The 63,903-nt window shown below is 35.1% G+C and overlaps 1 long non-coding RNA gene and 12 other non-coding genes across 13 annotated transcripts; 1 reads left to right on the top strand and 12 right to left on the bottom strand.

The window, feature by feature from the left end:
• Positions 1 to 6,690: 6,690 nt before the first annotated feature.
• On the bottom strand, positions 6,691 to 6,762 carry TRNAM-CAU. Its single transcript has one exon. It is a non-coding gene; the product is annotated as a tRNA-Met (tRNA).
• Positions 6,763 to 8,564: 1,802 nt separating this feature from the next.
• On the bottom strand, positions 8,565 to 8,636 carry TRNAM-CAU. Its single transcript has one exon. It is a non-coding gene; the product is annotated as a tRNA-Met (tRNA).
• A 1,624-nt stretch (positions 8,637 to 10,260) lies between these two features.
• Positions 10,261 to 10,332, bottom strand: TRNAM-CAU. The gene has a single exon. It is a non-coding gene; the product is annotated as a tRNA-Met (tRNA).
• A 1,628-nt stretch (positions 10,333 to 11,960) lies between these two features.
• Positions 11,961 to 12,032, bottom strand: TRNAT-CGU. Its single transcript has one exon. It is a non-coding gene; the product is annotated as a tRNA-Thr (tRNA).
• A 1,626-nt stretch (positions 12,033 to 13,658) lies between these two features.
• TRNAM-CAU lies at positions 13,659 to 13,730 on the bottom strand. The gene has a single exon. It is a non-coding gene; the product is annotated as a tRNA-Met (tRNA).
• Positions 13,731 to 15,354: 1,624 nt separating this feature from the next.
• TRNAM-CAU lies at positions 15,355 to 15,426 on the bottom strand. The gene has a single exon. It is a non-coding gene; the product is annotated as a tRNA-Met (tRNA).
• Positions 15,427 to 17,050: 1,624 nt separating this feature from the next.
• TRNAM-CAU lies at positions 17,051 to 17,122 on the bottom strand. Its single transcript has one exon. It is a non-coding gene; the product is annotated as a tRNA-Met (tRNA).
• Positions 17,123 to 27,251: 10,129 nt separating this feature from the next.
• TRNAM-CAU lies at positions 27,252 to 27,323 on the bottom strand. Its single transcript has one exon. It is a non-coding gene; the product is annotated as a tRNA-Met (tRNA).
• A 3,290-nt stretch (positions 27,324 to 30,613) lies between these two features.
• On the bottom strand, positions 30,614 to 30,685 carry TRNAM-CAU. The gene has a single exon. It is a non-coding gene; the product is annotated as a tRNA-Met (tRNA).
• A 6,642-nt stretch (positions 30,686 to 37,327) lies between these two features.
• TRNAM-CAU lies at positions 37,328 to 37,399 on the bottom strand. The gene has a single exon. It is a non-coding gene; the product is annotated as a tRNA-Met (tRNA).
• Positions 37,400 to 38,933: 1,534 nt separating this feature from the next.
• On the bottom strand, positions 38,934 to 39,005 carry TRNAM-CAU. Its single transcript has one exon. It is a non-coding gene; the product is annotated as a tRNA-Met (tRNA).
• LOC109147405 lies at positions 38,934 to 59,443 on the top strand. The gene is made up of 3 exons (XR_002048648.1): positions 38,934 to 39,014; positions 42,742 to 42,749; positions 59,433 to 59,443. It is a non-coding gene; the product is annotated as an uncharacterized LOC109147405 (long non-coding RNA).
• TRNAM-CAU lies at positions 59,118 to 59,189 on the bottom strand. The gene has a single exon. It is a non-coding gene; the product is annotated as a tRNA-Met (tRNA).
• Positions 59,444 to 63,903: the final 4,460 nt, after the last annotated feature.

Below are 63,903 nucleotides of genomic sequence, written 5' to 3' on the forward strand. Positions count from 1 at the left end.
TGGGACCTGTGGGTTATGGGCCCACCACACTTCCGCTGCGCCACTCTGATTTTGCTTTAGTGCAACACGAATAAAGATATATCTTGTACTTTAATTTTTCCACAACTTGGTTTTCGCTAGAGCTTATTTAGTGAGGTTTAAACATGGCAAGAGTATGATGTAGTTATGTTTCCGGGGAGTATTGTAAATAAACATATGTGGACATTACGTACTAGAGAAATTATAATAATATCTCTCACTTTACTCTGTTGCATTCTTGTGATGTAAACAATATAATTTTTCACGGGATAAAGTTAGAAATTGTACCCTTTTCTTTTCTTTCAACCTCGTCAAAGTTTTCCTCAACAGAGATTGTGTGATTAGGTGCCCTCAACCAATCTTGTGCGTAGGCTTCCACAATTTTAGGTGTTAAGAAACACCTTAAGGCATCTAATACCCTACCACTAGTACTAAATGCACTATTAGAGCAACTGTGGATATGGATACAACTAGTAGATCCCTTACCATTTTTGTGAGAATAGGAAATATCTCACTATTCACCTTCCACCGCCTAAGCACATCAAATTCAGCAGTTTCTTCTTCTTCCACTATATTTGCACTCAATTAAGTATGCAGTTCAGTCTACTTACTACTTCCACCACCACTCTCAATTTTCTGTTATGTAGCTGGCCTTTCAACCAAGACAAAGTTTTTCGAACTGTAGTTTCAGAATGGACATATTTTGATTCAAATTGCGAAATAAGGGGATGAAGACCGCACAGAGGTGATACTGGAGGTAGCTGCATAGTCATTAAACAGCTCATCCAATGCACCTTGAACCTTTGCAAAGTAAGATTTGCTTTTTCTTCAACATACAACAGGGCAAATTGGTGAGGCATATTCTAAATCTTATCATTGGGTTCCAAAATATTGACATAAAATATCAAGAAACTCATTTTTTCTTGATCCCTCCACAATTTTTCAAACATTAGTTTCATTTGAGACCCCCTTACCTAAAAAAAAAAAATAGAACATAGAATCATAGACACGAAAAACTCATAGACATATTCACTCATAAATCTTTGAAAATTATACACAGAAAAATCATAAACAGTTTACCTATACATAGCTATATCCCCTTCTAATGTTTTTATAGTCAAAATACAATCTATATGTAATAAAAAACGTGCAATATAAATCAGAAGGGCATTAACCATTTGGTCCATTAAAGATTTTTTCTATTATTCTATTTGATGTCAATTTGTATTTTTCTTTTGTGTAATTGTTTTATATACGAAACTGAAAATTTATATGTTCTATTTTATATTTATGTTCGTAGATTTGATGAACTGTAGATGTCATTTGAATCTTGAAGGAATTTAATGAAATTAGTAAATTTAAATTCAGAAAATTTTATATCTAACGGGTTTTTAAAAAATTACACGAGTTGGGTGTCCAAATATTACCCGTGAACTATTACTCTCCCGAAGTTTAATGATTTACGTGATCGAATTTACTCAGTAATAAATATTTCTACAATTAGAATTAAACGAATTAGATATGCTAGGAATTAATCCCTATGCCTTTCCCATGCAAAGCAAGCACTCTACCATTAGAGCTACATCCCCTACTATTATACAAAATACAATTTATATATAAATCAAGAAAACTATTTCAAAACATGTCAACACACTATTGTCAAAGCCAAGTTTCGATCCTGGAACCTGTGGGTTATGGGCCCACCACTCTTTCGCTGCGCCACTCTGATTTTGCTTTGGTGCAATACGAATAAAGATATATCTTGTACTTTAATTTTTCCACAACTTGGTTTTCGCCAGAGCTTATTTAGTGAGGTTTAAACAAGGCAAGAGTATGATGTAGTTATGTTTCGGGGGAGTATTGTAAATAAACATATGTGGACATTACGTACTAGAGAAATTATAATAATATCTCTAACTTTACTCTGTTGCATTCTTGTGATGTAAACAATATAATTTTTCACGGGATAAAGTTAGAAATTGTACCCTTTTCTTTTCTTTCAACCTCATCCAAGTTTTCCTCAACAGAGATTGTGTGATTAGGTGCCCTCAACCAATCTTGTGCGTAGGCTTCCACAATTTTAGGTGTTAAGAAACACCTTAAGGGATCTAATACCCTACCACTAGTACTAAATGCACTCTTAGAGCAACTGTGGATTTGGATACAACTAGTAGATCCCTTACCATTTTTGTGAGAATAGGAAATATCTCACTATTCACCTTCCACCGCCTAAGCACATCAAATTCAGCAGTTTCTTCCTCTTCCACTATATTTGCACTCAATTAAGTATGCAGTTCAGTCTACTTACTGCTTCCACCACCACTCTCAATTTTCTGTTATTTAGCTGGCCTTTCAACCAAGACAAAGTTTTTCGAACTGTAGTTTCAGAATGGACATATTTTGATTCAAATTGCGAAATAAGGGGATGAAGACCGCACAGAGGTGACACTGCAGGTAGCTGCATAGTCATTAAACAGCTCATCCAATGCACCTTGAACCTTTGCAAAGTAAGATTTGCTTTTTCTTCAACATACAACAAGGCAAATTGGTGAGGCATATTCTAAATCTTATCATTGGGATCCAAAATATTGACATAAAATATCAAGAAACTCATTTTTTCTTGATCCCTCCACAATTTTTCAAACATTAGTTTCATTTGAGACCCCCTTACCTAAAAAAAAAAAAATAGAACATAGAATCATAGACACGAAAAACTCATAGACATATTCACTCATAAATCTTTGAAAATTATACACAGAAAAATCATAAACAGTTTACCTTTACATAACTATATCCCCTACTAATGTTTTTATAGACAAAATACAATCTATATGTAATACAAAACGTGTAATATAAATCAGAAGGGCATTAACCATTTGGTCCATTAAAGATTTTTTCTATTATTCTATTTGATGTCAATTTGTATTTTTCTTTTGTGCAATTGTTTTATATACGAAACTGAAAATTTATATGTTCTATTTTATATTTATGTTCGTAGATTTGATGAACTGTAGTTGTCATTTGAATCTTGAAGCAATTTAATGAAATTAGTAAATTTAAATTCAGAAAATTATATATCTGACGGGTTTTTTAAAAATTACACGAGTTGAGTGTCGAAATATTACCCGTGAACTATTACTCTCCCGAAGTTTAATGATTTACGTGATCGAATTTACTCAATAATAAATATTTCTACAATTAGAATTAAACGAATTAGATATGCTAGGAATTAATCCCTATGCCTTTCCCATGCAAAGCAAACACTCTACTATTTGAGCTACATCCCCGCCAAGTTTCGATCCTGGGACCTGTGGGTTATGGGCCCACCACGCTTCCGCTGCGCCACTCTGATTTTGCTTTGGTGTAACACGAATAAAGATATATCTTTTACTTTAATTTTTCCACAACTTGGTTTTTGCCAGAGCTTATTTAGTGAGGTTTAAACAAGGCAAGAGTATGATGTAGTTATGTTTTGGGGGAGTATTGTAAATAAACATATGTGGACATTACGTACTAGAGAAATTATAATAATATCTCTCACTTTACTCTGTTGCATTCTTGTGATGTAAACAATATAATTTTTCACGGGATAAAGTTAGAAATTGTACCCTTTTCTTTTCTTTCAACCTCATCCAAGTTTTCCTGAACAGAGATTGTGTGTTTAGGTGCCCTCAACCAATCTTGTGCGTAGGCTTCCACAATTTTAGGTGTTAAGAAGCACCTTAAGGCATCTAATACCCTACCACTAGTACTAAATGCACTCTTAGAGCAACTGTGGATATGGATACAACTAGTAGATCCCTTACCATTTTTGTGAGAATAGGAAATATCTCACTATTCACCATACACCGCCTAAGCACATCAAATTCAGCAGTTTCTTCCTCTTCCACTATATTTGCGCTCAATTAAGTATGCAGTTCAGTCTACTTACTGCTTCCACCACCACTCTCAATTTTCTGTTATGTAGCTCGCCTTTCAACCAAGACAAAGTTTTTCGAACTGTAGTTTCAGAATGGACATATTTTAATTCAAATTGCGAAATAAGGGGATAAAGACCGCACAGAGGTGATACTGTAGGTAGCTGCATAGTCATTAAACAGCTCATCCAATGCACCTTGAAATTTTGCAAAGTAAGATTTGCTTTTTCTTCAACATACAACAGGGCAAATTGGTGAGGTATATTCTAAATCTTATCATTGGGATCCAAAATATTGACATAAAATATCAAGAAACTCATTTTTTCTTGATCCCTCCACAATTTTTCAAACTTTAGTTTCATTTGAGACCCCCTTACCTAAAAAAAAAAAATAGAACATAGAATCATAGACACGAAAAACTCATAGACATATTCACTCATAAATCTTTGAAAATTATACACAGAAAAATCATAAACAGTTTACCTTTACATAGCTATATCCCCTACTAATGTTTTTATAGTCAAAATACAATCTATATGTAATACAAAACGTGTAATATAAATCAGAAGGGCATTAACCATTTGGTCCATTAAAGATTTTTTCTATTATTCTATTTGATGTCAATTTGTATTTTTCTTTTGTGTAATTGTTTTATATACGAAACTGAAAATTTATATGTTCTATTTTATATTTATGTTCGTAGATTTGATGAACTGTAGTTGTCATTTGAATCTTGAAGGAATTTAATGAAATTAGTAAATTTAAATTCAGAAAATTATATATCTGACGGGTTTTTTAAAAATTACACGAGTTGGGTGTCCAAATATTACCCATGAACTATTACTCTCCCGAAGTTTAATGATTTACGTGATCGAATTTACTCAATAATAAATATTTCTACAATTAGAATCAAACGAATTAGATATGCTAGGAATAAATCCCTATGCCTTTCCCATGCAAAGCAAGCACTCTACCATTTGAGCTACATCCCCAACTATTATACAAAATACAATTTATATATAAATCAAGAAAACTATTTCAAAACATGTCAACACACTATTATCAGAGCCAAGTTTCGATCCTGGGACCTGTGGGTTATGGGCCAACCACGCTTTCGTTGCGCCACTCTGATTTTGCTTTGGTGCAATACGAATAAAGATATATCTTGTAGTTTAATTTTTCGACAACTTGGTTTTCGCCAGAGCTTATTTAGTGAGGTTTAAACAAGGCAAGAGTATGATGTAGTTATGTTTTGGGGGAGTATTGTAAATAAACATATGTGGACATTACGTACTAGAGAAATTATAATAATATCTCTCACTTTACTGTGTTGCATTCTTGTGATGTAAACAATATAATCTTTCACGGGATAAAGTTAGAAATTGTACCCTTTTCTTTTCTTTCAACCTCATCCAAGTTTTCCTCAACAGAGATTGTGTGATTAGGTGCCCTCAACCAATCTTGTGCGTAGGCTTCCAAAATTTTAGGTGTTAAGAAACATCTTAAGGCATCTAATACCCTACCACTAGTACTAAATGCACTCTTAGAGCAACTGTGGATATGGATACAACTAGTAGATCCCTTACCATTTTTGTGAGAATAGGAAATATCTCACTATTCACCTTCCACCGCCTAAGCACATCAAATTCAGCAGTTTCTTCCTCTTCCAGTATATTTGCACTCAATTAAGTATGCAGTTCAGTCTACTTACTGCTTCCACCACCACTCTCAATTTTCTGTTATTTAGCTGGCCTTTCAACCAAGACAAAGTTTTTCGAACTGTAGTATCAGAATGGACATATTTTGATTCAAATTGCGAATTAAGGGGATGAAGACCGCACAGAGGTGACACTGTAGGTAGCTGCATAGTCATTAAACAGCTCATCCAATGCACCTTGAACCTTTGCAAAGTAAGATTTGCTTTTTCTTCAACATACAACAGGGCAAATTAGTGAGGCATATTCTCAATCTTATCATTGGGATCCAAAATATTGACATAAAATATCAAGAAACTCATTTTTTCTTGATCCCTCCACAATTTTTCAAACTTTAGTTTCATTCGAGACCCCCTTACATAAAAAAAAAATAGAACATAGAATCATAGACACGAAAAACTCATAGACATATTCACACATAAATCTTTGAAAATTATACACAGAAAAATCATAAACAGTTTACCTTTACATAGCTATATCCCTTACTAATGTTTTTATAGTCAAAATACAATCTATATGTAATACAAAACATGTAATATAAATCAGAAGGGCATTAACCATTTGGTCCATTAAAGATTTTTTCTATTATTCTATTTGATGTCAATTTGTATTTTTCTTATGTGTAATTGTTTTATATACGAAACTGAAAATTTATATGTTCTATTTTATATTTATGTTTGTAGATTTGATGAACTGTAGTTGTCATTTGAAACTTGAAGGAATTTAATGAAATTAGTAAATTTAAATTCAGAAAATTATATATCCGACGGGTTTTTAAAAAATTACACGAGTTGGGTGTCCAAATATTACCCGTGAACTAGTACTCTCCCGAAGTTTAATGATTTACGTGATCGAATTTACTCATTAATAAATATTTCTACAATTAGAATTAAACGAATTAGATATGCTAGGAATTAATCCCTATGCCTTTCCCATGCAAAGCAAGCACTCTACCATTTGAGCTACATCCCCTACTATTATACAAAATACAATTTATATATAAATCAGGAAAAATATTTCAAAACATGTCAACACACTATTATCAGAGCCAGGTTTCGATCCTGGGACCTGTGGGTTATGGGCCCACCACGCTTCCGCTGCGCCACTCTGATTTTGCTTTGGTGCAACACGAATAAAGATATATCTTGTAGTTTAATTTTTCCACAACTTGGTTTTCGCCAGAGCTTATTTAGTGAGGTTTAAACAAGGCAAGAGTATGATGTAGTTATGTTTCGGGGGAGTATTGTAAATAAACATATGTGGACATTACGTACTAGAGAAATTATAATAATATCTCTCACTTTACTCTGTTGCATTCTTGTGATGTAAACAGTATAATTTTTCACGGGATAAAGTTAGAAATTGAACCCTTTTCTTTTCTTTCAACCTCATCCAAGTTTTCCTCAACAGAGATTGTGTGATTAGGTGCCCTCAACCAATCTTGTGCGTAGGCTTCCACAATTTTAGGTGTTAAGAAACACCTTAAGGCATCTAATACCCTACCACTAGTACTAAATGCACTCTTAGAGCAACTGTGGATATGGATACAACTAGTAGATCCCTTACCATTTTTGTGAGAATAGGAAATATCTCACTATTCACCTTCCACCACCTAAGCACTTCAAATTCAGCAGTTTCTTCCTCTTCCACTATATTTGCACTCAATTAAGTATGCAGTTCAGTCTACTTACTGCTTCCACCACCACTCTACATTTTTTGTTTTTTAGCTGGCCTTTCAACCAAGACAAAGTTTTTCGAACTGTAGTTTCAGAATGGACATATTTTGATACAAATTGCGAAATAAGGGGATGAAGACCGCACAGAGGTGACACTGTAGGTAGCTGCATAGTCATTAAACAGCTCATCCAATGCACCTTGAACCTTTGCAAAGTAAGATTTGCTTTTTCTTCAACATACAACAGGGCAAATTGGTGAGGCATATTCTCAATCTTATCATTGGGATCCAAAATATTGACATAAAATATCAAGAAACTCATTTTTTCTTGATCCCTCCAAAATTTTTCAAACTTTAGTTTCATTTGAGACCCCCTTACCTAAAAAAAAAAAAATAGAACATAGAATCATAGACACGAAAAACTCATAGACATATTCACTCATAAATCTTTGAAAATTATATACAGAAAAATCATAAACAGTTTACCTTTACATAGCTATATCCCCTACTAATGTTTTTATAGTCAATAAACGATCTATATGTAATACAAAACGTGTAATATAAATCAGAAGGGCATTAACCATTTGGTCCGTTAAAGATTTTTTCTATTATTCTATTTGATGTCAATTTGTATTTTTCTTATGTGTAATTGTTTTATATACGAAACTGAAAATTTATATGTTCTATTTTATATTTATGTTTGTAGATTTGATGAACTGTAGTTGTCATTTGAAACTTGAAGGAATTTTTTTGAGAAATATTTTTTTTTTGAATGCTACTAGCTCTATTACATTGTAGTATCGGTTCATATACTTTCTCAACCTACTGAAACACAAAGAGCTAATAACGCCTCCACTGAGGCTCGAACTTACAACCTTCCAAATGGAAGTCCAACCTGGGTACCTTACAAACTTGAAGGAATTTAATGAAATTAGTAAATTTAAATTCAGAAAATTATATATCTGACGGGTTTTTAAAAAATTACACGAGTTGGGTGTCCAAATATTACCCGTGAACTAGTACTCTCCCGAAGTTTAATGATTTACGTGATCGAATTTACTCATTAATAAATATTTCTACAATTAGAATTAAACGAATTGGATATGCTAGGAATTAATCCCTATGCCTTTCCCATGCAAAGCAAGCACTCTACCATTTGAGCTACATCCCCTACTATTATACAAAATACAATTTATATATAAATCAGGAAAAATATTTGAAAACATGTCGACACACTATTATCAGAGCCAGGTTTCGATCCTGGGACCTGTGGGTTATGGGCCCACCACGCTTCCGCTGCGCCACTCTGATTTTGCTTTGGTGCAACACGAATAAAGATATATCTTGTACTTTAATTTTTCCACAACTTGGTTTTCGCCAGAGCTTATTTAGTGAGGTTTAAACAAGGCAAGAGTATGATGTAGTTATGTTTCGGGGGAGTATTGTAAATAAACATATGTGGACATTACGTACTAGAGAAATTATAATAATATCTCTCACTTTACTCTGTTGCATTCTTGTGATGTAAACAATATAATTTTTCACGGGATAAAGTTAGAAATTGTACCCTTTTCTTTTCTTTCAACCTCATCCAAGTTTTCCTCAACAGAGATTGTGTGATTAGGTGCCCTCAACCAATCTTGTGCGTAGGCTTCCACAATTTTAGGTGTTAAGAAACATCTTAAGGCATCTAATACCCTACCACTAGTACTAAATGCACTCTTAGAGCAACTGTGGATATGGATACAACTAGTAGATCCCTTACCATTTTTGTGAGAATAGGAAATATCTCACTATTCACCTTCCACCGCCTAAGCACTTCAAATTCAGCAGTTTCTTCCTCTTCCACTATATTTGCACTCAATTAAGTATGCAGTTCAGTCTACTTACTGCTTCCACCACCACTCTACATTTTCTGTTATTTAGCTGGCCTTTCAACCAAGACAAAGTTTTTCGAACTGTAGTTTCAGAATGGACATATTTTGATACAAATTGCGAAATAAGGGGATGAAGATCGCACAGAGGTGACACTGTAGGTAGCTGCATAGTCATTAAACAGCTCATCCAATGCACCTTGAACCTTTGCAAAGTAAGATTTGCTTTTTCTTCAACATACAACAGGGCAAATTGGTGAGGCATATTCTCAATCTTATCATTGGGATCCAAAATATTGACATAAAATATCAAGAAACTCATTTTTTCTTGATCCCTCCAAAATTTTTCAAACTTTAGTTTCATTTGAGACCCCCTTACCTAAAAAAAAAAATAGAACATAGAATCATAGACACGAAAAACTCATAGACATATTCACTCATAAGTCTTTGAAAATTATACACAGAAAAATCGTAAACAGTTTACCTATACATAGCTATATCCCCTACTAATGTTTTTATAGTCAATATACGATCTATATGTAATACAAAACGTGTAATATAAATCAGAAGGGCATTAACCATTTGGTCCGTTAAAGATTTTTTCTATTATTCTATTTGATGTCAATTTGTATTTTTCTTATGTGTAATTGTTTTATATACGAAACTGAAAATTTATATGTTCTATTTTATATTTATGTGTGTAGATTTGATGAACTGTAGTTGTCATTTGAAACTTGAAGGAATTTAATGAAATTAGTAATTTTAAATTCAGAAAATTATATATCTGACGGGTTTTTAAAAAATTACACGAGTTGGGTGTCCAAATATTACCCGTGAACTAGTACTCTCCCGAAGTTTAATGATTTAAGTGATCGAATTTACTAAATTATAAATATTTCTTCTATTAGAATTAAACGAATTAGATATGCTAGGAATTAATCCCTATGCCTTTCCCATGCAAAGCAAGCACTCTACCATTTGAGCTACATCCCCTACTATTATACAAAATACAATTTATGTATAAATCACGAAAACTATTTCAAAAAATGTCGACACACTATTATCAAAGCCAAGTTTCGATCCTGGGACCTATGGGTTATGGGCCCACCACGCTTCCGCTGCGCCACTCTGATTTTGCTTTGGTGCAACACGAATAAAGATATATCTTGTACATAAATTTTTCCACAACTTGGTTTTCGCCAGAGCTTATTTAGTGAGGTTCAAACATGGCAAGAGTATGATGTAGTTCTGTTTCGGGGGAGTATTGTAAATAAACATATGTGGACATTACGTACTAGAGAAATTATAATAATATCTCTCACTTTACTCTGTTGCATTCTTGTGATGTAAACAATATAATTTTTCACGAGATAAAGTTAGAAATTGTACCCGTTTCTTTTCTTTCAACCTCATCCAAGTTTTCCTCAACAGAGATTGTGTGATTAGGTGCCCTCAACCAATCTTGTGCGTAGGCTTCCACAATTTTAGGTGTTAAGAAACACCTTAAGGCATCTAATACCCTAGCACTAGTACTAAATGCACTCTTAGAGCAACTGTGGATATGGATACAACTAGTAGATCCCTTACCATTTTTGTGAGAATAGGAAATATCTCACTATTCACCTTCCACCGCCTAAGCACATCAAATTCAGCAGTTTCTTCCACTTCAACTATATTTGCACTCAATTAAGTATGCAGTTCAGTCTACTTACTGCTTCCACCACCACACTCCATTTTCTGTTATTTAGCTGGCCTTTCAACCAAGACAAAGTTTTTCGAACTGTAGTTTCAGAATGGACATATTTCTATTCAAATTGCGAAATAAGGGGATGAAGACCGCACAGAGGTGACAATGTAGGTAGCTGCATAGTCATTAAACAGCTCATCCAATGCACCTTGAACCTTTGCAAAGTAAGATTTGCTTTTTCTTCAACATACATCAGGGCAAATTGGTGAGGCATATTCTCAATCTTATCATTGGGATCCAAAATATTGACATAAAATATCAAGAAACTCATTTTTTCTTGATCCCTCCAAAATTTTTCAAACTTTAGTTTCATTTGAGACCCCCTTACCTAAAAAAAAAAAAAAATAGAACATAGAATCATAGACACGAAAAACTCATAGACATATTCACTCATAAATCTTTGAAAATTATACACAGAAAAATCTTAAACAGTTTACCTTTACATAGCTATATCCCCTACTAATGTTTTTATAGTCAAAATACAATCTATATGTAATACAAAATGTGTAATATAAATCAGAAGGGCATTAACCATTTGGTCCGTTAAAGATTTTTTCTATTATTCTATTTGATGTCAATTTGTATTTTTCTTATGTGTAATTGTTTTATATACGAAACTGAAAATTTATATGTTCTATTTTATAATTATGTTTGTAGATTTGATGAACTGTAGTTGTCATTTGAAACTTGAAGGAATTTAATGAAATTAGTAATTTTAAATTCAGAAAATTATATTTCTGACGGGTTTTTAAAAAATTACACGAGTTGGGTGTCCAAATATTACCCGTGAACTAGTACTCTCCCGAAGTTTAATGATTTACGTGATCGAATTTACTAAATTATAAATATTTCTACTATTAGAATTAAACGAATTAGATATGCTAGGAATTAATCCTTATGCCTTTCCCATGCAAAGCAAGCACTCTACCATTTGAGCTACATCCCCTACTATTATACAAAATACAATTTATGTATAAATCACGAAAACTATTTCAAAAAATGTCGACACACTATTATCAAAGCCAAGTTTCGATCCTGGGACCTATGGGTTACGGGCCCACCACGCTTTCGCTGCGCCACTCTGATTTTGCTTTGGTGCAACACGAATAAAGATATATCTTGTACATTAATTTTTCCACAACTTGGTTTTCGCCAGAGCTTATTTAGCGAGGTTTAAACATGGCAAGAATATGATGTAGTTATGTTTCGGGGGAGTATTGTAAATAAACATATGTGGACATTACGTACTAGAGAAATTATAATAATATCTCTCACTTTACTCTGTTGCATTCTTGTGATGTAAACAATATAATTTTTCACGGGATAAAGTTAGAAATTGTACCCTTTTCTTTTCTTTCAACCTCATCCAAGTTTTCCTCAACAGAGATTGTGTGATTAGGTGCCCTCAACCAATCTTGTGCGTAGGCTTCCACAATTTTAGGTGTTAAGAAACACCTTAAGGCATCTAATACCCTACCACTAGTACTAAATGCACTCTTAGAGCAACTGTGGATATGGATAAAACTAGTAGATCCCTTACCATTTTTGTGAGAATAGGAAATATCTCACTATTCACCTTCCACCGCCTAAGCACATCAAATTCAGCAGTTTCTTCCTCTTCCACTCTATTTTCACTCAATTAAGTATGCAGTTCAGTCTACTTACTGCTTCCACCACCACTCTCCATTTTCTGTTATTTAGCTGGCCTTTCAACCAAGACAAAGTTTATCGAACTGTAGTTTCAGAATGGACATATTTTGATACAAATTGCGAAATAAGGGGATGAACACCGCACAGAGGTGACACTGTAGGTAGCTGCATAGTCATTAAACAGCTCATCCAATGCACCTTGAACCTTTGCAAAGTAAGATTTGCTTTTTCTTCAACATACAACAGGGCAAATTGGTGAGGCATATTCTCAATCTTATCATTGCGATCCAAAATATTGACATAAAATATCAAGAAACTCATTTTTTCTTGATCCCTCCACAATTTTTCAAACTTTACTTTCATTTGAGACCCCCTTACCTAAAAAAAAAAAAATAGAACATAGAATCATAGACACGAAAAACTCATAGACATATTCACTCATAAATCTTTGAAAATTATACACAGAAAAATCATAAACAGATTACCTTTACATAGCTATATCCCCTACTAATGTTTTTATAGTCAAAATACGATCTATATGTAATACAAAACGTGTAATATAAATCAGAAGGGCATTAACCATTTGGTCCGTTAAAGATTTTTTCTATTATTCTATTTGATGTCAATTTGTATTTTTCTTATGTGTAATTGTTTTATATACGAAACTGAAAATTTATATGTTCTATTTTATATTTATGTTTGTAGATTTGATGAACTGTAGTTGTCATTTGAAACTTGAAGGAATTTAATGAAATTAGTAATTTTAAATTCAGAAAATTATATTTCTGACGGGTTTTTAAAAAATTACACGAGTTGGGTGTCCAAATATTACCCGTGAACTAGTACTCTCCCGAAGTTTAATGATTTACGTGATCGAATTTACTAAATTATAAATATTTCTACTATTAGAATTAAACGAATTAGATATGCTAGGAATTAATCCCTATGCCTTTCCCATGCAAAGCAAGCACTCTACCATTTGAGCTACATCCCCTACTATTATACAAAATACAATTTATGTATAAATCACGAAAACTATTTCAAAAAATGTCGACACACTATTATCAGAGCCAAGTTTCGATCCTGGGACCTGTGGGTTATGGGCCCACCACGCTTCCGCTGCGCCACTCTGATTTTGCTTTAGTGCAACACGAATAAAGATATATCTTGTACATTAATTTTTCCACAACTTGGTTTTCGCCAGAGCTTATTTAGTGAGGTTTAAACATGGCAAGAGTATGATGTAGTTATGTTTCGGGGGAGTATCGTAAATAAACATATGTGGACATTACGTACTAGAGAAATTATAATAATATCTCTCACTTTACTCTGTTGCATTCTTGTGATGTAAACAATATAATTTTTCACGGGATAAAGTTAGAAATTGTACCCTTTTCTTTTCTTTCAACCTCATCCAAGTTTTCCTCAACAGAGATTGTGTGATTAGGTGCCCTCAACCAGTCTTGTGCGTAGGCTTCCACAATTTTAGGTGTTAAGAAACACCTTAAGGCATCTAATACCCTACCACTAGTACTAAATGCACTCTTAAAGCAACTGTGGATATGGATACAACTAGTAGATCCCTTACCATTTTTGTGAGAATAGGAAATATCGCACTATTCACCTTCCACCGCCTACCCACATCAAATTCAGCAGTTTCTTCCTCTTCAACTATATTTGCACTCAATTAAGTATGCAGTTCAGTCTACTTACTGCTTCCACCACCACACTCCATTTTCTGTTATTTAGCTGGCCTTTCAACCAAGACAAAGTTTTTCGAACTGTAGTTTCAGAATGGACATATTTCTATTCAAATTGCGAAATAAGGGGATGAAGACCGCACAGAGGTGACAATGTAGGTAGCTGCATAGTCATTAAACAGCTCATCCAATGCACCTTGAACCTTTGCAAAGTAAGATTTGCTTTTTCTTCAACATACAACAGGGCAAATTGGTGAGGCATATTCTCAATCTTATCATTGGGATCCAAAATATTGACATAAAATATCAAGAAACTCATTTTTTCTTGATCCCTTCAAAATTTTTCAAACTTTAGTTTCATTTGAGACCCCCTTACCTAAAAAAAAAAAATAGAACATAGAATCATAGACACGAGAAACTCATAGACATATTCACTCAAAAATCGTTGAAAATTATAAACAAAAAAATCATAAACAGTTTACCTTTACATAACTATATCCCCTACTAATGTTTTTATAGTCAAAATACAATCTATATGTAATACAAAACGTGTAATATAAATCAGAAGGGCATTAACCATTTGGTCCATTAAAGATTTTTTCTATTATTATATTTTATGTCAATTTGTATTTTTCTTATGTGTAATTGTTTTATATACGAAACTGAAAATTTATATGTTCTATTTTATATTGATTTTCGTAGATTTGATGAACTGTAGTTGTCATTTGAAACTTGAAGGAATTTAATGAAATTAGTAAATTTAAATTCAGAAAATTATATATCTGACGGGTTTTTAAAAAATTACACGACTTGGGTGTCCAAATATTACCCGTGAACTAGTACTCTCCCGAAGTTTAATGATTTACGTGATATATTTACTAAATTATAAATATTTCTACTATTAGAATTAAACGAATTAGATATGCTTGGAATTAATCCCTATGCCTTTCCCATGCAAAGCAAGCACTCTACCATTTGAGCTACATCCCCTACTATTATACAAAATACAATTTATATATAAATCAGGAAAACTATTTCAAAACATGTCGACACACTATTATCAGAGCCAGGTTTCGATCCTGGGACCTGTGGGTTATGGGCCCACCACGCTTCCGCTGCGCCACTCTGATTTTGCTTTGGTGCAAAACGAATAAAGATATATCTTGTACATTAATTTTTCCACAACTTGGTTTTCGCCAGAGCTTATTTAGTGAGGTTTAAACATGGCAAGAGTATGATGTAGTTATGTTTCGGGGGAGTATCGTAAATAAACATATGTGGACATTACGTACTAGAGAAATTATAATAATATCTCTCACTTTACTCTGTTGCATTCTTGTGATGTAAACAATATAATTTTTCACGGGATAAAGTTAGAAATTGTACCCTTTTCTTTTCTTTCAACCTCATCCAAGTTTTCCTCAACAGAGATTGTGTGATTAGGTGCCCTCAACCAATCTTGTGCGTAGGCTTCCACAATTTTAGGTGTTAAGAAACACCTTAAGGCATCTAATACCCTACCACTAGTACTAAATGCACTCTTAGAGCAACTGTGGATATGGATAAAACTAGTAGATCCCTTACCATTTTTGTGAGAATAGGAAATATCGCACTATTCACCTTCCACCGCCTACCCACATCAAATTCAGCAGTTTCTTCCTCTTCAACTATATTTGCACTCAATTAAGTATGCAGTTCAGTCTACTTACTGCTTCCACCACCACACTCCATTTTCTGTTATTTAGCTGGCCTTTCAACCAAGACAAAGTTTTTCGAACTGTAGTTTCAGAATGGACATATTTCTATTCAAATTGCGAAATAAGGGGATGAAGACCGCACAGAGGTGACAATGTAGGTAGCTGCATAGTCATTAAACAGCTCATCCAATGCACCTTGAACCTTTGCAAAGTAAGATTTGCTTTTTCTTCAACATACAACAGGGCAAATTGGTGAGGCATATTCTCAATCTTATCATTGGGATCCAAAATATTGACATAAAATATCAAGAAACTCATTTTTTCTTGATCCCTTCAAAATTTTTCAAACTTTAGTTTCATTTGAGACCCCCTTACCTAAAAAAAAAAAATAGAACATAGAATCATAGACACGAGAAACTCATAGACATATTCACTCAAAAATCGTTGAAAATTATAAACAAAAAAATCATAAACAGTTTACCTTTACATAACTATATCCCCTACTAATGTTTTTATAGTCAAAATACAATCTATATGTAATACAAAACGTGTAATATAAATCAGAAGGGCATTAACCATTTGGTCCATTAAAGATTTTTTCTATTATTATATTTTATGTCAATTTGTATTTTTCTTATGTGTAATTGTTTTATATACGAAACTGAAAATTTATATGTTCTATTTTATATTGATTTTCGTAGATTTGATGAACTGTAGTTGTCATTTGAAACTTGAAGGAATTTAATGAAATTAGTAAATTTAAATTCAGAAAATTATATATCTGACGGGTTTTTAAAAAATTACACGACTTGGGTGTCCAAATATTACCCGTGAACTAGTACTCTCCCGAAGTTTAATGATTTACGTGATATATTTACTAAATTATAAATATTTCTACTATTAGAATTAAACGAATTAGATATGCTTGGAATTAATCCCTATGCCTTTCCCATGCAAAGCAAGCACTCTACCATTTGAGCTACATCCCCTACTATTATACAAAATACAATTTATATATAAATCAGGAAAACTATTTCAAAACATGTCGACACACTATTATCAGAGCCAGGTTTCGATCCTGGGACCTGTGGGTTATGGGCCCACCACGCTTCCGCTGCGCCACTCTGATTTTGCTTTGGTGCAAAACGAATAAAGATATATCTTGTACATTAATTTTTCCACAACTTGGTTTTCGCCAGAGCTTATTTAGTGAGGTTTAAACATGGCAAGAGTATGATGTAGTTATGTTTCGGGGGAGTATCGTAAATAAACATATGTGGACATTACGTACTAGAGAAATTATAATAATATCTCTCACTTTACTCTGTTGCATTCTTGTGATGTAAACAATATAATTTTTCACGGGATAAAGTTAGAAATTGTACCCTTTTCTTTTCTTTCAACCTCATCCAAGTTTTCCTCAACAGAGATTGTGTGATTAGGTGCCCTCAACCAATCTTGTGCGTAGGCTTCCACAATTTTAGGTGTTAAGAAACACCTTAAGGCATCTAATACCCTACCACTAGTACTAAATGCACTCTTAGAGCAACTGTGGATATGGATACAACTAGTAGATCCCTTACCATTTTTGTGAGAATAGGAAATATCTCACTATTCACCTTCCACCGCCTAAGCACATCAAATTCAGCAGTTTCTTCCTCTTCCACTCTATTTTCACTCAATTAAGTATGCAGTTCAGTCTACTTACTGCTTCCACCACCACTCTCCATTTTCTGTTATTTAGCTGGCCTTTCAACCAAGACAAAGTTTTTCGAACTGTAGTTTCAGAATGGACATATTTTGATACAAATTGCGAAATAAGGGGATGAACACCGCACAGAGGTGACACTGTAGGTAGCTGCATAGTCATTAAACAGCTCATCCAATGCACCTTGAACCTTTGCAAAGTAAGATTTGCTTTTTCTTCAACATACAACAGGGCAAATTGGTGAGGCATATTCTCAATCTTATCATGCGATCCAAAATATTGACATAAAATATCAAGAAACTCATTTTTTCTTGATCCCTCCAAAATTTTTCAAACTTTACTTTCATTTGACACCCCCTTACCTAAAAAAAAAAAATAGAACATAGAATCATAGACACGAAAAACTCATAGACATATTCACTCATAAATCTTTGAAAATTATACACAGAAAAATCATAAACAGATTACCTTTACATAGCTATATCCCCTACTAATGTTTTTATAGTCAAAATACGATCTATATGTAATACAAAACGTGTAATATAAATCAGAAGGGCATTAACCATTTGGTCCATTAATGATTTTTTCTATTATTATATTTGATGTCAATTTGTATTTTTCTTATGTGTAATTGTTTTATATACGAAACTGAAAATTTATATGTTCTATTTTATATTTATTTTCGTAGATTTGATGAACTGTAGTTGTCATTTGAAAATTGAAGGAATTTAATGAAATTAGTAAATTTAAATTCAGAAAATTATATATCTGACGGGTATTTAAAAAATTACACGAGTTGGGTGTCCAAATATTACCCGTGAACTAGTACTCTCCCGAAGTTTAATGATTTGCGTGATCGAATTTACTCAATAATAAATATTTCTACTATTAGAATTAAACGAATTAGATATGCTAGGAATTAATCCTTATGCCTTTCCCATGCAAATCAAGCACTCTACCATTTGAGCTACATCCCCTACTATTATACAAAATACAATTTATATATAAATCACGAAAACTATTTCAGAAAATGTTGACACACTATTATCAGAGCTAGGTTTCGATCCTGGGACCTGTGGGTTATGGGCCCACCACGCTTCCGTTGCCCCACTCTGATTTTGCATTGGTGCAACACGAATAAAGATATATCTTGTACTTTCATTTTTCCACAACTTGGTTTTCGCCAGAGCTTATTTAGTGAGGTTTAAACAAGGCAAGAGTATGATGTAGTTATGTTTCGAGGGAGTATTGTAAACAAACATATGTGGACATTACGTACTAGAGAAATTATAATAATATCTCTCACTTTACTCTGTTGCATTCTTGTGATGTAAACAATATAATTTTTCACGGGATAAAGTTAAAAATTGTACCCATTTCTTTTCTTTCAACCTCATCCAAGTTATCCTGAACAGAGATTGTGTGATTAGGTGCCCTCAACCAATCTTGTGCGTAGGCTTCCACAATTTTAGGTGTTAAGAAACACCTTAAGGCATCTAATACCCTACCACTAGTACTAAATGCACTCTTAGAACAACTGTGGATATGGATACAACTAGTAGATCCCTTACCATTTTTGTGAGAATAGGAAATATCTCACTATTCACCTTCCACCGCCTAAGCACATCAAATTCTGCAGTTTCTTCCTCTTCCACTATATTTGCACTCAATTAAGTATGCAGTTCAGTCTACTTACTGCTTCCACCACCACTCTCCATTCTCTATTATTTAGCTGACCTTTCAACCAAGACAAAGTTTTTTGAACTATAGTTTCAGAATGGACATATTTTGATACAAATTGCGAAATAAGGGGATGAACACCGCACAGAGGTGACACTGTAGGTAGCTGCATAGTCATTAAACAGCTCATCCAATGCACCTTGAACCTTTGCAAATTAAGATTTGCTTTTTCTTCAACATACAAAAGGGCAAATTGGTGAGGCATATTCTCAGTCTTATCATTGCGATCCAAAATATTGACATAAAATATCAAGAAACTCATTTTTTCTTGAACCCTCCAAAATTTTTCAAACAATAATTTCATTTGAGACCCCCTTACCTAAAAAAAAAAAAAATAGAACATAGAATCATAGACACGAGAAACTCATAGACATATTCACTCATAAATCTTTGAAAATTATACACAGAAAAATCATAAACAGTTTACCTTTACATAGCTATATCCCCTACTAATGTTTTTATAGTCAAAATACAATCTATATGTAATACAAAACGTGTAATATAAATCAGAAGGGCATTAACCATTTAGTCCATTAAAGATTTTTTCTATTATTCTATTTGATGTCAATTTGTATTTTTCTTTTGTGTTATTGTTTTATATACGAAACTGAAAATTTATATGTTCTATTTTATATTTATGTTCGTAGATTTGATGAACTGTAGTTGTCATTTGAAACTTGGAGGAATTTAATGAAATTGGTAAATTTAAATTCAGAAAATTATATATCTGACGGGTTTTTAAAAAATTACACGAGTTGGGTGTCCAAATATTACCCGTGAACTAGTACTCTCCCGAAGTTTAATGATTTGCGTGATCGAATTTACTCAATAATAAATATTTCTACTATTAGAATTAAACGAATTAGATATGCTTATGCCTTTCCCATGCAAAGCAATCACTCTACCATTTGAACTACATCCCCTACTATTATACAAAATAAATATTTCTACTATTAGAATTAAACGAATTAGATATGCTTATGCCTATCCCATGCAAAGCAAGCACTCTACCATTTGAACTACATCCCCTACTATTATACAAAATACAATTTATATAACACACTATTATCATAGCCAGGTTTTGATCTTAGGACCTGTGGGTTATGGGCCCACCACGCTTCCGCTGCGCCACTCTAATTTTGCTTTGGTGCAACACGAATAAAGATATATCTTGTACTTTAATTTTTCGAAAACTTGGTTTTCGCCAGACCTTATTTAGTGACGTTTAAACAAGGCAAGAGTATGGTGTAGTTATGTTACCGGGGAGTATTGTAAATAAACATATGTGGACATTACATACTAGAGAAATTATAATAATATATCTCACTTTAATCTGTTGCATTCTTGTGATGTAAACAATATAATTTTTCACGGGATAAAGTTAGAAATTGTACCCTTTTCTTTTCTTTCAACCTCATCCAAGTTTTCCTCAACAGAGATTGTGTGATTAGGTGCCCTCAACCAGTCTTGTGCGTAGGCTTCCACAATTTTAGGTGTTAAGAAACACCTTAAGGCATCTAATACCCTACCACTAGTACTAAATGCACTCTTAGAGCAACTGTGGATATGGATACAACTAGTAGATCCCTTACCATTTTTGTGAGAATAGGAAATATCTCACTATTCACCTTCCACCGCCTAAGCACATCAAATTCAGCAGTTTCTTCCTCTTCAACTATATTTGCACTCAATTAAGTATGCAGTTCAGTCTACTTACTGCTTCCACCACCACACTCCATTTTCTGTTATTTAGCTGGCCTTTCAACCAAGACAAAGTTTTTCGAACTGTAGTTTCAGAATGGACATATTTCTATTCAAATTGCGAAATAAGGGGATGAAGACCGCACAGAGGTGACAATGTAGGTAGCTGCATAGTCATTAAACAGCTCATCCAATGCACCTTGAACCTTTGCAAAGTAAGATTTGCTTTTTCTTCAACATACAACAGGGCAAATTGGTGAGGCATATTCTCAATCTTATCATTGGGATCCAAAATATTGACATAAAATATCAAGAAACTCATTTTTTCTTGATCCCTTCAAAATTTTTCAAACTTTAGTTTCATTTGAGACCCCCTTACCTAAAAAAAAAAAAAAAAATAGAACATAGAATTATAGACACGAGAAACTCATAGACATATTCACTCAAAAATCTTTGAAAATTATAAACAAAAAAATCATAAACAGTTTACCTTTACATAGCTATATCCCCAACTAATGTTTTTATAGTCAAAATACAATCTATATGTAATACAAAAAGTGTAATATAAATCAGAAGGGCATTAACCATTTGGTCCATTAAAGATTTTTTCTATTATTATATTTTATGTCAATTTGTATTTTTCTTATGTGTAATTGTTTTATATACAAAACTGAAAATTTATATGTTCTATTTTATATTGATTTTCGTAGATTTGATGATCTGTAGTTGTCATTTGAAACTTGAAGGAATTTAATGAAATTAGTAAATTTAAATTCAGAAAATTATATATCTGACGGGTTTTTAAAAAATTACACGAGTTGGGTGTCCAAATATTACCCGTGAACTAGTACTCTCCCGAAGTTTAATGATTTGCGTGATCGAATTTACTCAATAATAAATATTTCTACTATTAGAATTAAATGAATTAGATATGCTAGGAATTAATCCCTATGCCTTTCCCATGCAAAGCAAGCACTCTACCGTTTGAGCTACATCCCCTACTATTATACAAAATACAATTTATATAACACACTATTATCATAGCCAGGTTTCAATCTTAGGACCTGTGGGTTATGGGCCCACTACGCTTCCGCTGCGCCACTCTGATTTTGCTTTGGTGCAACACGAATAAAGATATATCTTGTACTTTAATCTTTCTACAATTTGGTTTTCGCCAGATCTTATTTAGTGAGGTTTAAACAAGGCAAGAGTATGATGTAGTTATGTTTCGGGGGAGTATTGTAAATAAACATATGTGGACATTACATACTAGAGAAATTATAATAATATCTCTCACTTTAATCTGTTGCATTCTTGTGATGTAAACAATATAATTTTTCACGGGATAAGGTTAGAAATTGTACCCTTTTCTTTTCTTTCAACCTCATCCAAGTTTTCCTCAACAGAGATTGTGTGATTAGGTGCCCTCAACCAATCTTGTGCGTAGGCTTCCACAATTTTAGGTGTTAAGAAACACCTTAAGGCATCTAATACCCTACCACTAGTACTAAATGCACTCTTAGAGCAACTGTGGATATGGATACAACTAGTAGATCCCTTACCATTTTTGTGAGAATAGGAAATATCTCACTATTAACCTTCCACCGCCTAAGCACATCAAATTCAGCAGTTTCTTCCTCTTCAACTATATTTGCACTCAATTAAGTATGCAGTTCAGTCTACTTACTGCTTCCACCACCACACTCCATTTTCTGTTCTTTAGCTGGCCTTTCAACCAAGACAAAGTTTTTCGAACTGTAGTTTCAGAATGGACATATTTCTATTCAAATTGCGAAATAAGGGGATGAAGACCGCACAGAGGTGACAATGTAGGTAGCTGCATAGTCATTAAACAGCTCATCCAATGCACCTTGAACCTTTGCAAAGTAAGATTTGCTTTTTCTTCAACATACAACAGGGCAAATTGGTGAGGCATATTCTCAATCTTATCATTGGGATCCAAAATATTGACATAAATTATCAAGAAACTCATTTTTTCTTGATCCCTTCAAAATTTTTCAAACTTTAGTTTCATTTGAGACCCCCTTACCTAAAAAAAAAAAAAAAATAGAACATAGAATCATAGACACGAGAAACTCATAGACATATTCACTCAAAAATCTTTGAAAATTATAAACAAAAAAATCATAAACAGTTTACCTTTACATAGCTATATCCCCTACTAATGTTTTTATAGTCAAAATACAATCTGTATGTAATACAAAACGTGTAATATAAATCAGAAGGGCATTAACCATTTGGTCCATTAAAGATTTTTTCTATTATTATATTTTATGTCAATTTGTATTTTTCTTATGTGTAATTGTTTTATATACGAAACTGAAAATTTATATGTTCTATTTTATATTGATTTTCGTAGATTTGATGAACTGTAGTTGTCATTTGAAACTTGAAGGAATTTAATGAAATTAGTAAATTTAAATTCAGAAAATTATATATCTGACGGGTTTTTAAAAAATTACACGAGTTGGGTGTCCAAATATTACCCGTGAACTAGTACTCTCCCGAAGTTTAATGATTTACGTGATCGAATTTACTAAATTAAAAATATTTCTACTATTAGAATTAAACGAATTAGATATGCTAGGAATTAATCCCTATGCCTTTCCCATGCAAAGCAAGCACTCTACCATTTGAGCTACATCCCCTACTATTATACAAAATACAATTTATATATAAATCAGGAAAACTATGAAGACTATTTCAAAACATGTCGACACACTATTATCAGAGCCAGGTTTCAATCCTGGGACCTATGGGTTATGGGCCCACCACGCTTCCGCTACACCACTCTAATTTTGCTTTAGTGCAACACGAATAAAGATATATCTTGTACTTTAATTTTTCCACAACTTGGTTTTCGCCAGAGCTAATTTAGTGAGGTTTAAACAAGGCAAGAGTATGATGTAGTTATGTTTCGGGGGAGTATTGTAAATAAACATATGTGGACATTACGTACTAGAGAAATTATAATAATATCTCTCACTTTACTCTGTTGCATTCTTGTGATGTAAACAATATAATTTTTCACGGGATAAAGTTAGAAATTGTACCCTTTTCTTTTCTTTCAACCTCATCCAAGTTTTCCTCAACAGAGATTGTGTGATTAGGTGCCCTCAACCAATCTTGTGCGTAGGCTTCCACAATTTTAAGTGTTAAGAAACACCTTAAGGCATCTAACACACTACCACTAGTACTAAATGCACTCTTAGAGCAACTGTGGATATGGATAAAACTAGTAGATGCCTTACCATTTTTGTGAGAATAGGAAATATCTCACTATTCACCTTCCACCGCCTAAGCACATCAAATTCAGCAGTTTCTTCCTCTTCCACTATATAAGCACTCAATTAAGTATGCAGTTCAGTCTACTTACTGCTTCCACCACCACTCTCCATTTTCTATTATTTAGCTGGCCTTTCAACCAAGACAAAGTTTTTCGAACTGTAGTTTCAGAATGGACATATTTTGATACAAATTGCGAAATAAGGGGATGAAGACCGCACAGAGGTGACACTGTAGGTAGCTGCATAGTCATTAAACAGCTCATCCAATGCACCTTGAACCTTTGCAAAGTAAGATTTGCTTTTTCTTCAACATACAACAGGGCAAATTGGTGAGGCATATTCTCAATCTTATCATTGGGATCCAAAATATTGACATAACATATCAAGAAACTCATTTTTTCTTGATCCCTCCAAAATTTTTCAAACTTTAGTTTCATTTGAGCCCCCTTACCTAAAAAAAAAAAAATAGAACATAGAATCATAGACACGAAAAACTCATAGACATATTCACTCATAAATCTTTGAAAATTATACACAGAAAAATCATAAACAGTTTACCTTTACATAGCTATATCCCCTACTAATGTTTTTATAGTCAAAATACGATCTATATGTAATACAAAACGTGTAATATAAATCAGAAGGGCATTAACCATTTGGTCCACTAAAGATTTTTTCTATTATTCTATTTGATGTCAATTTGTATTTTTCTTATGTGTAATTGTTTTATATACGAAACTGAAAATTTATATGTTCTATTTTATATTTATGTTTGTAGATTTGATGAACTGTAGTTGTCATTTGAAACTTGAAGGAATTTAATGAAATTAGTAAATTTAAATTCAGAAAATTATATATCTGATGGGTTTTTAAAAAATTACACGAGTTGGGTGTCCAAATATTACCCGTGAACTAGTACTCTCCCGAAGTTTAATGATTTGTGTTATCGAATTTACTAAATTATAAATATTTCTACTATTAGAATTAAACAAATTAGATATGCTAGGAATTAATCCCTATGCCTTTCCCATGCAAAGCAAGCACTCTACCGTTTGAGCTACATCCCCTACTATTATACAAAATACAATTTATATAACACACTATTATCATAGCCAGGTTTCAATCTTAGGACCTGTGGGTTATGGGCCCACTACGCTTCCGCTGCGCCACTCTGATTTTGCTTTGGTGCAACACGAATAAAGATATATCTTGTACTTTAATCTTTCTACAACTTGGTTTTCGCCAGACCTTATTTAGTGAGGTTTAAACAAGGCAAGAGTATGATGTAGTTATGTTTCGGGGGAGTATTGTAAATAAACATATGTGGACATTACGTACTAGAGAAATTATAATAATATCTCTCACTTTACTCTGTTGCATTCTTGTGATGTAAACAATATAATTTTTCACGGGATAAAGTTAGAAATTGTACCCTTTTCTTTTCTTTCAACCTCATCCAAGTTTTCCTCAACAGAGATTGTGTGATTAGGTGCCCTCAACCAATCTTGTGCATAGGCTTCCACAATTTTAGGTGTTAAGAAACACCTTAAGGCATCTAATACCCTACCACTAATACTAAATGCACTCTTAGAGCAACTGTGGATATGCATACAACTAGAAGATCCCTTACCATTTTTGTGAGAATAGGAAATATCGCACTATTCACCTTCCACCGCCTAAGCACATCAAATTCAGCAGTTTCTTCCTCTTCCACTATATAAGCACTCAATTAAGTATGCAGCTCAGTCTACTTACTCTTCCACCACCACTCTCCATTTTCTGTTATTTAGCTGGCCTTTCAACCAAGACAAAGTTTTTCGAACTGTAGTTTCAGAATGGACATATTTTGATACAAATTGCGAAATAAGGGGATGAAGACCGCACAGAGGTGACACTGTAGGTAGCTAGCTGCATAGTCATTAAACAGCTCATCCAATGCACCTTGAACCTTTGCAAAGTAAGATTTGCTTTTTCTTCAACATACAATAGGGCAAATTGGTGAGGCATATTCTCAATCTTATCATTGGGATCCAAAATATTGACATAACATATCAAGAAACTCATTTTTTCTTGATCCCTCCAAAATTTTTCAAACTTTAGTTTCATTTGAGCCCCCTTACCTAAAAAAAAAATAGAACATAGAATCATAGACACGAAAAACTCATAGACATATTCACTCATAAATCTTTGAAAATTATACACAGAAAAATCATAAACAGTTTACCTTTACATAGCTATATCCCCTACTAATGTTTTTATAGTCAAAATACGATCTATATGTAATACAAAACGTGTAATATAAATCAAAAGGGCATTAACCATTTGGTCCACTAAAGATTTTTTCTATTATTCTATTTGATGTCAATTTGTATTTTTCTTATGTGTAATTGTTTTATATACGAAACTGAAAATTTATATGTTCTATTTTATATTTATGTTTGTAGATTTGATGAACTGTAGTTGTCATTTGAAACTTGAAGGAATTTAATGAAATTAGTAATTTTAAATTCTGAAAATTATACATCTGACGGGTTTTTAAAAAATTACACGACTTGGGTGTCCAAATATTACCCGTGAACTAGTACTCTCCCGAAGTTTAATGATTTACGTGATCGAATTTACTAAATTATAAATATTTCTACTATTAGAATTAAACGAATTAGATATGCTAGGAATTAATCCCTATGCCTTTCCCATGCAAAGCAAGCACTCTACCATTTGAGCTACATCCCCTACTATTATACAAAATACAATTTATGTATAAATCACGAAAACTATTTCAAAAAATGTCGACACACTATTATCAAAGCCAAGTTTCGATCCTGGGACCTGTGGGTTATGGGCCCACCACACTTCCGCTGCGCCACTCTGATTTTGCTTTGGTGCAACACGAATAAAGATATATCTTGTACTTTCATTTTTCCACAACTTGGTTTTCGCCAGAGCTTATTTAGTGAGGTTTAAACATGGCAAGAGTATGATGTAGTTATGTTTCCGGGGAGTATTGTAAATAAACATATGTGGACATTACATACTAGAGAAATTATAATAATATATCTCCTTTAATCTGTTGCATTCTTGTGATGTAAACAATATAATTTTTCACGGGATAAAGTTAGAAATTGTACCCTTTTCTTTTCTTTCAACCTCATCCAAGTTTTCCTCAACAGAGATTGTGTGATTAGGTGCCCTCAACCAATCTTGTGCGTAGGCTTCCACAATTTTAGGTGTTAAGAAACACCTTAAGGCATCTAATACCCTACCACTAGTACTAAATGCACTCTTACAGCAACTGTGGATATGGATACAACTAGTAGATCCCTTACCATTTTTGTGAGAATAGGAAATATCTCACTATTCACCTTCCACCGCCTAAGCACATCAAATTCAGCAGTTTCTTCCTCTTCCAGTATATTTGCACTCAATTAAGTATGCAGTTCAGTCTACTTACTGCTTCCAACACCACTCTCCATTTTCTGTTATTTAGCTAGCCTTTCAACCAAGACAAAGTTTTTCGAACTGTAGTTTCAGAATGGACATATTTTTATACAAATTGCGAAATAAGAGGATGAAGACCGCACAGAGGTGACACTGTAGGTAGCTGCATAGTCATTAAACAGCTCATCCAATGCACCTTGAACCTTTGCAAAGTAAGATTTGCTTTTTCTTCAACATACAACAGGGCAAATTGGTGATGCATATTCTCAATCTTATCATTGGGATCCAAAATATTGACATAAAATATCAAGAAACTCATTTTTTCTTGATCCCTCCACAATTTTTCAAACTTTAGTTTAATTTGAGACCCCCTTACCTAAAAAAAAAAAAAAATAGAACATAGAATCATAGAAACGAAAAACTCATAGACATATTCACTCATAAATCTTTGAAAATTATACACAGAAAAATCATAAACAGTTTACCTTTACATTGCTATATCCCCTACTAATGTTTTTATAGTCAAAATACAATCTATATGTAATACAAAACGTGTAATATAAATCAGAAGGGCATTAACCATTTGGTCCATTAAAGAGTTTTTCTATTATTCTATTTGATGTCAATTTGTATTTTTCTTATGTGTAATTGTTTTATATACGAAACTGAAAATTTATATGTTCTATTTTATATTTATGTTTGTAGATTTGATGATCTGTAGTTGTCATTTGAAACTTGAAGGAATTTAATGAAATTAGTAAATTTAAATTCAGAAAATTATATATCTGATGGGTTTTTAAAAAATTACACGAGTTGGGTGTCCAAATATTACCCGTGAACTAGTACTCTCCCGAAGTTTAATGATTTGCGTGATCGAATTTACTCAATAATAAATATTTCTACTATTAGAATTAAATGAATTAGATATGCTAGGAATTAATCCCTATGCCTTTCCCATGCAAAGCAAGCACTCTACCGTTTGAGCTACATCCCCTACTATTATACAAAATACAATTTATATAACACACTATTATCATAGCCAGGTTTCAATCTTAGGACCTGTGGGTTATGGGCCCACTACGCTTCCGCTGCGCCACTCTGATTTTGCTTTGGTGCAACATGAATAAAGATATATCTTGTACTTTAATCTTTCTACAACTTGGTTTTCGCCAGACCTTATTTAGTGAGGTTTAAACAAGGCAAGAGTATGATGTAGTTATGTTTCGGGGGAGTATTGTAAATAAACATATGTGGACATTACGTACTAGAGAAATTATAATAATATCTCTCACTTTACTCTGTTGCATTCTTGTGATGTAAACAATATAATTTTTCACGGGATAAAGTTAGAAATTGTACCCTTTTCTTTTCTTTCAACCTCATCCAAGTTTTCCTCAACAGAGATTGTGTGATTAGGTGCCCTCAACCAATCTTGTGCGTAGGCTTCCACAATTTTAGGTGTTAAGAAACACCTTAAGGCATCTAATACCCTACCACTAATACTAAATGCACTCTTAGAGCAATTGTGGATATGGATAAAACTAGAAGATCCCTTACCATTTTTGTGAGAATAGGAAATATCTCACTTTTCACCTTCCACCGCCTAAGCACATCAAATTCAGCAGTTTCTTCCTCTTCAACTATATTTGCACTCAATTAAGTATGTAGTTCAGTCTACTTACTGCTTCCACCACCACACTCCATTTTCTGTTATTTAGCTGGCCTTTCAACCAAGACAAAGTTTTTCGAACTGTAGTTTCAGAATGGACATATTTTGATACAAATTGCGAAATAAGGGGATGAAGACCGCACAGAGGTGACACTGTAGGTAGCTGCATAGTCATTAAACAGCTCATCCAATGCACCTTGAACCTTTGCAAAGTAAGATTTGCTTTTTCTTCAACATACAATAGGGCAAATTGGTGAGGCATATTCTCAATCTTATCATTGGGATCCAAAATATTGACATAACATATCAAGAAACTCATTTTTTCTTGATCCCTCCAAAATTTTTCAAACTTTAGTTTCATTTGAGCCCCCTTACCTAAAAAAAAAATAGAACATAGAATCATAGACACGAAAAACTCATAGACATATTCACTCATAAATCTTTGAAAATTGTACACAGAAAAATCATAAACAGTTTACCTTTACATAGCTATATCCCCTACTAATGTTTTTATAGTCAAAATACGATCTATATGTAATACAAAACGTGTAATATAAATCAGAAGGGCATTAACCATTTGGTCCACTAAAGATTTTTTCTATTATTCTATTTGATGTCAATTTGTATTTTTCTTATGTGTAATTGTTTTATATACGAAACTGAAAATTTATATGTTCTATTTTATATTTATGTTTGTAGATTTGATGAACTGTAGTTGTCATTTGAAACTTGAAGGAATTTAATGAAATTAGTAATTTTAAATTCTGAAAATTATATATCTGACGGGTTTTTAAAAAATTACACGACTTGGGTGTCCAAATATTACCCGTGAACTAGTACTCTCCCGAAGTTTAATGATTTACGTGATCGAATTTACTAAATTATAAATATTTCTACTATTAGAATTAAACGAATTAGATATGCTAGGAATTAATCCCTATGCCTTTCCCATGCAAAGCAAGCACTCTACCATTTGAGCTACATCCCCTACTATTATACAAAATACAATTTATGTATAAATCACGAAAACTATTTCAAAAAATGTCGACACACTATTATCAGAGCCAAGTTTCGATCCTGGGACCTGTGGGTTATGAGCCCACCACACTTCCGCTGCGCCACTCTGATTTTGCTTTGGTGCAACACGAATAAAGATATATCTTGTACTTTCATTTTTCCACAACTTGGTTTTCGCCAGAGCTTATTTAGTGAGGTTTAAACATGGCAAGAGTATGATGTAGTTATGTTTCGGGGGAGTATTGTAAATAAACATATGTGGACATTACGTACTAGAGAAATTATAATAATATCTCTCACTTTACTCTGTTGCATTCTTGTGATGTAAACAATATAATTTTTCACGGGATAAAGTTAGAAATTGTACCCTTTTCTTTTCTTTCAACCTCATCCAAGTTTTCCTCAACAGAGATTGTGTGATTAGGTGCCCTCAACCAATCTTGTGCGTAGGCTTCCACAATTTTAGGTGTTAAGAAACACCTTAAGGCATCTAATACCCTACCACTAGTACTAAATGCACTCTTACAGCAACTGTGGATATGGATACAACTAGTAGATCCCTTACCATTTTTGTGAGAATAGGAAATATCTCACTATTCACCTTCCACCGCCTAAGCACATCAAATTCAGCAGTTTCTTCCTCTTCCAGTATATTTGCACTCAATTAAGTATGCAGTTCAGTCTACTTACTGCTTCCACCACCACTCTCCATTTTCTGTTATTTAGCTAGCCTTTCAACCAAGACAAAGTTTTTCGAACTGTAGTTTCAGAATGGACATATTTTTATACAAATTGCGAAATAAGAGGATGAAGACCGCACAGAGGTGACACTGTAGGTAGCTGCATAGTCATTAAACAGCTCATCCAATGCACCTTGAACCTTTGCAAAGTAAGATTTGCTTTTTCTTCAACATACAACAGGGCAAATTGGTGATGCATATTCTCAATCTTATCATTGGGATCCAAAATATTGACATAAAATATCAAGAAACTCATTTTTTCTTGATCCCTCCACAATTTTTCAAACTTTAGTTTAATTTGAGACCCCCTTACCTAAAAAAAAAAAAATAGAACATAGAATCATAGAAACGAAAAACTCATAGACATATTCACTCATAAATCTTTGAAAATTATACACTGAAAAATCATAAACAGTTTACCTTTACATAGCTATATCCCCTACTAATGTTTTTATAGTCAAAATACAATCAATATGTAATACAAAACGTGTAATATAAATCAGAAGGGCATTAACCATATGGTCCATTAAAGAGTTTTTCTATTATTCTATTTGATGTCAATTTGTATTTTTCTTATGTGTAATTGTTTTATATACGAAACTGAAAATTTATATGTTCTATTTTATATTTATGTTTGTAGATTTGATGATCTGTAGTTGTCATTTGAAACTTGAAGGAATTTAATGAAATTAGTAAATTTAAATTCAGAAAATTATATATCTGACGGGTTTTTAAAAAATTACACGAGTTGGGTGTCCAAATATTACCCGTGAACTAGTACTCTCCCGAAGTTTAATGATTTGCGTGATCGAATTTACTCAATAATAAATATTTCTACTATTAGAATTAAATGAATTAGATATGCTAGGAATTAATCCCTATGCCTTTCCCATGCAAAGCAAGCACTCTACCGTTTGAGCTACATCCCCTACTATTATACAAAATACAATTTATATAACACACTATTATCATAGCCAGGTTTCAATCTTAGGACCTGTGGGTTATGGGCCCACTACGCTTCCGCTGCGCCACTCTGATTTTGCTTTGGTGCAACACGAATAAAGATATATCTTGTACTTTAATCTTTCTACAATTTGGTTTTCGCCAGACCTTATTTAGTGAGGTTTAAACAAGGCAAGAGTATGATGTAGTTATGTTTCGGGGGAGTATTGTAAATAAACATATGTGGACATTACATACTAGAGAAATTATAATAATATCTCTCACTTTAATCTGTTGCATTCTTGTGATGTAAACAATATAATTTTTCACGGGATAAGGTTAGAAATTGTACCCTTTTCTTTTCTTTCAACCTCATCCAAGTTTTCCTCAACAGAGATTGTGTGATTAGGTGCCCTCAACCAATCTTGTGCGTAGGCTTCCACAATTTTAGGTGTTCAGAAACACCTTAAGGCATCTAATACCCTACCACTAATACTAAATGCACTCTTAGAGCAATTGTGGATATGGATACAACTAGAAGATCCCTTACCATTTTTGTGAGAATAGGAAATATCTCACTATTCACCTTCCACCGCCTAAGCACATCAAATTCAGCAGTTTCTTCCTCTTCAACTATATTTGCACTCAATTAAGTATGTAGTTCAGTCTACTTACTGCTTCCACCACCACACTCCATTTTCTGTTATTTAGCTGGCCTTTCAACCAAGACAAAGTTTTTCGAACTGTAGTTTCAGAATGGACATATTTTGATACAAATTGCGAAATTAGGGGATGAACACCGCACAGAGGTGACACTGTAGGTAGCTGCATAGTCATTAAACAGCTCATCCAATGCACCTTGAACCTTTGCAAAGTAAGATTTGCTTTTTCTTCAACATACAACAGGGCAAATTGGTGATGCATATTCTCAATCTTATCGTTGGGATCCAAAATATTGACATAAAATATCAAGAAACTCATTTTTTCTTGATCCCTCCAAAATTTTTCAAACTTTAGTTTCATTTGAGACCCCCTTACCTAAAAAAAAAAAAAAAAAAAATAGAACATAGAATCATAGACACGAAAAACTCATAGACATATTCACTCATAAAACTTTGAAAATTATACACAGAAAAATCATAAACAGTTTACCTTTACATAGCTATATTCCCTACTAATGTTTTTATAGTCAAAATACAATCTATATGTAATACAAAACGTGTAATATAAATCAGAAGGGCATTAACCATTTGGTCCATTAAAGATTTTTTCTATTATTCTATTTGATGTCAATTTGTATTTTTCTTATGTGTAATTGTTTTATATACGAAACTGAAAATTTATATGTTCTATTTTATATTTATGTTTGTAGATTTGATGATCTGTAGTTGTCATTTGAAACTTGAAGGAATTTAATGAAATTAGTAAATTTAAATTCAGAAAATTATATATCTGACGGGTTTTTAAAAAATTACACGAGTTGGGTGTCCAAATATTACCCGTGAACTAGTACTCTCCCGAAGTTTAATGATTTGCGTGATCGAATTTACTCAATAATAAATATTTCTACTATTAGAATTAAACGAATTAGATATGCTAGGAATTAATCCCTATGCCTTTCCCATGCAAAGCAAGCACTCTACCGTTTGAGCTACATCCCCTACTATTATACAAAATACAATTTATATAACACACTATTATCATAGCCAGGTTTCAATCTTAGGACCTGTGGGTTATGGGCCCACCACGCTTCCGCTGCGCCACTCTGATTTTGCTTTGGTGCAACACGAATAAAGATATATCGTGTACTTTAATTTTTCTACAACTTGGTTTTTGCCAGACCTTATTTAGTGAGGTTTAAACAAGGCAAGAGTATGATGTAGTTATGTTTCGGGGGAGTATTGTAAATAAACATATGTGGACATTACATACTAGAGAAATTATAATAATATCTCTCACTTTAATCTGTTGCATTCTTGTGATGTAAACAATATAATTTTTCACGGGATAAAGTTAGAAATTGTACCCTTTTCTTTTCTTTCAACCTCATCCAAGTTTTCCTCAACAGAGATTGTGTGATTAGGTGCCCTCAACCAATCTTGTGCGTAGGCTTCCACAATTTTAGGTGTTAAGAAACACCTTAAGGCATCTAATACCCTACCACTAATACTAAATGCACTCTTAGAGCAACTGTGGATATGGATACAACTAGTAGATCCCTTACCATTTTTGTGAAAATAGGAAATATCTCACTATTCACCTTCCACCGCCTAAGCACATCAAATTCAGCAGTTTCTTCCTCTTCAACTATATTTGCACTCAATTAAGTATGCAGTTCAGTCTACTTACTGCTTCCACCACCACACTCCATTTTCTGTTATTTAGCTGGCCTTTCAACCAAGACAAAGTTTTTCGAACTGTAGTTTCAGAATGGACATATTTTTCTTCAAATTGCGAAATAAGAGGATGAAGACCGCACAAAGGTGACAATGTAGGTAGCTGCATAGTTATTAAACAGCTCATCCAATGCACCTTGAACCTTTGCAAAGTAAGATTTGCTTTTTCTTCAACATACAACAGGGCAAATTGGTGAGGCATATTCTCAATCTTGTCATTGGGATCCAAAATATTGACATAAAATATCAAGAAACTCATTTTTTCTTGATCCCTTCAAAATATTTCAAACTTTAGTTTCATTTGAGACCCCCTTACCTAAAAAAAAAAAAAAAAATAGAACATAGAATCATAGACACGAAAAACTCATAGACATATTCACTCATAAATCTTTGAAAATTATACACAGAAAAATCATAAACAGATTACCTTTACATAGCTATATTCCCTACTAATGTTTTTAAAGTCAAAATACAATCTATATGTAATACAAAACGTGTAATATAAATCAGAAGGGCATTAACCATTTGGTCCATTAATGATTTTTTCTATTATTATATTTCATGTCAATTTGTATTTTTCTTATGTGTAATTGTTTTATATACGAAACTGAAAATTTATATGTTCTATTTTATATTTATTTTCGTAGATTTGATGAACTGTAGTTGTCATTTGAAAATTGAAGGAATTTAATGAAATTAGTAAATTTAAATTCAGAAAATTATATATCTGACGGGTTTTTAAAAAATTACACGAGTTGGGTGTCCAAATATTACCCGTGAACTAGTACTCTCCCGAAGTTTAATGATTTACGTGATCGAATTTACTCAATAATAAATATTTCTACAATTAGAATTAAATGAATTAGATATGCTAGGAATTAATCCCTATGCCTTTCCCATGCAAAGCAAGCACTCTACCGTTTGAGCTACATCCCCTACTATTATACAAAATACAATTTATATAACACACTATTATCATAGCCAGGTTTCAATCTTAGGACCTGTGGGTTATGGGCCCACCACGCTTCCGCTGCGCCACTCTGATTTTGCTTTGGTGCAACACGAATAAAGATATATCTTGTACTTTAATTTTTCTACAACTTGGTTTTTGCCAGACCTTATTTAGTGAGGTTTAAACAAGGCAAGAGTATGATGTAGTTATGTTTCGGGGGAGTATTGTAAATAAACATATGTGGACATTACATACTAGAGAAATTATAATAATATCTCTCACTTTAATCTGTTGCATTCTTGTGATGTAAACAATATAATTTTTCACGGGATAAAGTTAGAAATTGTACCCTTTTCTTTTCTTTCAACCTCATCCAAGTTTTCCTCAACAGAGATTGTGTGATTAGGTGCCCTCAACCAATCTTGTGCGTAGGCTTCCACAATTTTAGGTGTTAAGAAACACCTTAAGGCATCTAATACCCTACCACTAATACTAAATGCACTCTTAGAGCAACTGTGGATATGGATACAACTAGTAGATCCCTTACCATTTTTGTGAAAATAGGAAATATCTCACTATTCACCTTCCACCGCCTAAGCCACATCAAATTCAGCAGTTTCTTCCTCTTCAACTATATTTGCACTCAATTAAGTATGCAGTTCAGTCTACTTACTGCTTCCACCACCACACTCCATTTTCTGTTATTTAGCTGGCCTTTCAACCAAGACAAAGTTTTTCGAACTGTAGTTTCAGAATGGACATATTTTTCTTCAAATTGCGAAATAAGAGGATGAAGACCGCACAAAGGTGACAATGTAGGTAGCTGCATAGTTATTAAACAGCTCATCCAATGCACCTTGAACCTTTGCAAAGTAAGATTTGCTTTTCTTCAACATACAACAGGGGCAAATTGGTGAGGCATATTCTCAATCTTGTCATTGGGATCCAAAATATTGACATAAAATATCAAGAAACTCATTTTTTCTTGATCCCTTCAAAATATTTCAAACTTTAGTTTCATTTGAGACCCCCTTACCTAAAAAAAAAAAAAAATAGAACATAGAATCATAGACACGAAAAACTCATAGACATATTCACTCATAAATCTTTGAAAATTATACACAGAAAAATCATAAACAGATTACCTTTACATAGCTATATTCCCTACTAATGTTTTTATAGTCAAAATACAATCTATATGTAATACAAAACGTGTAATATAAATCAGAAGGGCATTAACCATTTGGTCCATTAATGATTTTTTCTATTATTATATTTCATGTCAATTTGTATTTTTCTTATGTGTAATTGTTTTATATACGAAACTGAAAATTTATATGTTCTATTTTATATTTATTTTCGTAGATTTGATGAACTGTAGTTGTCATTTGAAAATTGAAGGGAATTTAATGAAATTAGTAAATTTAAATTCAGAAAATTATATATCTGACGGGTTTTTAAAAAATTACACGAGTTGGGTGTCCAAATATTACCCGTGAACTAGTACTCTCCCGAAGTTTAATGATTTACGTGATCGAATTTACTCAATAATAAATATTTCTACAATTAGAATTAAATGAATTAGATATGCTAGGAATTAATCCCTATGCCTTTCCCATGCAAAGCAAGCACTCTACCGTTTGAGCTACATCCCCTACTATTATACAAAATACAATTTATATATAAATCACGAAAACTATTTCAAAAAATGTCGACACACTATTATCAGAGCCAGGTTTCGATCCTGGGACCTGTGGGTTATGAGCCCACCACGCTTCCGCTGCGCCACTCTGATTTTGCTTTGGTGCAACACGAATAAAGATATATCTTGTACTTTATTTTTCCTACAACTTGGTTTTCGCCAGAGCTTATTTAGTGAGGTTTAAACAAGGCAAGAGTATGATGTAGTTATGTTTCGAGGGAGTATTGTAAATAAACATATGTGGACATTACGTACTAGATAAATTATAATAATATCTTCACTTTACTCTGTTGCATTCTTGTGATGTAAACAATATAATTTTTCACGGATAAAGTTAAAAATTGTACCCTTTTCTTTTCTTTCAACCTCATCCAAGTTTTCCTCAACAGAGATTGTTGATTAGGTGCCCTCAACCAATCTTGTGCGTAGGCTTCCACAATTTTAGGTGTTAAGAAACACCTTAAGGCATCTAATACCCTACCACTAGTACTAAATGCACTCTTAGAGCAACTTGGATATGGATACAACTAGTTCCCTTACCATTTTTGTGAGAATAGGAAATATCTCACTATTCACCTTCCACCGCCTAAGCACATCAAATTCAGCAGTTTCTTCCTCTTCCACTATATTTGCACTCAATTAAGTATGCAGTTCAGTCTACTTATGCTTCCACCACCACTCTCATTTTCTGTTATTTATGGCCTTTCAACCAAGACAAAGTTTTTCGAACTGTAGTTTCAGAATGGACATATTTTGATTCAAATTGCAAATAAGGGGATGAAGACCGCACAGAGGTTGTAGGTAGCTGCATAGTCATTAAACAGCTCATCCAATGCACCTTGAACCTTTGCAAAGTTTTGCTTTTTCTTCAACATTTGGTGAGGCATATTCTCAATCTTATCATTGGGATCCAGACATAAAATATCAAGAAACTCATTTTTTCTTGAAAAATTTTTCAAACTTTAGTTTCATTTGTTACCTAAAAAAAAAATAGAACATAGAATCATAGACACGAAAAACTCATAGACATATTCACTCATAAATCTTTGAAAATTATACACAAAAAATCATAAACAGTTTACCTTTACATAGCTATAACTAATGTTTTTATAGTCAAAATACAATCTATATGTAATACAAAACGTGTAATATAAATCAGAAGGGCATTAACCATTTGGTCCATTAAAGATTTTTTCTATTATTATATTTGATGTCAATTTGTATTTTTCTTATGTGTAATTGTTTTATATACGAAACTGAAAATTTATATGTTCTATTTTATATTTATTTCGTAGATTTGATGAACTGTAGTTGTCATTTGAAACTTGAAGGAATTTAATGAAATTAGTAAATTTAAATTCAGAAAATTATATATCTGACGTGAGTTGGGTGTCCAAATATTACTGAGTACTCTCCCGAAGTTTAATGATTTACGTGATCGAATTTACTCAATAATAAATATTTCTACAATTAGAATTAAACGAATTAGATATGCTAGGAATTAATCCCTATGCCTTTCCCATGCAAAGCAAGCACTCTACCATTTGAGCTACATCCCCTACTATTATACAAAATACAATTTATATATAAATCAGGAAAACTATTTCAAAAAATGTCGACACACTATTATCAGAGCCAAGTTTCGATCCTGGGACCTGTGGGTTATGAGCCCACCACGCTTCCGCTGCGCCACTCTGATTTTGCTTTGGTGCAACACGAATAAAGATATATCTTGTACTTTCATTTTTCCACAACTTGGTTTTCGCCAGAGCTTATTTAGTGAGGTTTAAACAAGGCAAGAGTATGATGTAGTTATGTTTCGAGGGAGTATTGTAAATAAACATATGTGGACATTACGTACTAGATAAATTATAATAATATCTTTCACTTTACTCTGTTGCATTCTTGTGATGTAAACAATATAATTTTTCACGGGATAAAGTTAAAAATTGTACCCTTTTCTTTTCTTTCAACCTCATCCAAGTTATCCTGAACAGAGATTGTTTGATTAGGTGCCCTCAACCAATCTTGTGCGTAGGCTTCCACAATTTTAGGTGTTAAGAAACACCTTAAGGCATCTAATACCCTACCACTAGTACTAAATGCACTCTTAGAGCAACTATGGATATGGATACAACTAGTACATCCCTTACCATTTTTGTGAGAATAGGAAATATCTCACTATTCACCTTCCACCGCCTAAGCACATCAAATTCAGCAGTTTCTTCCTCTTCCACTATATTTGCACTCAATTAAGTATGCAGTTCAGTCTACTTATTGCTTCCACCACCACTCTCCATTTTCTGTTATTTAGTTGGCCTTTCAACCAAGACAAAGTTTTTCGAACTGTAGTTTCAGAATGGACATATTTTGATTCAAATTGCAAATTAAGGGGATGAAGACCACACAGAGGTGACAATGTAGGTAGCTACATAGTCATTAAACAGCTCATCCAATGCACCTTGAACCTTTGCAAAGTTAGATTTGCTTTTTCTTCAACATACAACAGGGAAAATTGGTGAGGCATATTCTCAATCTTATCATTGGGATCCAAAATATTGACATAAAATATCAAGAAACTCATTTTTTCTTGATCCCTCAAAATTTTTCAAACTTTAGTTTCATTTGAGACCCCCTTACCTAAAAAAATAAAAATAGAACATAGAATCATAGACACCAAAAACTCATAGACATATTCACTCATAAATCTTTGAAAATTATACACAAAAAAATCATAAACAGTTTACCTTTACATAGCTATATCCCCTACTAATGTTTTTATAGTCTAAATACAATCTATGTGTAATACAAAACGTGTAATATAAATCAGAAGGGCATTAACCATTTGGTCCATTAAAGATTTTTTCTATTATTATATTTGATGTCAATTTGTATTTTTCTTATGTGTAATTGTTTTATATACGAAACTGAAAATTTATATGTTCTATTTTATATTTATTTCGTAGATTTGATGACTGTAGTTGTCATTTGAAACTTGAAGGAATTTAATGAAATTAGTAAATTTAAATTCAGAAAATTATATATCTGACGGGTTTTTTAAAAAATTACACGAGTTGGGTGTCCAAATATTACCCCGTGAACTAATACTCTCCCCGAAGTTCAATGATTTACTTGATCGAATTTACTCAATAATAAATATTGCTACTATTAGAATTAAACGAATTAGATATGCTAGGAATTAATCCCTATGCCTTTCCCATGCAAAGCAAGCACTTTACCATTTGAGCTACATCCCCTACTATTATACAAAATACAATTTATATATAAATCAGGAAAACTTTTTCAAAAATGTTAACACACTATTATCAAGCCAAGTTTCGATCTGGAGACCTATGGGTTATGAGCCCACCACGCTTCCGCTGCGCCACTCTGATTTTGCTTTGGTGCAACACGAATAAAGATATATCTTGTACTTTAATTTTTCCACAACTTGGTTTTCGCCAGAGCTTTTTAGTGAGGTTTAAACAAGGCAAGAGTATGATGTAGTTATGTTTCTATTGTAAATAAACATATGTGGACATTACGTACTAGAGAAATTATAATAATATCACTTTACTCTGTTGCATTCTTGTGATGTAAACAATATAATTTTTCACGGGATAAAGTTAGCCCTTTTCTTTTCTTTCAACCTCATCCAAGTTTTCCTGAACAGAGATTGTTGATTAGGTGCCCTCAACCAATCTTGTGCGTAGGCTTCCACAATTTTAGGTGTTAAGAAACACCTTAAGGCATCTAATACCCTACCACTAGTACTAAATGCACTCTTAGAGCAACTATGGATATGGATACAACTAGTACATCCCTTACCATTTTTGTGAGAATAGGAAATATCTCACTATTCACCTTCCACCGCCTAAGCACATCAAATTCAGCAGTTTCTTCCTCTTCCACTATATTTGCACTCAATTAAGTATGCAGTTCAGTCTACTTATTGCTTCCACCACCACTCTCATTTTCTGTTATTTAGTGGCCTTTCAACCAAGACAAAGTTTTTCGAACTGTAGTTTCAGAATGGACATATTTTGATTCAAATTGCAAATAAGGGATGAAGACCACACAGAGGTGACAATGTAGGTAGCTGCATAGTCATTAAACAGCTCATCCAATGCACCTTGAACCTTTGCAAAGTAAGATTTGCTTTTTCTTCAACATACAACAGGGAAATTGGTGAGGCATATTCTCAATCTTATCATTGGGATCCAAAATATTGACATAAAATATCAAGAAACTCATTTTTTCTTGATAAATTTTTCAAACTTTAGTTTCATTTGAGACCCCCTTACCTAAAAAAAAAAAAATAGAACATAGAATCATAGACACGAAAAACTCATAGACATATTCACTCATAAATCTTTGAAAATTATACACAAAAAATCATAAACAGTTTACCTTTACATAGCTATATCCCCTACTAATGTTTTTATAGTCAAAATACAATCTATGTGTAATACAAAACGTGTAATATAAATCAGAAGGGCATTAACCATTTGGTCCATTAAAGATTTTTTCTATTATTCTATTTGATGTCAATTTGTATTTTTCTTATGTGTAATTGTTTTATATACGAAACTGAAAATTTATATGTTCTATTTTATATTTATTTTCGTAGATTTGATGAACTGTAGTTGTCATTTGAAACTTGAAGGAATTTAATGAAATTAGTAAATTTAAATTCAGAAAATTATATATCTGACGGGTTTTTAAAAAATTACACGAGTTGGGTGTCCAAATATTACCCGTGAACTAATACTCTCCCGAAGTTCAATGATTTACGTATCGAATTTACTCAATAATAAATATCTACAATTAGAATTAAACGAATTAGATATGCTAGGAATTAATCCCTATGCCTTTCCCATGCAAAGCAAGCACTCCACCATTTGAGCTACATCCCTACTATTATACAAAATACAATTTATATATAAATCAAGTTTTCAAAAATGTTAACACACTATTATCAGCGCCAGTTTCGATCTTGACCTATGGGTTATGAGCCCACCACGCTTCCGCTGCGCCACTCTGATTTTGCTTTGGTGCAATCTCACAAAAGATATATCAATACTTTAATGATATGGAAAGCTTTCTTTGAATTTTGTATGCTCTGTTTAGCTCTGTCACTTTAAAGCTCTTGCATTCTCTGTTCTTCTTCTTTCCTTCCTCAGCTTCAATCTTCATCTATTTATAGCTGGTAATGAGAATCCGTCCGTTGGAAAGAAACGGTCTCATTTTCGAATTTTGCTTAGCTGTATAGCCTTTTGTCAGAAGATAAGATAACGTTGCAGATCTTTCAGATATTTCAAATTGAGCTTGAGGTTTAAGCAAAAATGGCGTCCCATGAATCTCCATCTGGTGTAGATCACGCCTCTTGGGATTTTTATCTTCAAAATATATTCTCCAATATAATCCCTTACTAGTTAGACTAGTATTTTTGCTCCTGCAACTTCTTCTAATTTCTTCCTCTGTTTTTCGTGTATCTGGGTCTTTATACTGCTTCCAGACTTCATCTCTTTGACTTAAATCTCTATTTCATCCCTTTCTATTTTTCACCTGATCTTGCGTAAGAATGAAGACTTTCAGAGTTGTATGTTGGTTCTGCATTCATTAAAACATCTCATTCCGCACCTTGAAATCCTTGCCAAAGTCGTTTGCTTTTTTTCAACATACAAAGGGATAGATTTGATAGCTTCACACGTATTTCTTCTCAAATTTCATTATCATTGGATATCTTCAATTTCCTCAACTAATTGTAAATAAAATATGAAAAATCTCAATTTTTCCTAACAATTGATAATGCCATAACCTCTCAAACAAAGTTTTTAATTTTATTTCCATTTCAAGTCCTTGCATCCTTGACCCCCGTTACAACTATTCAAAAATTAAAAAAAAATTAGACTTAGATCATTTTTAGTCGAATCAGCCAAAATCATAGACATCGAGGAATATACCTTCACTCCCATGTCAGCTTTCAATATATCCTTGATATGTTCTCTCATCTTGCAGATATCATTCTTGAACTTCTCACATTCAAATTTCTTAGTCACATTCCCAGCCATGTAGTGTCCAAAGGCCTCTTTAATGTTGGTGCCCGGAAGAGCTTCCTACCAAATTATGCATTCTTCAAAGCTTCTTTGGAATCCCAGACTTTCACCATTATTCTTGGTATAGTCTCTGAGCTCATACCACATTTCGGTTTGCTTCCTTTTTGCTTCTTCTTCTTTATTCTTGTCCGAAATCCATTGAGCTTGATCAGCTTTTGGCCATCTTTTCACCATAGCCGGCACATTTTCGGATGTCCAGACTTTCTGCGGTGTTAAGGTTCCTTTTGAGCATTCGAACCAATCTCGAGTTTCGGCCACTTTTGATGAACTTGATCCAAGACTCGGATTTGCAAATTGAGCGAAACCAACTTGGGATTGTTGACCACGTCCTCGTCCACGGCCTTTCGTAGGTGCGGCGGTCTGAGCTGGTTGTTGTGACTGATTTCCAATGATGAATTCATGTTGTTGTAAAGCCAGATGATTGAGAATTTCTTCCCCCCTTATGGCATTATCAATCAAAAAGCCAAGGGATTTGGAATCTTGTTCTTGATTGGCTTTAACAATCTTAACTCCATCATGTGTTTTCAGAGAAACATCCTGCAAAACAGACAATTTATTAGCCATGGAGGATAATTCCACCTCAAGGTGATTTATCCTTGTTTCTTGATCTTGTATGGCTTTGATTTGTCTCAAGTGTCTTTCACTGTTGATTTTCTATGTGGCTTCTCGTTCCTTCTTCATCAGCTGGATGATCTCCAATAAACCTTCAGTGAGATCTCCTTTCAAATGTCGTTCGGCTCTTTCAATTTTTGTCTGCAAAGTGTTTTGATACTCCAACAACTCCTTCAAATTTGTTCGTGTGTTCTCAAAATGTTGTAGAGAGAGATGTCCTTGCTCGGTGAGAGTACTTCCAATTTTCTGACACACCATATCATTTGATTCAGTGACCTGGTCCGGAATCTTCACTGTGCATGTTCGAGCTTGAGGACGAGTACGTTGCATTGAAGAACCTTGTGTAGTCCACAGGTGGACGGATGCGGGGATTCACCGGTGGAGGAGCAGATGGCAGAACGAGTTCTGGTGGTACTGGTGGTAGGTCAGGTTCTGCGGCCGGTGGTGCATCAAACTGAACTGGTGGTGCAAGAGGTTCATGAGAAATTCCTTCAAAGCCCGGTGGTGGCAACACTAGTCCGAATGTCAGCTGCTTCAGATAGTGGATGTACTCGGTGTTGCTCATGTTCATGATTTCCTGGTAGATGTCCGGTTGCACAACAGGTGAAAATTTCAGAAAAGGTCCTTCAGATTCTTTTGACTTCTGTGGTTCGGCTAAGCCTTGACACGGTGGTGGCAAGCTTTTCTCAGCATCTCCTTCTTCAGCATAGATAAACCCTGGTTCTCTTGGTGGTGAAACAGGTGTATATTGTTCAGGGCCTTTCTCTTCAGATACGACCAGAGGGTCGTTTGCAGTATCTCCAACCAGATGTCCTCTAGCCTCAGCCCTTCTGGCTCGCAACTTTTGGAGTCGTACTTGATTCCAGATTCTCTTTGATGTTCTCCTTTCTTCATTGTTCTTCTCCTTTGACACCATTGTTTTCCTGCAAAAGAAAAAAAATAGACTACCTGCACGGTTTTTGGATTGCCGGTATATATAGACTGAGAATCGTCTGAGATCTTCAGGGATTATGGTCGACAGTTGGGTTCTGAACAGGTATGATTGACATCCATTAAATTTGGATGAATTTCTATTGGTTGAGGAGGACGGTGCTAGGAGGAGATTAGACAAGTAACTACTAGTGTTTAAGAGAGGATTTTATCAGATTTGAGGCATGGGTGACGATCGCGTTGAGGGAGAGAGGGTGTCGATTAGGATTAATGAAGGGATCTGATTTTGTGAGAGAAGGTGAGATTTTTGTGGGATTTAATTTATGGGTGGAAGTTTAAGAGGTATAGATTTAAAAGGTGAAGAGTTTTAATGGGATTGGGTTTTATGGGGTAGAGGTTTAAGGGGTGGAGGTTTTAAATCCAATCTGATATCTTCATTCATCATCTCAAAAATATATAAACGTTAGATGTATCATTTATAAAAATATAATCACATAAATATAATCACACACAAATTACATATAATCATACACTAATATTTCGGGTAACTCACACAAAATTTTGAAACATATATGAATATTAAAAGAAATTAAATCACATTCATATATAAACATGCATACATACGGTAAACTCCTAATCACAATAGACATAGATTTAGGAAATTAGACAAATTTCAATTAAACACCAAAATTAAACATACATATATACGGTAGATTCTAAAACACATTTTTAGTCAAAAATATTTAGAAACTAACAAATTATTTTAGATACCAATTAACATAAACTAATTAAAAACATTTAGTAATTAAATCATAACAACACAAATAGGCACGGCATTTTTAACATAAACAAATAAGTCATAAAACACGTATTATGCCATGACTACAATTAAAAACACATAGATATGCGATTAAAACAAATAAACACAAATTTTCGAAAATGAATTGCATGGCACATATTTTCACGTTAAATTTTACATGCAATTTTATAAGTAGATACTAAACACATTGAACTAAATTATTCATGCAATTTTCGAACAAATATATAAACGTATATATTAAATAAAAATTGTATGAGCACAAGTATCAATTTAAATCATGAGATAAAGTCCAGTGATACTTAGCTCATTTCAAGCATTCCCAACTCATGCCTTAAGGTAGAAAATCTCGTTTCGCATAAAGGCTTCGTGAGAATATCTGCAACTTGGTTCTCCGTAGGGATATACTCGATTTTTAGATCTTTCTTTTCAACATGATCCCTTATGAAATGATGTCGTATGTCGATATGTTTGGTTCTTGAGTGAAGCACTGGATTGTGGGTGATAGCGATTGCACTTGTATTGTCACAAAATATGCTAACATCGTCGCAATTCACTCCATAATCCTTCAATTGTTGCTTCATCCACAGAATTTGAGCACAACAAATTCCTGCAGCAATGTATTCGGCCTCGGCGGTACTAGTTGCGATGGAATTTTGCTTTTTGCTAAACCAAGAAACAAGCCTTCCTCCCAAGAATTGACACGTTCAGGAGGTGATTTTTCTGTCTATTTTACAACCTGCAAAATCCGCATCTGAAAAACCAGTTAGCGTAAAATCTGTACCTTTAGGATACCACAATCCAACATTGATTGTGCCCTTCAAGTATCTTATGATTTTCTTTGTTGTGGTGAGGTGGCTTTCTTTTGGATTTGCTTGGAATCTTGCACACACTCCCACAGCATAAGAAATGTCCGGTCTGCTTGCAGTGAGGTATAGTAGTGAACCAATCATTCCTCTATACTTCGTTTGTTCGACATCTTTTCCATCTTCGTCTTTGTCTAGCCTTATTGATGTACTCATAGGAATTTTGATTGATGATTTTCCATCAAGGCCAAACTTCTTTATCAAGTCACGGGTGTACTTTGCTTGATTGATGAATATTCCTTCCTTCAATTGTTTGACTTGTAAGCCCAAGAAATAATTCAATTCACCTATCATGCTCATTTCGAATTTATTCTGCATAAGCTTCGAAAATTTCTCACACAAAGAATTGTTAGTGCTTCCAAAAATAATATCATCAACATATATTTGCACTAATAAAATATGATCACCATCTTGAATTCTAAAGAGCGTTTTGTCAACAAGGCCTTTGGTGAATCCACAGCTTATCAAGAACATTGACAAGGTATCATACCAAGCTCTAGGTCTTGTTTCAACCCATACAATGCCTTTTTAAGTTTGTAGACTTTGTCACCTTTGCCTTTTACCTCAAAACCTGGGGGTTGTTCGACATAAACTTCTTCTTCGAGTAGACCATTCAAGAATGCGCTTTTCACGTCCATTTGATAAACGGTGAAATCTTTGTGTGCGGCATAGGCTAGGAAAATCCTTATAGCTTCGAGTCTGGCTACCGGTGCAAAGGTTTCATCAAAATCTATTCCTTCTTCTTGAGAGTATCCTTTTGCAACGAGCCTTGCTTTATTCCTAACAATCACGCCTTCTTCGTTTGCTTTGTTCTGGAAGACCCATTTAGTTCCTACAACATTGTGGTTCATTGGTCTTGGAACAATTTCCCAAACGTCATTTCTTTTGAATTGATCGAGTTCCTCTTGCATGGCGTCAATCCAACTTGGATCATTTAGAGCTTCGTCCACTTCTTTTGGTTCAATCTAAGATAGATAACATGTGAACAATGCTTCCATGGCAGATGATCTTGTTTTCACGCCATCTCGAACACTTCCGATCACTAAATCTGGTGGGTGATTTTTGAGCCATCTTAAGTCTGGTTCAAAAGGGTGCATGGTGCTGGGTGGATTTACTGGTTGAGAAGAGGTAGCACTGTTTTGAATTTCTGCTTCATTTTCTAGATTTCCAACTTCTCCAGTAATTGCATCCAAGGGTTGATTTGCAATTTCCACTTCAACTGCATCCCTGGGTTGATTTGCAATTTCAATACCAATTGCATCCCGCACTTCATTTCTTACTGGATGAGAGATGGGATTTTCTAGAGAATTAATTTCCAACTCATCCATTCCCTGCAAAATATTTTCTTCACACGTATCATCAGTATCACAAAAATCAATATGACACTTGTTACCATTTTGCTCAATATTTTCGCCATTTTCGTCCAGAGCATCAATATTGACGTGTGATTTTTCATCAAATACCACGTGTATGGATTCTTCAACCACCATTGTTCTTTTGTTCAAAACTCTGAATGCTTTGCTGGTAGTCGAATATCCTAGAAAAATTCCTTCATCTGCACGCTCATCAAAAGCTTTTAGATGCAATTTATCATTAATATGAATAAAGCACTTGCATCCAAAAATATGAAAATAACCAATATTTGGTTTTCTCCCTTTATAAAGCTCATATGGCATCTTCTTATACTGCTTATGGATCATGCTTCGATTTTGCGTGTAACAGGCAGTGTTGATAGCTTCCGCCCAATATCTTTTCGGGAGACCGGCTGCACTAATCATCACTCGTGCGGCTTCTTTAAGCGTCCGGTTTCTTCTTTCGGCAACACCGTTTTGTTGTGGTGTTCTTGCGGCAGATAATTGATGAGAAATTCCATGTGAATTGCAAAAAGCTTGTATAACTCCATTCACGAACTCGGTTCCGCGATCGGTTCGGATTTTTGATATTTGCAATTCTTTCTCATTTTGTAGTTGCTTCAACAGTTTCGGCAACACTTGTTCAACTTCATTTTTCTTCTTGAGAAACACGGTCCAAGTGTACCTGGAAAAATCATCAACAACAACAAGAGTATATTTCTTACCACTTACACTTATTGGATCAACCGGTCCAAATAAGTCCATGTGTAGCAAGCTTAGCGGTCTTGATGTTGATTCGTGCGTCTTAGACTTGAATGATGATTTGATTTGCTTTCCGCGTTGGCATGCATCACACACTTGGTCCTTCTTGAAGATGATACTTGGTAATCCTTCAACTAGATTTTTCTTTGCAAGCTGATTGATGGTCTTGAAGTTTAAATGGTTGAGCTTTTTGTGCCATTCCCAATTTGCTTCATTCGAATTTCTGGCCATTAAGCATACTGAATCTTTGCTTGTGCTCCAATCAACAACATACATATTCTTTCGCCTTTTTCCAGTGAGCACAACTTCATTTGAGAGCTCATTTTTTATTAGGCAATTATCTTTGGAAAATTCCACAAGATAGCCTTTATCACAAAATTGACTAGTGCTCAACAAATTGAATTTTAGGCCTTCAACAAATGAAACATCTTCGATCTTCAAACCATTTCTTTCAATTGTACCAACTCCTTTTATAGTTCCATAATTTTGATTTCCTCCAAAAATCACTTTTGGTCCATCGATTTTCTTGAAATTCACTAGACAAGATTTATTTCTAGTCATGTGGCATGAGCAACCACTGTCGATGTACCAAACATCCTACAAAAAAGATTAGTTGGTTTTAGGTACCCATACTTGCTTGGGTCCTTTGCTGTTAGTAATTTTTGGTAACCAAACCCACCTTGATCCTATTGAATTAAGATAAGGCGGTTTGTAACCATTTGAAACACAATAATCATAATTGACTTTTGAAAACATTTTTGGCGCCGGGTTTTGAAAAACATCTTTATATCTAGGCACCTGGGAAGAGGATTGTTGCTTTGGTCTATAAGAAGCATTTAAACAAGATTTACACAACCAATCCTTTTGAGTGGAATAAAATCTTCCATCTCTATTTCTAGAAAAGCTTCCCTCTTTTCTAAAAATTCTTTTTGCACTTGACTCTCTGGCATATCTTTGCTTGAAGAATTTTTGAGCGTCTTCTTGATGTTTCGTAGGTCTAGAACTATATGGTAGGTATCCATGTAGGGCTTTGGTGTCGTGATTTGTGCTATGTGTTTAACTTTGTGCTTCGTTGAACCAAGAGGTGTCTTGTGTGTTCCTCGGAACTATCTTGAGTTTCCCCGTTGATAAGCATGCTAGTTTGTTGTCTTAATGCTAGTGTGTGTGTTGTTTGTACCTTCCGTTTGGTTGATGATAACTTGTGTTATCCATCGTTGTTGTCGTTGGGTTGTGACCCGTTCCTTGATTGAGTATGTTTCATACCTTCATTGTAATCCGTTGTTTGACTCTCGTGTGAGTGGTGGCGCGTGTGTGGCTCTACCTGGATTGCACGATTAGTGGTATGGGACACTAGTCACCAAGGTATTGCAGCGGTCCTCGTGGTGGCCGTGACATGATTATGGAGTTGTGGCCTGAGTGATGGGTCCACGTGATTGGGGGATAACATGTGTTATCCGGGCATGTGTTGCCGTGATTGGTGGTGGTTCGTTGATGGTTATAGGTGGGGGACGACGGTCCCGGCGGAATAAGGTTGGACTTGGCTGTACAGGGGATCCTGGAGGTAATTGTTGGAAAGAAGGTACAAGGTTGGGGGTAGCCAAAAGGTTGGAACAGGGCATAAGGAAGGCATACCAAACTCACGATGGGTGATGTTGCGATGGCTTTTAAAGCCGGCGTTGTGTGATCTTCTCACGTGACGTGTGTAGTCACGGAGGCTTGTGGTGTTTTGGCATGTGTTGCCGTTGGGTGAGTCTTTATCCTTGTGTGTGGTTAACCTTTGTGGTTGGGATGTGTTCCCGGTGTTATCCTTCTGAGTGGTGAGTCTTGTGTTGTCCTTTGATCTTGGCTTTTGACTTATATATATGTATTCCGTTTCGAAAATGGTTTTTATATCTTATATCTACCTATTTATGATACTTAACGGTATTGGTGGGTTACCAGCATTATTCGCTAACCGGGCGTCGTCCCAATGTTTATCTTTGTATCTTTCAGGTGGTGTTTAGACGAGAGCGATGTCTAGAGCCTGGTAGCTTAGCACCGTTGTGTTTTTGTGGCCTGTGCACCAATGTCTATTGGGATAGTATTATACACTTGCAGATTGTTGCCTTAGCATTACCTAGTGTGGTATACGTGGCATAACACCCCTTTTTGGATTTCTTTTATCCAGTTTCTGTTTATCTTCCGCTGTGCTAGTTTTGTTGTTAATCTGCTTGTGTTAGGGCTTCAATTGGGCCTTGTGTTTTAGGGGGGTGTTACAGTTAATAAATGTTATAGTATATAGTTTAATATTTCTTTATTTGTGTGGTTTAGATTTAATTGACCTGAGCTCTCTATTAGATAGGAGAGTTTCACGTCAAGTTATCTTTTATCTCTGATGTGATCTCATTCAGTTGTAACTGTTCAAATAATTCAACTCTCATTTGGTATCAGATAGGATTACGATCCTTTTCTCTCTCCACCCCAAAACACCACCGTCCGATCACCATGTCATCGCACTCTTCCGAGCGTACAGTAACCGCCGGTGGCTCCCCATCGCCGGCGACCGGCAACTCCCTCTCCGGCGCACACCACCACGTCTACATGAAGCTCAACAGCCGCAATTTCCTCTTCTAGCGAACTCAGCTCGTCCCCTTCCTCCGGGGGCAGGATCTACTGGGATACGTAGACGGCTCGACGCCGTGTCCTCCACCGAAAATCACCGCTGTCTCCTCCGGCGAGTCGGGCTCCGGTGCGACGACAACCGCGGCAGTCGTTCCCAACCCCGCGTACAAGGCCTGGGTCTTGCAGGACCAGTCCATCTTATCCATGCTGATCTCCTCCATGTCCGATGAAGTGCTTCACCTAGCAGTCGGACCGGAGACAGCTGTGGCGGTTTGGCAGTCGATCACCTCCTCGCTTGGATCCTCCACCGAAGCTCGCTGTCTCAGCCTCTTAGGCCAATTCCAGACGTTGAGACAAGGAAATCAATCGACGGCCGAGTACCTAGGACATGCCGAAGTTCTCGTGGAAGCATTGGCGCAAGCCGGACGGCCTCTATCATCCACCGACCAGAACCTATATGTTCTACGGGGTTTGCGTCAAGACCTGAGGGTGTTGGCTCCTTCACTTACCGCCACCAACAGTGTTGTCTCTCTCCCGCAACTGGTCGATTTTTTAACGGTGCATGAGTTCATCATATCCGATGATTATTCGACCGTAGGTGACGGCGGCAGTGGCCATCCGACGGCCTTATACGTGGGGCGTGGTCGCGGATCCAGTGGTGATGGCGAAAGAAGCTCCGGCTCGGGCCAGCAGTGGCGAGGTGGACGAAATGGTAACGGCCGGAACAACTGGGGCAGAGGTGGCCGGAATGGTCGTGGTGTTCCACGATGCCAGATTTGTCGTGCTCAAGGCCACACGGCGGTGTACTGCTATAAGCGGTATACAACACAGCCGCCGGCAGAAGCTCATGTTGCCACCGCCGGCGAGCTTCCGGCGACCCCCTCGGCTACATCGGCGGACGGATGGTATCTCGACACCGGCGCCACCTCACACGCCACGCCGGACGCAAGCATGATGTCCCGGTCGGATGAGTACAACGGGCCCGATGTGCTACGGGTCGGGAACGGCGCAGGTTTGACTATCTCACGTGTCGGTCATGCATCGATCTCGTCCGTGTCAAAGTGTTTAAATTTGTCCAATGTGTTACATGTTCCGCGTCTATCGGTCCCTTTACTTTCCGTACAAAAATTTACAAAAGAAAACAGTGTTTACTTTGAGTTTCATAATGACTGTTTTGTTGTGAAAGATTCCAAAACCAGGGACATTCTGCTTAAGGGACCAACTTCCGAGGGATTATACAAGCTTCCGTTGTCAAACACTCAGTTTGCGTTCGTCAGTTCCCGGGCCACACAAGACGTTAGGCACCGAAGGCTAGGTCACCCGCATGGGGTCGTTCAGCAACAAATTTTTAAAGATTGTCCAGTTTCATCAAATAAGTCAAAATCCGCGGAGTCGTGCACGGCTTGTCACCTCGGCAAGTCGTCCCGTTTTAAATTAGATAGAGTTCATAAATCTAGTACAAATGTTTTAGATTTAATTTTCACTTATGTATGAGGCCCGGCTCCGGTAGTCTCTTCTAGTGGTAATCTCTACTTTTTACTGTTTGTAGACGATTACTCCCGGTTCTATTGGTTTTATCCGTTACGGCTAAAATCTGATGTTTATAAAACTTTTGAACTGTTTCGGGTGTTGGTAGAGCGACAATTCTCGCGCTCTATCAAATGTGTCCAATTGGATTTAGGGGGTGAGTACAGAAAATTACAAACAATGTTTCAAACACTGCGTATCCATCATCGGCAGTCATGTGCCTACACACATGAACAAAACGGGCGAGTTGAGCGCCGTAATAGGCATATTGTCGAAACGGGTCTTGCTCTACTTGTTGAAGGCTTAGTACGACTTGAGTATTGGGACTTTGCCTTCGAAACTGCCACGTGTCTAATAAATTATCTTCCTACACCAGTATTAAACTTTGACAGCCCCTACTCTCGCCTACACAAAGTGTCTCCTCCATACACGTTTCTTCGAATATTCGGGTGCCAGTGTTATCCCTACCTAAGGCCATATAATCAGCATAAGGTGGAATATCGCTCAGCACCCAGCGTCTTCCTTGGCTACCCCCCGTCTTTTAGGGGATATAGGTGCATAGACCATTCAACTGGGAAGGTTTATATCTGTCGTCACGTCCGGTTTGACGAGACGGTGTTCCCATTTGCAATTAGAACACCCATCCCGTCTACACCGCCTGCCTCTCTGCCGTGGGCATCTGGGCCCATAGTCCCACGACTTGACCTGATGGCCCCACCAACCAGCATCATCCCGATACCAGAGCCTGAACCCGTTCCCTTAGCACGTGAACCCATGCCTCAAGCTGTCACGGCACCACCTCGTGCTAAGACAAAACGGCGTCGTACCGAGCCTCAAGACCGTGGTCATGTGATGCGCCTTCGTCATCAGACTCGGGGCACAGATGAGCAATTTCAGGCTTTACACGTCACAACTGATCCTACGTGTTATTCCCAGGCTGTAGGCCATCCACAGTGGCGATAAGCCATGGACCAGGAGTTCAATGCGCTTCTTCACAACAGCACTTGGCGTTTGGTTGCTCCAGAACCCCACATGAACATTATTGGCTGCAAATGGGTGTTCCGCACCAAACGCACAGCTGATGGTTCAGTTGAGCGCTATAAAGCCCGTCTGGTAGCCAAAGGGTTCAACCAGGTAGCAGGCGAGGATTTCTTCGACACCTACAGCCCGGTGGTTAAGCCGACCACTGTACGGCTGCTCTTTTCACTTTCTGTTTCATCCAACTGGACAATGCGCTAGTTAGACGTGCATAATGCCTTCCTAAATGGGCACTTAGCCGAGACTGTGTACATGAAGCAGCCGCCTGGTTACGAAGATCCAGCACACCCGGATCACGTATGCCATCTGCAGCGCTCACTATATGGTTTGAAGCAGGCCCCACGGGCTTAATTCAAAAGGCTACATGATTTCTTACTCCTTGCAGGGTTTGCCTCGTCGAAAACAGATGTCTCTTTGTTTCATTACACGTCAGGCGCGTCTCGGGTGTTTTTGCTAGTCTACGTTGATGACATCATCATGATGGGGAATGATGCACTGTTAATCAATACCTTACTACAGCGTCTAGCATCTACCTTTAAAATCCGAGACTTGGTCAAACCGGACTTCTTTTTGGGAATCAAGACCATATCTATAGATAGTGGGTTCATTCTCTCTCAACGGCGGTACATGACAGACCTACTGAACCGTGCTGGGATGCTTGACTGCAAATCCCTCACCATACCGGCATCAGTCACAACATCAGCCGTCTCAACAGCAACTTCTTATGACAACCCAACACACTACCGGCGTATTGTTGGGACACTGCAGTACTTAACGATCACACGCCCGGATTTGTCCTACGCTGTGAATCGCCTGTGTCAGTTTATGCATTCACCGACAGATGAGCATTGGGGCATGGCAAAACGGGTGTTACGCTACATAAAAGGCACTATCAGTTATGGCTTGCGTATTACTTCATCAACGTCAACAGCCATACATGCTTTCTCAGACTCTGACTATGCAGGTTGCCCGATTGACAGGAAGAGCACCAGTGGATATGCAGTGTTTCTTGGTTCTAACCTAATATCTTGGTTATCCAGAAAGCAACAAACGGTAGCTCGATCATCTACAGAAGCTTAGTACAAAGCCCTTGCTGATGTTTCTGCGGAGGTTACTTGGGTTGTGTCACAACTTCGTGAACTAGGACTTCACTCTTCCGAGCCAGCTACTCTTTGGTGTGACAACCTTGGGGCAACTTATCTATGTGCCAATCCTGTGTTTCATGCAAGGACCAAACACGTCGAGATTGATTATCACATTGTCCGGGATAAGGTTTCCTCTGGAGACTTCATCGTCAACTTTGTCTCTACGAAGGACCAGCTTGCAGATATCTTTACTAAACCACTCACGGGACCCAGGATCACGCTTCTTCACGACAAGCTCAATGTCATCTCGCACCACCCTTGAGCTTGAGGGGGTGTGTTAATAAATGTTATAGTATATAGTTTTATATTTCTTTATTTGTGTGGTTTAGATTTAATTGACCTGAGTCTCTATTAGATAGAAGAGTTTCACGTCAAGTTATCTTTTATCTCTGATTTATTCTCATTCAGTTTTAACTGTTCAGATAATTCAACTCTCATTCTCACTTTACTCTGTTGCATTCTTGTGATGTAAACAATATAATTTTTCACGGGATAAAGTTAGAAATTGTACCCTTTTCTTTTCTTTCAACCTCATCCAAGTTTTCCTCAACAGAGATTGTGTGATTAGGTGCCCTCAACCAATCTTGTGCGTAGGCTTCCACAATTTTAGGTGTTAAGAAACACCTTAAGGCATCTAATACCCTACCACTAGTACTAAATGCACTCTTAGAGCAACTGTGGATATGGATACAACTAGTAGATCCCTTACCATTTTTGTGAGAATAGGAAATATCTCACTATTCACCTTCCACCGCCTAAGCACATCAAATTCAGCAGTTTCTTCCTCTTCCACTATATTTGCACTTAAGTAATTATGCAGTTCAGTCTACTTACTCCTTCCACCACCACTCTCCATTTTCTGTTATTTAGCTGGCCTTTCAACCAAGACAATGTTTTTCGAACTGTAGTTTCAAAATGGACTTATTTTGAATCAAATTGCGAAATAAGGGGATGAAGACCGCACAGAGGTGAAACTGTAGGTAGCTGCATAGTCATTAAACAGCTCATCCAATGCACCTTGAACCTTTGCAAAGTAAGATTTGCTTTTTCTTCAACATACAACAAGGCAAATTAGTGAGGCATATTCTCAATCTTATCATTGGGATCCAAAATATTGACATAAAATATCAAGAAACTCATTTTTTCTGGATCCCTCCAAAATTTTTCAAACTTTAGTTTCATTTGAGACCCCCTTACCTAAAAAAAAAAAGAAAAAAAAATAATAATAATAATAATAATAAATAGAACATAGAATCATAGACACGAAAAAATCATAGACATATTCACTCATAAATCTTTGAAAATTATACACAGAAAAATCATAAACAGTTTACCTTTACATAGCTAACTCCCCTACTAATGTTTTTATAGTCAAAATACAATCTATATGTAATACAAAACGTGTAATATAAATCAGAAGGGCATTAACCATTTGGTCAATTAAAGATTTTTTCTATTATTCTATTTGATGTCAATTTGTATTTTTCTTATGTGTAATTGTTTTATATACGAAACTGAAAATTTATATGTTCTATTTTATATTTATGTTTGTAGATTTGATGAACTGTAGCTGTCATTTGAAACTTGAAGGAATTAAATGAAATTAGTAAATTTAAATTCAGAAAATTATATATCTGGCGGGTTATTAAAAAATTACACTAGTAGGGTGTCCAAATATTACCCGTGAACTAGAACTCTCGTGAAGTTTAATCATTTACGTGATCGAATTTATTCAATAATAAATCTTTCTACTATTAGAATTAAACGAATTAGATATGCTAGGAATTAATCCCTATGCCTTTCACATGCAAAGAAAGCACTCTAACATTTGAGCTACATCCCCTACTATTATACAAAATACAATTTATATATAAATTAGGAAAAGTATTTCAAAAAATGTAACAAGAATAAAGATATATCTTGTACTATAATTTTTCCACAACTAGGTTTTCGCCGAAGCTTATTTAGTGAGGTTTAAACAAGGCATGAGTATGATGAAGCTATGTTTCGGGGGAGTGTTGTAAATAAACATATGTGGACATTACGTACTAGAGAAATTATAATAATATCTCTCACTTTACTCTATTGCATTCTTGTGATGTAAACAATATAATTTTTCACGGGATAAAGTTAGAAATTGTACCCTTTTCTAATCTTTCAACCTCATCCAAGTTTTCCTCAAAAGAGATTTTGTGATTAGGTGCACTCAACCAATCTTGTGCATAGACTGGGCTTCCACAATTATAGGTGTTAAGTAATACCTAATGGCATCTAATACCCTACCACTAGTACTAAATGCACTCTTTGAGACAACTGTGGATATGGATACAACTAGTAGATCCCTAACCATTTTTGTGAGAATATGAAATATCTCACTATTCACCTTCCACCGCCTAAGCACATCAAATTCTGCAATTTCTTCCTCTTCCACTATATTTGCACTCAAATAAGTATGCAGTTCAATCTACTTACAGCTTCCACCACCACTCTCCATTTTTTGTTATTTAGCTGGCCTTTCAACCAAGACAAAGTTTTTCGAACTGTAGCTTCAGAATGGACATGTTTTGATTCAAATTGCAAAATAAGGGGATGCAGACCGCACAGAGGTGACACTGTAGGTAGCTGCATAGTCATTAAACAGCTCATCCAATGCACCTTGAACCTTTGCAAAGTAAGATTTGCTTTTTCTTCAACATACAACCGGACAAATTGGTGATGCATATTCTCAATCTTTTCATTGGGATCCAAAATATTGACATTAAATATCAAGAAACTCATTTTTTCTTGATCCCTCCAAAATTTTACAAACTTTAGTTTCATTAGAGACCCCCTTGCCTAAAAAAAAAATGTAACATAGAATCATAGACACCTAAAAATCATAGACATATTAACTCATAAATCTTTGAAAATTATACACAGAAAAATAATAAACAGTTTACCTTTACATAGCTATATCCACTTAGGGGTGTAAACGAGCCGAGCCGAGCTCGAGCTTGGGTAGGCTCGAGCTCGAGCTCGTTCATGGAGGCTCGGCTCGAGTTCAAGCTCGAGCTCAAGAACTGATGCTCGAGCTTGAGCTCGGTAATTTTCGGGCTGCTCGAGCTCGCTTCGAGTAGCTCGATTGTTTGAGTTCGAACTCGAGCTCGATCTTGAGCTCGAGTTCGAGCTCGATTTTGACATTGAATTTGACATATTTAATACTTTTGAGTTAAAATTCGAACTACTTTGTTTTATCCATACATAAATAATAGAAATCTTTTAGGGATTTTGAGTTTAAAATTTTAATTTCTAATTGTTATTTTTAAATATTATTATTATATTATATTATATTATGTGTTATATATATTATATATTATATGGCTCGCGAGCGGCTCGACGAACCACGAGCCTAGAATTTCTAAGCTCGGCTCGAGCTCGATTACTAAATGAGCCGCTCGAGCTCGGCTCGAGCTCGATTTTGACCGAGCTCGAGCCGAGCTTTGACCGAGCAGCTCGCAAACGACTCGCGATCTGCTCGGCTCATTTACACCCCTATATCCACTACTAATGTTTTTATAGTCAAAATACAATCTATATGTAATACAAAACGTGTAATATAAATCAGAAGGGCATTAACCATTTGGTCCATTAAAGATTTTTTCTATTATTCTATTTGATGTCAATTTGTATTTTTCTTATGTGTAATTGTTTTATATACAAAATTGAAAATTTATATGTTCTATTTTATATTTATGTTTGTAGAATTGATGTACTGTAGTTGTCATTAGAAACTTGAAGGAATTAAATGAAATTAGTAAATTTAAATTCAGTAAATTATATATCTGACGGGTTTTTAAAAAATTACACGAGTTGGGTGTCCAAATATTACCCGTGAACTAGTACTCTCTCGATGTTTAATAATTTACATGATCGAATTTACTCAATAATAAATCTTTCTACTATTAAAATTAAACGTTAAACGTATTAGATATGCAAGGAATTAATCCGTATGCCTTTCACATGCAAAGAAAGGAAAAGTATTTCAAAAATGTCAACACACTATTATTAGAGCCAGGTTTCGATCTTGGGACCTGTGGGTTATGGGCCCACCACGCTTCCACTGCGCCACTCTGATTTTGCTTTGGTGCAACACGAATAAAGATATATCTTGTACTTTAATTTTTCCACAACTAGGTTTTCGTTGGAGCTTATTTAGTGAGGTTTAAGCAAGGCATGAGTATGATGTAGTTATGTTTCGGGGGAGTGTTGTAAATAAACATATGTGGACATTACGTACTAGAGAAATTATAATAATATCTCTCACTTTACTCTGTTTCATTCTTGTGATGTAAACAATATAATTTTTCACGGGATAAAGTTATAAATTATACCATTTTCTAATCTTTCATGCTCATCCAAGTTTTCGTCAACAGAGATTGTGTGATTAGGTGCCCTCAACCAATCTTGTGCATAGATTGGGCCTCCACAATTTTAGGTGTTAAGAAACACCTAAAGGTATCTAATACCCCACCACTAGTACTGAATGCACTCTTAGAGGCAACTGTGGATATGGATACAACTAGCAGATCCCTTACCATTTTTGTGAGAATAGGAAATATCTCACTATTCACCTTCCACTGCCTAAGCACGTCAAATTCTGCAGGTTCTTCTGTAACACCCCCCAAACAAGGCCCAAATAAAAGCCCTAACACATGCAGATTAAACAACAAAACTAGCACAGCAGAAGATAAAACGAGAACTGGATAAAAGAAATCCAACGGGGTGTAACGCCACGTCTACCAAACACGGTAAACGCTACGGCAAACAATCTGCAAGTGTATACATCTATCCCAAAACATCAGTCTAACTACATTGGTGCACAGGCCACAAAAACAACGATAAAGGTGCTAAGCTACCAGGCACTAGACATCGGCTCGTCTAAACATCACCTAAAAGATACAAAGATAAACATTGGGACGACGCCCGGTCAGCGATAATGCTGGTAACCCACCAATACTGTTAAGTATCATATATAGATTGATATAAGCCATAAAACCATTTTCGAAATGGAATACAAAAGTATATAAGTCAAAAGTCAAGATCAACCGTCAACACAAGACTCATCACTCTCAAAGATAACACGGGAACACATCCCAAACCACAAAGGTTAACCACAACACAAAGGAATAAGACTCACCCATGGCAACACATGCCCTTGTGACTACACACGTCACAAGAAAGAGGACTCAAAACAACGGCTACACAAGCCCTCGTGACATCACCCATCACGAGTTGATATGCCTTCCTTATGCCCTGTTCCAACCTTATGACTACCCCCAACCTTGTACCTTCATGCCAACCATTACCTCCAGGACCCCTGTACTTCTTAGTCCAACCTTTTCCCTCCTGGGACCGTCGTCCCCCACCAACAAACCACCAACAAGACCACCAATTCATAGTACACAAGGTACCGTACACGACGAAATACATGCCCGGATAACACATGTTATCCCCCAATCACGTGAACCTTACTCGAAGGAACACATCTCCATAATCACATCACGGCCACCACGGGGACCGCTGCAATACCTTGGTGACTAGCGTCCCATACCACTAATCGTGCAATCCAGGTAAAGCCACACACGCACCACCATTCACACGAGTCAATCAACGGATTATAACGAAGGTATGAAACCATACTCAATCAAGGAACGGGTCACAACCCAACGACAACAACGATGAATAACGCAAGTTATCATCCACCAAACGGAAGGTACAAAGAACACACACACGCTAGCATTAAGACAATAAACTAGCATGCTTAACAACGGAGAAACTCAAGATAGTTCCGAGGAACACACAAGACACCTCTCTGTCCAACGAGACACAATGTTGAACACTTAGCACGATTCAAGACACCAAAGTCCTACATGGATACCTACCATATAGTTCTAGACCTACGAAACATCAAGAAGACGCACAAATAGTTCCACAAAAGAACAACGGGAAGTCAAAAGACCAAATACCGAGGCAAATGAATCACGGAGAACAAATCCCGATCCAACTCCACTCGACCCGCAGGTGGACTCACGGGTAGTGCCCCACCCGTGGTTCCGCTCGCGGGAACACATTCCCACAAGGCTTTGTACCCGCGGGTAGGCTGGCGGGTGGTGCCCCGCCTGCCGTTCTGCCCGCGGGAACATTCCTGTTCCACAACAAATCCCTTCGGGGATTTTCTTCTCCAAACACAAATTCAAGTCCAAAACATGCCAAATCTCACCCAACACAACAAAATGACTTGAACCATGGAAAATGTCAAGCAATGGCACAAAGGAACCCTAAACACAAGCTCTAGATATGCAATATCACAAGACAAATGCATAAACCCTCACATTTCATAGCAAAACACAAGTAGAATCCAAGAAATCACATATAGGTAAGCAAAATAGGTTTTGTAGAGCATGGGTTACCTCTTGTAGGCCAAAAGACTTCACTTTACACCCCAACAAGCTCCCCACAAGGCTTACTTTCCAAACCCACTTCAAGATTAAACCAAAAGATCATAAAGATCTTACCTTTAAGAAAAAGACAACTAAGATGGAACCAAAAAGACAAGATAAACTAAGATCTTACCATCCTAGATGCCCAAATAGGTGAAAGGTTGAATCTTGGAAGCAAAACTTGAAATCTTGACAAGGGTCTTAACTTGGCTTGGAGAATAAGCTACACTTCTTTTCTAGTGAGAAGGTAGAGCTAATTTCTAAGAATTGTAAGGAATGAAATGAAGAAGTCTTCTAGGTTAGGTTACAATACAAACTCTTGGTGAAAAGTCAAGAATACCCTTACTAACCTTTAGAAAGTGTAAGGAACAAGGGAACTTCCTTCAAAGCACAAGGTACAACACAACTTAAAGGTTGACTAGTCAAATACTAGTCCTTGAGTATTAAAAATCAGGATTTTAGGAATTAATTCCTCAAATGAAATAGGATTAATTACTCAATTAATCCATGGATTGAATGTGGAATTTTGGGGTGTCACATCTTCCTCTTCCACTATATTTGCACTCAAGTAAGTATGCAGTTCAATCTACTTACTACTTCCACCACCACTCTCCATTTTCTGTTATTTAGCTGGCCTTTCAACCTAGACATATTTTTTCGAACAGTAGTATTAGAATGGACATGTTTTGATTCAAATCGCGAAATAAGGGGATGCAGACCGCACAGATGTGACACTGTAGGTAGCTGCATAGTCATTAAACAGCTCATCCAATGCACCTTGAACCTCGGCAAAGAAGATTTGCTTTTTCTTCAACATACAACAGGGCAAATTGGTGAGGCATATTCTCAATCTTATCATTGGGATCCAAAATATTGACATAAAATATCAAGAAGCTCATTTTTTAGTGATCCCTCCAAAATTTTTCAAACTTTAGTTTCATTTGAGACCCCATTGCCTAAAAAAAAAACAATAGAACATAGAATCATAGACATGAAAAAATCATAGACATATTCACTCATAAATCATTGAAAATTATACACAGAAAAATCATAAACAGTTTACCTTTACATAGCTATATCCCCTACTAATGTTTTTATAGTAAAAATACAATTTATACGTCATACAAAATGTGTAATATAAATCAGAAGGGCATTAACCATTTGTTCCATTAAAGATTTTTTTCTATTATTCTATTTGATGTCACGCACATTAAGAACAAATCTCAAGCACATTAAGCACAAGACGCACGCACATTAAGTACAAAACTCGCGCACATTAATCACCCGCACAACCGCACGAGAAACACTTAAATGCACCTGAACATGAACCTATACATATATAAATATATATATATATATATATATATAAATATATATATATATATATATATATATATATATATATATATATATATATATATACATACATATATATATATATATACATACATATATATATATATATATATATATACATACATATATATATATACATACATATATATATATATATAGAGTAAATACCACCTATGGTCCCTCGAGTTTGGTGGCATCGCCATCAATGGTCCCTAACTTTCGTAATTACCATCCGTCATCCTCCGAGTTGTCAAAAGTTACCTTCTAGCGTCCTTCCGTTACTTCCTCCCGTCTCAGCCGTCAAAATGGAGGGTAATATTGTCATTTGACTTATACGAAAAGAGTTAATACCAGCCAAGGTCCCTCGAGTTTGGTGGTTTGGCCATCTTTAGTCCCAAGTTTCCATATTCCATTATTTTCCTTCTTTCATATTCTCCTCTTCAAATGTATTATTATTACTATTATTTATAGTTATTATTAAATTCTTATTATTATTACTATTATTTAAAGTTATTATTGTTATTTTTAAATTATTGTTGTTATTAAATTATTATTATTATTATTATTATTATTATTATTATTATTGTTATTGTTATTATTATATTATTAGCATTAAATTATTATTATTATTATTATTATTATTATTACTATTATTATTATTGTTATTATTATTATTATAATATTCATATTCATATTATTATTATTATTATTATTATTATTATTATTATTATTATTATTATTATTATTATTATTATTATTATTGTTGTTGTTGTTGTTGTTGTTGTTGTTATTGTTATTATTAAATTATTATTATTATTATTATTATTGTTATTGTTATTGTTATTGTTATTATTATTACTATTATTTTATTGTTATTATTATTATTATTAAATTATTAAATTATTATTATTATTGTTGTTGTTGTTGTAGAAATGTACAAATGCTATATAGGATGAGTGTATTTAATAAAATCAGAAAATTAGAGAAATAAAA

Source organism: Ipomoea nil, unplaced genomic scaffold, assembly GCF_001879475.1.
Source record: "Ipomoea nil cultivar Tokyo-kokei standard unplaced genomic scaffold, Asagao_1.1 scaffold1993, whole genome shotgun sequence".
Classification (NCBI taxonomy): Eukaryota; Viridiplantae; Streptophyta; class Magnoliopsida; order Solanales; family Convolvulaceae; genus Ipomoea; species Ipomoea nil.